This window comes from Dama dama, chromosome 18 (genome assembly GCF_033118175.1).
Source record: "Dama dama isolate Ldn47 chromosome 18, ASM3311817v1, whole genome shotgun sequence".
NCBI lineage: Eukaryota > Metazoa > Chordata > Mammalia > Artiodactyla > Cervidae > Dama > Dama dama.
The window spans coordinates 100,490,153-100,551,100 of NC_083698.1; the positions used below are offsets into that span (position 1 = coordinate 100,490,153).

Here is a 60,948-nt window from a genome sequence, read left to right on the forward strand (position 1 = left end):
TCCTGGGCTCCACCGTCCAGCCCACAGGCGGTGGGTGGTAGACTCAGTCCTCAAGTGCATGTGGGCCTCATTCCTTCCAGCAGCAGCAGCAGCTTCTCGCCTGCCTATTTGGACCTAGAAGTGTCTGTAAATGTGATTTTAAGGTCTATTCCATTAATCTGCTCTATTTATTAAAACACAATGTGGAGGTTAAGAAAAAAAAAGAAGATCACATGGCTTATATTCTTCAATTTGTTAATGTGGTGTATCACATTAATTGATTTGATTTGAGGATACTGAAAATCCTAAGTCCCTGGGATAAGTGCCACTTGATCATGTTGTATTATCTTTTTAATGTATTGTTGGATTGTTAGTTGGCATGTTGTTGCATCTATGTTCATAAGTGATATTTTACCTGTAATTTTCTTCTTTGTGATAGATTTCTCTGGTTTTGGTATCAGGCCTGTAATTTTCTTTTTTTGTGATAACTTTGTCTAGTTTGAGCCTCACAGAATATGTTCAGAAGTGTTCCTTCCGCTGCAATATTTGGGAATAGTTTGAGAAGGAAAGGTGTTAACTCTTCTCTAAACATTTGGCAGAATTCACCTGTGAAGCCATCTGGTCCTGGCCTTTTCTTCTTGGGAGTATTATAATTACTGATCCATTTTTTTTTTTTTTTACTGGTAATAGTCTGTTCTTATTTTCTATTTCTTCCTGGTTCAATCTTGGGAGATTGTCTCTTTCTAAGAATTTGTTCATTTCTGCTAGGTTGCCCATAGTTGTTCATAGTAATCTCTTAAGGTCCTTTGTATTTCTGTGATGCTGCTGTAACTTCTTTTTTGTTTCTGATTTTATTGATTTGGGCTCTCTCCCTTCTTTTCTGGGTAAACATTTATCTATTTTTTTTTTTACCTTTCAAAGAACAGCTTTTACTTTCATTGATCTGATCTCTTCTGCTGTTTCCTTTTTAGTCTGTATTTCATTTATTTCTGCTCTAATCTTTATGATTTCTTTCCTTCTACTAACTTTGGGTTTTGTTCTTTCCCTCATTCTTCTGGGTGTAAAGTTAGGTTGTTTGAGGTTTTTCTTGTTCCTGAGGTAAGTTTTTTTTTTTCCCCATTTATTTTTATTAGTTGGAGGCTAATTACTTCACAACATTTCAGTGGGTTTTGTCATACATTGACATGAATCAGCCATGGAGTTACATGTGTTCCCCATCCCGATCCCCCCTCCCCCCTCCCTCTCCACCCGCTCCCTCTGGGTCTTCCCAGTGGACCAGCCCCGAGCACTTGTCTCATGCATCCAGCCTGGGCTGGTGATCTGTTTCACCCTAGATAATATACGTGTTTCGATGCTGTTCTCTCGAAACATCCCACCCTCGCCTTCTCCCACAGAGTCCAAAATTCTATTCTGTATCTCTGAGGTAAGTTTTTATAGCTATAAACATCCCCTTTAGAGCTGTTTTTGCTACACACCATAGGTTTTGGGTCATTGTATTTTTGTTAAGAGTAACAGAACTTCCAATTGCAGCCGCATCTACCCTCCACCCTACAAGATTAGCTGGTAAAGCAGACCTAATAAAAGGACAATTCAATTTTATCATAGAAATGTTCAGGTATGTAACCTGAGACCCACAGCATCAGTACAGCATGTGCAAATGCCACTATAAAATAATTTGCAGACTTACCACTTGTGAGAATTATGATCTGGGGAGGCATTTATGGAGAGAGAACATCCTATTGGATTAGAAGGAAAGGAGATTAGGAAGAGAAACAGAGATGGATAGAGGTAAAAGTGAAGCTGAAGGTCAAAATAAAGCAACAAAAATAGGAAATAATCAGAAACAAGGAAAACATAGTATCCAACCCAAGTCAATTTTTTGATTAAGGCAGTTTTCTGTCAAATATGTTCATATCTCAAGAATGCTGAGCCCATAGGTAGGAAGTCAGGAAAACTTGTTTTTTGGTGATTTGTCTTAAGCTCCATCATCCCAAATCCCTTTAATATACATACCTTGCTTTATGGGATACAGTTCCTATCAAAGTAAATTGATACCCAACGAGATCCACTACTTAATTCAGAAATATTTTTTGATTCTGGTTTTAGAAACTACACTTTGGGGGATTAGGAAAAGGAAAGTCGTAGGCACCTTGAAGTCCACTCTAGGAGGAAGACATAGGTCCTTGGACATTGGAGTGAACAATCATTCACAAGTGTTGTAACTTTCAGGACTCTCGGTCAGCTGTCACTTTCCTACTTCATCCTTGGGGAGTGACAGTCATCAGGCAAGCCATTTAGCAATCTTAGAAGAGAAGACAGGCTCACACAGGACAAGTCATCTCAAGCTAACCCCATTTTCTTTGGGTGAGCTCATTAGGTTGAGGACTTTAGAGGAAATTTGGAACCTTGCATGTCTTGTTTTCACCAAAGTACTTGACAGTATTTCTATGGTGTTTTTGCACTTTCCATGGTATTTTTTTTACAAGTTGATACACGCTCTTGCTGCTATACTCCAAGGTATATTTCCAGCTGATTAAACACTTTTCTCCAAAGAGTTGTCTCAGCGCCCACACAAAATGTTCAAAAAGTTGCTGAGCCCTGATTTGACATCCTGAAAGCTAAGTAGCTGATTTGCTAATGAACCAGAGCTGAGAAGAATCAACACCACAGATGACCAAGTCAAGGTACCAAAGATGTAACATCCAATGTAAAAATCTCCCTAGTTTATCCAAGTAGTTCTCCAATCATTTTACTGTCTTAAGTGCCACTACCAGACTTGACTTTGACCCACAGTTTGATATAATACTATTATTCCTAGACAAACAGAATTCAAGCAGATCAAAGCTAATGACAGAGTATCAAGTAACATTGGCCAATTACCCCCTTAGGCTCTTATTTCCTCTCTGCTTAAGGATCTTGGCTGTTGCCATTTCCTTGTGACCAAGTCCTCATTTGATACATCATCTCCAATAACTGGGTTTCTCTTGTTTTTGTGTCATTACCCACTTAGCATCCTAACTCCTTAGGAAAGTGTTCAGTTTTAGTCTGAAGCCAGATTTTCACCCCCGAGCCCAACTTACTGCCTTCTTCCCATCCCTCTGAGCTGGCACTCATCTTCTTGGGGGTTTGGGTGATGAATCTATTCCTCTGACCTTGCCTGTGTATACTCAGTCCCACCAAAGCTGTCCCGATTCACCTCTTGAGGCGCAAAGCCTGAGAGGGAAAGAGGAAACGGGAGCTGTAGAAACTAAGGTCAGTGTCTCCCCAAGCAAATCCTCTCAGCACCAGGGAACCACGCTCAGAGGACAGGAACCCTGGCAGGGAGACGCCGGGTCCCATCCTGTCTGAGCTGACGAGGGCTCTGGGCTCCTCTGCTGTGTGGTCCTTTGTCTCCTGGAGCAGGTGGGGCCTGGCAACAGGCGGGACATTTCTCTCTTTGGACTTCTAGCTTTGCTCATTGAGTTGCCTTAGGAGACTCTCTGAATGTGGTTTATCACTCTCACCGGCCCTTTGGACAATGGAATTCCCCAAATCCCTAAACACCTGGAGACAGTGATGGGGAGTAAAGGAATCCTAAAGTTTGAACAACATCTGAGACATAACTCTATATACTGGTACATACAAAATGCTGCAAAATCACCAGAGCTCCTGTTTTTCTAATCAAAAGCCTCATCTATATTGAGAAATCAGTCTGAGATGGAAGGGCCTGGGGTTAATCCGAACCTTCTGATTGCAGGCACCTAGGACCTCTTACTGCCTTCCGGGTTTGGTCCAGGAAAGAAGAACTGAGTTTTCCTTTGGTCACAAGGGAGACCATCCTGAAATTCAGAGAGAAGAGAGAGGGTTGAGAGAAAGCCCTGGATGGGAGAGGGTTAAGAGAGAGTCCAGGTTTGTTCACAACACAGGAGAACGTGGTTTGCAGAGGCTGTGAGTCAGTGCTGAAAGGTGAGTGGTTAAACACACACTATTGACTTTGGGTTGATCTGCAGGTGTTTTTGCCCCAGTAAAGAGCCTGGACTGCCAGATTTGGTGCCTGTGAGCCTGCCCAGCAGGAGCAGAAAGGAGAGGGGTGTGAGGTGGGGTGGGGGGAGCCCTCAGGCAGGTGCGGGTGCAGGCCCAGAGAGGAACAGGAGAGTGGTGTTCTGTGAGCCTCGGGAGCTCAAGTGGTGAGCCTGGCAGCCAGAGTTTTCCTGGGGATCTTGAAGAGATAGTCATCACCTAGGAATACCTACTTATGAGGCAGAAGGCGACCTGGAGCCTCGTCTGACACTCCAGAGTGTCAGGGAGTTACAGTTAAAAGGGCTTTATTTGTATCCCTCTGCTGGGTGTTCCCCCTCTTTCCTGGAACAACAGAGCTGGGAGCAATGACAGGAAATCACACTTCAGGGTCTGATAAAACGGTTTCATTAAAATATCAGCAACAACCTTTCTTCTGGACTCTTGCCTCTGACTTCCATCTCTGTCAACAGTGATGCCTGGAACCTAGAACTGTCAACACATGAAAACAGGTTGATACCAAAAACCTAGAGATAGAAGAGACAGCCATCCAAGAGATGGACCTAAATATAACTTTTCACTTTGTTTTGACTAAAGGGTCCTGTTTCATAATAAGTTAAGAAATTTAGACTTGCGCTGACTCATTTGTCCATGCGCAGATCTAAATTTCTTAACTTATTATGAGCTACTTTTAGAATCTGTTGAAAGTTATAAACACCAGAAAATACAAGAACACACACCTGTAAGCTCAATATTGAGTATTCAGAGTGACTACCTTTGACTTAGGGGTTGAGAATTCAGGGTCCTCTGGACCTTCCTCACTTCCACCCCAGCAAAACATCTACACCATCTTCCTTTAAAGCAACTATAAGGTGACATCTAATCATTTTTGAAATTTAATAAGTAATACCTTCACATCATGGTATTGTGTTTGACGTTTGTCAATTGTTGCCTGTATTACTTTCAAAGACCCTAATGCTTAAACGTTTGTGATCCATATAATAATAGAAATAGTAAATGTAAATATTTTAAGTTAGATGAGACTTCAAAGGATAAATAGGTAAGTAGCATTAGCTTATTAGGTGAAAGGTGCAGACTGTCCCATCTGGTTGTAATCTGGATTTTCATTTAGAAAACCAGTGGCCTTTGGTCCACCTGCAGGAGTTAACGTGTACATTGACTTTTGTATTTTTGTCAATAAGAAAGGAGATTTCTTTTCAAAGTCAGAGCCACCAACAGCTAGCGGCCAGGTGAGTAGAATGGAAGGTAAACCATGGTCTTTGTCAACCTCACAAACCTAAGGAGCTAGTTTTGAGCACCAGTAAAGAGAGAGATGAAATTTGATGACACTGAAATCTTCATGGGACTCTGTGCTCAGGTAACTAAATTCGACAGGATAGGGATCACGAGATTTTTCCTTCCATTCCACTCTGCCAAAGCACATAGCTCAGTCCCACCTACCCTGTCACCTTTTTCGAGAAGTGGTGAAAAGAGACAGCTCTGTCAGGAGAAATCCTGCTATTGTGAAAGTCATAGAAAGCAGAGGCCAGGGTGGAAGTTTTGTTTCTAGAATGGGAGGAGGGTTTAACTTTTAAAACATGCTAATACATGTCTCTTCCCACTAATATACAAACTCTAGGAAACTGTCCAAACATGAGAAGCAGTTTAAATATCAGACAACCAAAAATATGGCCAATGTCCAAACACACATCCTGATATTGTTTCAGCCTGTTTCTTATTTGCTCTAAATTTTCTCCAGTCTTCTGCCTCATCACCAGAGTCCTATGACTCTTCACCTTTTTGTGGATAAAATGGGCTAAAATTACTGTATTTTCTTCCCTTGTTTACTTTCTCACTGTAATTAAACCCTGGCACTGTCCAGACATCCCAGCATCAGCCCCCCATTCTCTCTGCAGAGGCTTCTCCTTCCCTGATTTAACTGGACCTATCAGAAAAGAAGCACAAAGAAGCTATTTCTTTGACCCCCTCATTCCTTTGGGCAATTCTTGATAGACAACGGAAAAAAGAGTGCTTTCAAACTCTCCTGTGAAAAACAGAAAACAATAAACAGAACCGACACACCTCATGCGAGGCATGTTTCTTTCCATCACTCTTCTTCTGGTATCTCTTTGGATGATTTGCACCTGATTTTTCAAGAGTATGTGCATGAAATGCTAATGTAAGTAATTCATTTGAAATCTACTTTTTAAGAAGGGGACTTCCTTTGTGGCTCAGCTGGTAAAGAATCCGCCTGCAATGCAGGACACCTGGGTTCGATCCCTGGGTTGGGAAGATCCCCTGGGGAAGGGAAAGGGGAAAGGCCCCCCCACCCCACTCCAGTATTCCAACCTGGAGAATTCCATGGACTGTATAGTCCATGGGGTTGCAAAGAGTCAGACATGACTGAGCGAACTTCATTCATCATTTTTTAAGAATGGTTACTTCTTTGTATGGTCAGAATCACTAACATACGTAGCCTCCTGTCAGTTTCATTTTTGACTCTTCTTTCCATCTATCCTTTCTTCTCCCTTCCTTCTTCCCTTCCCTCTTTTCTTTGAAAAGCTTCACATGCTTGTCATGTGATAAAATCAGGTAGGTACACGGGATGTCGGATGCATGAGAGCCACCAGCCAATGAGCATCTAGCACTGCCCCTGGTTCTTAGTGTGTTAGTCACTCAGTCCTGGCCAACTCTCCGTGACCCCGTGGACCGTGGCCCACCAGGCTCCTCTGTCCATGGAATTCTCAAGCCAAGAATATGGGAGTGGGCAGCTGTTCCTTTCTCCAGGGGATTTTCCCAACCCAGGGACTGAACCTAGGTCTCCCGCATTGCAGGCAGATTCTTTACCATCTGAACCACCCCAGAGAAGTGGATGTATAAGAGCCATCTGCAATAAACATCTAGGGCTGCCCCTGGTTAGGATCATACAATTTTAAAACTGGACAGAGACTTGCCATGTTGCTTCGGTGGTGTTCGACTCTGTGCGACCCCATAGACAGCAGCCCACCAGACTCCCCCGTCCCTGGGATTCTCCAGGCAAGAACACTGGAGTGGGTTGCCATTTCCTTCTCCAACGCATTAAAGTGAAAAGGGAAAGTGAAGTCACTCAGTCGTGTCTGACTCCTAGCGACCCCATGAACTGCAGCCTACCAGGCTCCTCCGTCCGTGGGATTTTCCAGGCAAGAGTACTGGAGTGGGTTGCCATAGACATTATTTATTACAGCCCATTGTTTTGTAGATGAAAAAATGGGAAGCCATGTTCAGGATGGTATTTAACTGTATTAATGCTGATTACATTTCTAACACCTGTATAATATATATTTTATGTTTCTGGTCTAGGGTAATCTGTAAATTTCTTTTTGCCATCAGAAGATAAACATCATGAGAGGAGAATATTGTCTTACTCTGGCTTTGCACTAAGCAACGATTCAACGAGTGCCAACAAAGAAAGCTTGCATGAGTTTCCAGGACAGAGGTCATTTCTGTTTTGTTCACTATTATGTTTCTAGTGCTTGTTCTGTGCTCAGTGAAAATCAAATGAACCACTGGGTCTGTCTCTGAAGGCCTTTCACTAGTAGCTGACAGTTGCTATAAGTTGTGCCCTTGTGCGTCTGTGTGTGGGAAACCTCCATGGCGCGTGGTGCCCTGGTCTTCCTCAGGGTCCTTGCTGACAGATATTACCCCGGGCTGCGGGGAGGGAGTCCCAGGAGCGCTGAGATCTGAGAACTGCACCTTTATGACCACTAGGAGGCGCTGCAGCCCCCCATGGAAACCCAGAGGCTGTTGGAGGAGGGCAAGGACCCTGAGAAAGAAAAAAGGAGGGAGGTTCTTAAAGGAGCAGGAAATGGCAACCTGCTCCTGCATTCCTGCCTGGAAAATTCCATGAACAGAAGAGCCTGGGGGGCTACAGTCCTGGGAGTGGCAAAGAGTCGGACACGGCTGAACACACACAGTACAGGTTCTCAACGCGGATGATTCCACGGCCTGGGAACAGTTTTCGCTCTCACAACAGGGGTGGGGAGTGCTACAGGCAGGCAAGGCATAGAGAGCCGGGATGCTGCTAAACTCCCTACAGCTCCACAACCAAAAATTATCCTTGCAGTATGTCAACAGCACGGAGGCTGAGAAACACCAGGCTGGGTACTGAGCTTTAATGCATGCTTTGGGTGCTCCAGTCGTGTTGCAACCCCAGGGACTCTACCCCACCAGGCTCCTCCATCCATGGGATTTTCCAGGCAAGAACATCCGAGTGGGTTGCTATTTCCCATTCTGGGGGTTAGGGGGCCGGTGGCGGTGGATCTTCCTGACCCAGGGATTGAACCTGTGTTTCCGTCAACTCCTGCGCTGGCAGACAGATTCTTTACTGCTGAGCCACCTGGGAATCCCTATTGAGCTGTAAACTTTGTACCAAAAGGGAACGTGACCTATGGACAAAGCAAGGGCAGTAATATCATCCTGTTTAGATTTTCCCACCTTCGTGTTATTATTCTCCTCTCTAATCTCAAGCTCTGGTCTGACTTCTTATTTCCCTCCTGTTCCGCTCATGGCTCCACCTCTCGAACAGAGAACATCACCCGGGAATAGGGCTTCCATTTATTCCTCTCAAAGACTCATTAGCAGAGTGTGCTCCTAACTAAGAGCAATGCATGATTGTTTGTGGTCTGCAGCCGGTTCCTGGGGAGACCTCAGAGTTAATTTCTTGATGGAAACTGAAATAATTAGCATAACCACACATTCAGGGGAGCCAAGATGGGAGTGGGGTTGTCCTGCATTATTGTGATGGAGAAGCAGAAGATCCAGAGAAGGGAAACCAGCCTGACTCTGAGAGAGAGACACAGCGTGGGGTACCAATAAGGAGGTGGCCAGGACCTGGGGCAGGGAGAGAGGAGGGAGGCAGTTGCTGGCACAGAATGACCATCAGAGAAGCATCCTTGAGGCCACCTGCTCATCATACTCATAGTATCCCTAGGAATCACAAACTCCTTTGAAAGGAATAGAAACATCACTTTGCACAGAGCAAGTGCAACTGTGGAGAAAGAGGGTAGCAGGTTAGAGGAGGCCTGAGGATGAGGAAGTCATTCTGGGCTGTGACATCACAGGCCCAGCCCCTGGGAGGGCAGTGAGCATGGCAGCCTGGTCTTCTTACCACTGAGGACCAGCGTCCTGGGCCAGGGGTCCCCCATGGACTCCAGGCTCCTCTGCTGTGTGGCCCTCGGGCTCCTAGGAGTAGGTGAGTCCCGGGTCCAGGCGGCTGGATCCCTCTTGGAGTCTCTAAGTCCCTCCATCAAGCCTCCAAAGCCTGGCTATTTCCTGGGGCTTATCTGAGTTCTGTTTCTTTCCTTCTCAGGTACCTCGGGCACAGGGGTTTTCCAGACTCCAAAATATCTCCTCACCCAGATGGGAACTAAGACGTCCCTAGAATGTGAACAAAAGCTGAGCCACAATAGTATGTACTGGTATAAGCAGGACTCCAAGAAATTGCTGAAGGTTATGTTTAGCTACAATAATAAGGTACTCATTGAAAATGAAACGGTGCCAAGTCGTTTCTCACCGGACTCTCCCGACAAAGCTCATTTAAACCTTCACATCGACTCCCTGGAGCCAGGCGACTCTGCCGTGTATTTTTGTGCCAGCAGCTATGACACAGCCCTGCAGCGTCACTGCCTGCTCGTGCACAAAGCCCCTGGCCTAGGCAGGAAACTGTGGGACTATGCGTTCACCCAACCCAAGGCTCCCCGAGAGTTTCAATCTGCAGGGCAGCCTGGAGCACACACACAGAAGCCGTACAGAATTCTACTTCTCAGCTGGAGCAGAGAAGCAGAATTAAATTCTCTAGAATACTCAGGACTCCACAAACAAGAAAGGACCCTGTCCCATGCCCTGAAGTTCTTAACTGAAGAGAGAAGGCATTCCTTGCCTTCCTCTGCTGTACATATTGTAGATCACATTGTTTCGGACTGAAAACACACTATTTGCAAAGAATGCTTGATGAGCAAAAGTCAAAGGAAGATGAGGTGAAGGTAAAAGTTTCTAAGACCAAAAGGAAATTCAGATTATCAGTGAGTTCACTGTTTAATGGAAAAAATATTTGGAGAAGCAGGAAAGTCCACGGTGACAGGTGTATGGTCAGGCCACTTAAGATGGCTGTTCTCTTGTTCTCTGCACAACCTCTGTTTGGCCAGGCCATGCCTCATTCACATGACTCTCCAATCCTCCTAATTATAGCGCTTGGTTCTTGTAACTGACATGCCCACCTGACATCAATTCCCCTATAAATGGTAGCCTCCTCCCCGAGTGGATAAGACTGCTGCCGTTTCCTGCCTGTGAACAATGGGGTGTTGTTCCAGCACCCTTTGTGTATGATCTCCTGTCCAGTAAACCACTGATGTCTCTGTCACTGTCTCTGGACTCATTCTTTGCTGTCCTGGACGACCACAGGGCTTGCAGGCCTGCAGGGTGCAGCCCAACAACAGGTAAACTAGAAAGGGTGAGGCAGAAGCACCGGCCGAGGTAGACTTTTTGTTGTCCACTGCAGACTTCCTTCCTCCAAGAAGGAGCACAGTGCCATTCATTCCATTTCTGATTGTCACATTTGAAGCTTCCTGGAGATCAGGCAGTAGCCAGATGATGCAGGATATTAGGGACGTGGAAAGGACTTTCACCACTAAACTCTCTTGGCAGGAGCTAGACAGTGGTCCTGCCTTAAGCGAGATAACACGATCAACATATTTTGGTATGGGAACGCTGTTAGCAGTATGCATCAGAAGGGAGATAGAGTCCGGGTGGGATGTGCCATTAGAAGACTACTAAAATATTCTGCTTTAAAGATTATGAAGGGGATGCTGAGGGGTCTCGTGGATGATATAGAGGAGAGGCTCTGGTTTTATCCTGGCAGGTCTGATTGTGGCATTTGCTAGGAGCAAATACTCTTAGGGGTTTCCCAGGTAGTGTTAGTGGTAAAGAATCCACCTGCCAATGCAGGAGACCTCAGAGTCATGGGTTAGATCGCTGGGTTGGGAAGATCCCCTGGAGGAGGGCATGGCAACCCATTTCAGTATTCTTGCCTGGAGAATCCCATGGACAGAGGAGCCTGGCGGGCTACAGTCCATGGGGTGGCAAAGAGTCAGACACGACTGAAGTGACTTAGCACACACACACACAATCCTCTTAGGGAGCCCTAGCATGTGGGCTCGTTATTACTAGTGCTTGGCCTTCCTGGGGTCTCTGTGGGACTCACAGCTTGTTCAGCAATGTTTCTCTCTCTCTAACTGGGACGGGCCACTGTCTTCCAGCTGAGTGTTTTCAGACAACAACAACATAGAGTGACTCACCTTGGGTCATCTAAGCTAGTCCCAGGTTGGAAAGCTGGCTGGACAACGAATGGGCCTGGTTTGGCGTCTAACATGTCAGCCATGCACAGGGTTTTGGAGATCATTTCGGCTCAGTTCTTGTAACAGCTGAGGAAATATGCTACCATATTCATGAAGTGATTTAAATACTGAAATACTGGACACATTTCTCAAACTTCATGTAAGATATATTTGAGTCCCTAGTGGTTGTCTGTGACTAAGCGGAAGTGTGTGTGTGTGTTAGTTGTTCAATCATGTGCAACTCTTTGTGACCCCACAGATTGAGGCCCACCAGGCTCCCCTGTCCATGAATTCTCCAGGCCCAGAATACTGGAGTGGCTTATCATGCCCTTCTCCAGGGGATCTTTCCCATGCAGGGATCGAACCTGGGTCTCCTGCATTGAAGGCAGATTCTTTACCATCTGAGCCACCGGCATAATTACCCCGTCACAATAAAATTCCAGGGGTGAACCTGTTGATGTTTTGTGCTTGCTCCTAGCTGTTGCTCAGTGAGTATTCATTGAACAAATCAAGATGGTCTATAAGCTCTGAAAGTGAAAAGTGAAAGTGAAGTAGCTCAGTCGTGTCCGACTCTTTGCGACCCCATGGACTGTAGCCTACCATGCTCCTCCATCCATGGGATTCTCCAGGCTAGAATACTGGAGTGGGTTGCCATTTCCTTCTCCAGGAGATCTTCCTGCCCCAGGGATTGAACCCCGATCTCCCGCATTGTAGGCAACCGCTTTGCCGTCTGAGCCATCAGGGAAGATTATAAGCTCTACAGGGACCTGGGTAGTAGCTGCAGGTCTGCGTTTTGTTCACACCTAGGAATCCAAACACAACCGGTCTCTGTTGGGTAAAAATTGGAATGCCCTAGTTACGTGGATGGATGGTACTGTTGCCAACTGTTTTGGTTGTTTCAGGTGCTTCTTTCTTCTTCGTGATTCCCTGGAGCCTTGTATCTATCACGGAATCTCCTGGTCTGTGGAACCGATGATAGATTTGGGCTGCTGACGCTATGGGGCGAGAGGCCTACGATCTGGAGAATGTGCTGCTTTGGCCACAGGGAGGCGCTCTGGCACCGCAGAAACGCCGAGGCTGGCGGGGGAGGGGCCGAGAGGGGCTGGTGCGGAAGGGAGCAGGGCGTTGGCCTTCCATACTTGTATAAGTTGGGTGATTTGTAGACTTCTCAAAGACATCGAAGTCATTTTCAAACTGAGATCCATTTGCCTTGTGTTGTTTTCTTGCGGCAACCTGTTTGCTTTAAGCCTAGTCAAGCCCTGTACCCTCAATACCGGCACAAGTGAAAGTGAAAGTTGCTCAGTCTTGTTGGACTCCTTGCAACCCTAAAGACTATACAGTCCATGGAATTCGCCAGGCCAGAATACTGGCGTGGGTAGCCTTTCCCTTCTCTAGGGGATCTTCCCAACCCAGGGATCCAACCCAGGTGTCCCACATTGCAGGCGGATTCTTTATCAGCTGAGCCACAGGGGAAGCCCCTTAACAGGCACAAAGAATGGCTTATCTCTTGTATGGTCCTCTCAGCACTATTCCCAGGGTCTGGCTCCTGGCTGGCATCACAGCCGTGCCTTTTAATGATGGGCACTTGTCCAGAACAGGACTATGACCTTCCAGGTTTCCACCCTCCACACATTTGGGCAAAGGAGCTCCAGGGAGCTTGTTCACTCAGTCGCCTCCGACTCTTTGCGACCCCATGGACTGCAGCATGCCAGACTTCCCTGTCCTTCACGATCTTCCGGAGTCTGTTTGAATTCATGTTCCGAGTCGGTGATGCCATCCAACCACCTCATCCTCTGTCATCCCCTTCTCCTCCCGCCTTCAGTCTCTCCCAGCATCAGGGTGTTTTCCAATGAGTTAGATCTTCACATCAGGTGGCCAAAGTATTGGAGCTTAGACACGGAGAGAAATGGTGTTTTGAGTGTTGTCCTGCCTGACTGAACAGGGAAGAAGGAGATGTCTTGAAGGGGGTATAGTCTGTCTGAGAGGGGCTCTTGGAAGGGAGCGGGACAGGGGGAGAATCTATATAATGAGGAGAGCAGCTAACAGCAAAAGAGCTCACTGTCAAAGGACTACCCCAGCCCAGCGGATTCAAATCTGTCTGCTATCAGAATCTATATAAGGCATGAAAGGGGAAGAGGAAACATCCTTGGGGCTGGGAAACTGACAGGGACAGTGACGTCAGAGACAAAACCGCCAACCAAGGCCGAGGAGGCCAGAGCCCACCCACCCCGGCCCTAACACACCCAGAGCATCCACCTTGACCCTGACCCCACCATGGGCTTCGGGCAGCTCTGCGGTGTGGTCCTCTGTCTCCTGGGCATAGGTGAGTCTTGAGTTCACACAGGCTGCCCCCGGACCCCGAACCATTTCCCTGTGGCTGCAGCAACACCTTCCCCTCTGGCCTTTGTCTGAATTATGTCCTTTTCTCCCAGCCATCTCTGCAGACCCTGGGATCACTCAGATACCAAAATACCTAGTCATGGGAATGATGGACAAGAAATCTTTGAAATGTGAACAACATCTAGGACATAATGCTATGTACTGGTATAAACAGAGTACCCAGAAGCCGCCAGAGCTCATGTTCATCTACAACTACAAGGAACTCGCTGAAAATGCGAGTGTTCCAAGTCGCTTCCAGCCTAGATGCCCAGAGAGCTCCCAGTGCCTCCTGGACCTGAACGTCCTGAAACCACAGGACTCTGCCGTGTATCTCTGCGCCAGCAGTAGAGACACAGCCCTGCAGAGTCGATTCTTTCCTGTGCACAAACCTCCAGGCTGCAGGCAGGAAGCCGTGGGGCCATCCAAGTCTTGGTTTAGCATTTCCCATCAGACCACAGCCCTGCCTGTGGGGTCAAGTGGCATGGCAGTGGAGAGTTTCTTCACAGACATCAACAGTGTGTGCCGGGCTCGTCCTGGGAAAGACTGTGCCAAGCCAATCAAGTTTAAGCAGGTTCTTAATCTGCTTTTCCCAGTTGCTTTGATCCTCTGGGAACACTTTCATGAGACCCTTGACCCTCTGACCACAGCAGTCCTACTCATCTTCCTTTTAAAAGGTGACTTTTTCTCTGACTTCCCCTTCCATCCAAGCTAGACCCTGGATCTCAGCCCAGATCCCAGCTCTAAATGTGCTCAGACCTTCTTCAAAGCACCTCATTCTCTCTCCAGGGTCTCTGTCTGTTCCTGCCCTTGAGGGCCACGGATCCCTGGTCCTGCTGGGATCGCTGTTCTCCAGTTCACCCTCCTGGCTGCTCATTCAAGGGCTCAGCCGTTCACTGGCTTCTCTTCCACTCCAGCCTTAACCCTTCAGGCTTGATTCCTTTTTTCTTCCGTCTCTTCAGGTCTTCACACCCTGCCATACCAGCCATAGAGTCTGATGTCCTAGGATCATTGCTCACAACAGCCAGTGAGAAGTGGCGGCCTCCTGCGTTTCAGAGCAGGACTTTGAGTTCGGGGTTGTCTTTACTGAACCTCGTATCTTCCAGCCCCGGGGTTGCACACACCCGCCGCTCAGGGCTGGCAGAGAGCCCTGAGTCCTGGAGGGTGAGCTGTCTGCCATCTACACAAAGGCTCCCTTCTCTCTCCTGCAGAGGGTCCTCCAGGGATGGGGACCCCTGACAGAGCCCCGAACCATAACACCTCTGGCCAAGTCGATCCACACAGTGATTCTATTCTGTGTCTTTAGGGTGTGCGGATATTTTTTTTTTTTTTTTAAAGCTGAGTGTGACAATGCCCTGGCAAATGGTTAAAAGTTAAACACATCCCCATCTAGTATTTTAATGCCTTGCTTATTGTGAAATAAACAAGCCTGCTGTAAAGTGGATGGTTGGGCTTAAGGTTTCACAGATATCCTCTAAACAAACACCAGCACCCCTGGGATCCTCTAAACAAATGCCAGCATCCCAGGACTCAGGCCCTGCATGGGCCCAGAGGATAAGAAGGATGCTGCTGCCCAGTGTGGGGTGCATGGCTGGGAGCTCAGCAGGCGCCTGGCTTCTGTGCCTCTCCTTTTCAGGAACCCCTGCAGCCAAGGCTGTGGTCACTCAAGGCTAAGCAGCACGGAGCTTTGGGAATCAGAGAAGGACTCCCAAGCAAAGGTCCCAGGGCTTGAGTCCCCACAAAGGACAACGAGAGACCCAGGCTTTGAGAAGCAGGTGTGAGAAATGTGTCCTCTGTCTTCACCAGTTCTCTTATCCTATAATCCAGCTCATCTGTTCTCTGATTTGTCCTGTTCCCACTCAAGGCTAGACCCTGAGCCCCACCATGATCAAAGTCCCACATCTGCACAGGCCCTTGCTCTCAACCCCTCAGGAAGCCAACAGGCCCCTGCCTCTCTCAGCTGAGGGTCAGTGTGCTGGGCTGAGTGCTTACTTTCTCACCCACTCTCCCTCCCTTGCACTGAAATGTCCTTCTAGGTTTCCGGTCTCAACTTCTCACTGCATTTCCTCTCCACAGTGACACTTGTAGGGTTATTCTTTTTGTTTTGTTTCCGTTGGTCTCTTGATTCCCCATGTTTTCATCATCAGGCTCAGAACCATGACACACAGACTCCATGCCCCCAGACTGTGGCTCTGAATTGGCCGTTGGAGGGGAGTGGGTCCCACCCGTTTGTTGGGACCTTCACACCTGGCCTAGGTGTCCTGAAGCCTGTATTCTCCCAGGTCCCTCTGCAGCTCAGGGGCTGGGAGTCTGCACCCCTTAGGACACACAAGGGCCAGTCCTAAGAGCATCACATGTCCACGGGCACCAAGGCTCCCTCATGTGGGGGCACTCCTGAATCTGTGGGTGCTGCCCAGGACTGTGATATCATCACAGGATCTCCTCCCTGGGGCTGCTAAGGACAAGATGCCCAACTGGAAGAGGCTTCAGCTCTGCCAGACCCCGCCATGGACAGCAGGCTCTTGTGCTGGGCGATCCTTGGTCTCCTGGGAGTAAGTGCGTTCTGGGGGGGTGTGGGAAACTCCCATCCTGTTCCCTTGACCCAAAGCCAGTTACACACCTTTGCCTCATTCTCTTTCTGGCCCTGTGCCCTCCCACAGGACACTTGGTACCTGGTGTCAGCCAGAACCCTCGCTACCACATCACAGAGATGGGATGGGATGTGACCGTGTGGTGTGACCCCATGCCTGGTCATTTGTACCACAGTGGTACCGACAGACCCCGGGAAAGGGCATGGAGTTTCTGATGTCCATCTACAACAAAGAACTTTCAGAAAAGGCACACTTTTTGGAGGATCGTTTCTCAGCTGAGATGCCCAACGGTGCGTAGCTCACTCTGAAGATGCAGCCCGCACAGCTGGTGACTCGGCCATGTTCCTCTGTGCCAACAGCTCACCCTCAGCCTCGCAGAGATGCTTCCTGCCCTTTCACAAACTCCACAGCGTCTCCATGCCCTGCTCAAGGCTGGGGTGGGTGGGGGTGGGGGTTTGGGAGGCTGAAGCTGCTTTCCATTTGCACAGGTCAAAATCAGCTTTAATTTGCAGAAGAAATGTTGCACAGGACATCTGGGACTGTGGTATTCAGGAAAGACTCCCAGGCACCACAGAATGTGGCCGTGGCCCCCAGCAATGGGACTGACCTGGCCAGTGAGTGACCTGGGGAGCCTACAGAGCAACCTCTGTGTTCTCCTAAGCTCTCTGTTTGTGTTATTTCCTGTTTTGCAAAACATGCCTTCCTTTGGTCTTTGAGTGGAGACTGGCTTACTGGAGAGGAGAGGGGAGACTTGCAAGGGAATACCCAGGAACCTCCAACTGGGAACTTTCCAGAAGACAAAGGATCTCAACAGCAGAGCTGAGAGGTGGGAGAAGGATGTTTTGGGACAGAAGGCAGACAAGGCCGAAGCACCTCGGGACCTGCCGGCCGGCATAGGGAGTTTCTTTGGCCCTGTGTATGTGACCTCGTGGGCTTGCAGGGATCCAGGCCAACAAATGTCACCACAGAGGACAGGCTAGGCAAGAACAGACATGCACAGAGCATCCCATGCCCAGAGCTGCTTGCTCTGAGCCTGATGGGTGAAGACAGGACTGACTTCTCAGAGGCCAAGATCTGAGGGTTCCTGAACAATGGCCTGGAGAGATTGAAAGTTTGTGGCTGTGCACCATGAGCTATGCTGGGATTCATGACCTCCGGAGGAGAGGATTTTGATCCAGGGCCAGAGATGATGCTTGATCACTTGAAGCTTTTGTGTAATAAAGTTTTATTAAAATATAAAAGGGATAGAGGAAGTTTCTGACATAGATATTAGAAACGGGCAGAAAAAGTGCCCCCCTTGCTAGTTTTTAGAAAGGATTTATATATCTGCTGGGGCTTCCCTTGTGGCTTAGCTGGTAAAGAATCTGTCTGCAATGCAGGAGACCTGGGTTCGATCCGTAGATTGTGAAGATCCCCTATAGAAGGGAAAGGCTACCCACTCCAATATTCTGGCCTGGAGAATTCCATGGACTGTATAGTCCATGGGGTCACAAAGAGTCCGACATGACTGAGTGACTTTCACTTTCCACTTTCCTTTTCTATATATCTGCTAGCAAGTTGCTAATCCAATAAAGAATCACCTCAAAACTATAAGAGTTGCATCAGGCCCCTCTCCCACAACATGCATTTTGAGATAGCATTGGCACAAGGTGAGTCATCCCAGGCCATAAAACAATTGACATAAATCTTAAAGAAAGGCAGATTTCCAAGCAAATATATATTTTCATTGACAGAGCTTAAGAGAATATTTCCATGAGTAAGAGGTACTGGTTTGTTGAGCCATTATGCGTTCAAGGTTTGAGTGTTAGGGGGAACCAGTTTGAAGAAAGGCAGATTCTAAGGCAAATGCAGAGTTCATTAACATAGCTTAAGAAAAACAAAAAGAATAAAATACTTAGGAGTATATCTACCTAAAGAAACAAAAGACCTATACATAGAAAACTATAAAACACTGATGAAAGAAATCAAAGAGGACACAAACAGATGGAGAAACATACTGTGTTCATGGATTGGAAGAATCAATATTGTCAAAATGGCTGTTCTACCCAAAGCAATCTATAGATTCAATGCAATCCCTATCAAGCTACCAACGGTATTCTTCACAGAACTAGAACAAATAATTTCACAATTTGTGTGGAAATACAAAAAACCTCAACTAGCCAAAGTAATCTTGAGAAAGAAGAATGGAACTGGAGGAATCAACCTGCCTGACTTCAGGCTCCACTACAAAGCCACAGTCATCAAGACAGTATGGTACTGGCACAAAGACAGAAATATAGATCAATGGAACAGAATAAAAAGCCCTGAGATAAATCCACGAACCTATGGACACCTTATCTTCGACAAAGGAGGCAAAGATATACAATGGAAAAAAGACAACCTCTTTAACAAGTGGTGCTGGGAAAACTGGTCAACCACTTGTAAAAGAATGAAATTAGAACACTTTCTAACACCATACACAAAAATAAACTCAAAAATGGATTAAAGGTCTAAATGTAAGACCAGAAACTATAAAACTCCTAGAGGAGAACATAGGCAAAACACTCTCCAACATGAATCACAGCAGGATCCTCTGTGACCCACCTCCCAGAATATTGGAAATAAAAGCAAAAATAAACAAATGGGACCTGATGAAACTTAAAAGCTTTTGCACTACAAAGGAAACTATAAGTAAGGTGAAAAGACAGCCCTCAGATTGGGAGAAAATAATAGCAAATGAAGAAACAGACAAAGGATTAATCTCAAAAATATACAAGCAACTCCTGCAGCTCAATTCCAGAAAAATAAATGACCCAATCAAAAAACGGGCCAAAGAACTAAACAGACATTTCTCCAAAGAAGACATACAGATGGCTAACAAACACATGAAAAGATGCTCAACATCACTCATTATCAGAGAAATGCAAATCAAAACCACAATGAGGTACCATTACATGCCAGTCAGGGTGGCTGCTATCCAAAAGTCTACAAGCAATAAATGCTGGAGAGGGTGTGGAGAAAAGGGAACCCTCTTACACTGTTGGTGGTAATGCAAACTAGTACAACCACTATGGAGAACAGTGTGGAGATTTCTTAAAAAACTGGAAATAGAACTGCCATATGACCCAGCAATCCCACTCCTGGGCATACACACCAAGGAAACCAGATCTGAAAGAGACACGTGCACCCCAATGTTCATTGCAGCACTGTTTATAATAGCCAGGACATGGAAGCAACCTAGATGCCCATCAGCAGATGAATGGATAAGGAAGCTGTGGAACATATACACCATGGAATATTACTCAGCCATTAAAAAGAATTCATTTGAATCAGTTCTAATGAGATGGATGAAACTGGAGCCCATTATACAGAGTGAAGTAAGCCAGAAAGATAAAGAACATTACAGCATTCTAACACATATATATGAAATTTAGAAAGATGGTAATGATAACCCTATATGCAAAACAGAAAAAGAGACACAGAAGTACAGAACAGACTTTTGGACTCTGTGGGAGAAGGCGAGGGTGGGATGTTTGGAGAGAACAGCATGTATATTATCTATAGTGAAACAGATCACCAGCCCAGGTGGGATGCATGAGACAAGTGCTCGGGCCTGGTGCACTGGGAAGACCCAGAGGAATCGGGTGGAGAGGGAGGTGGGAGGGGGGATCAGAATCGGAAATACATGTAACTCCATGGCTGATTCATGTCAATGTATGACAAAACCCACTGCAATGTTGTGAAGTAATTAGCCTCCAACTAATAAAAATAAATGAAAAAAAAATCAAAAAAATAAAAAAATAAATAAAAGAAAAGAAAAGAAAAAAAAAAAAAAAGAAAAACATTTCCATAAGAAAAATGCACTGGTTAGCTCAAGGTTTGAGAAAAGTTAAGTTCAGGCAGAACCAGGTGTTGTCATGACACACAGAATTTAAAAGAAACCTTTTAATTTTGTATAGAGAAGGGGGAAAAAAAGTCTGCCACTTGCAGTTCATTTCCTCCACTTGGGGACCCCTGGCCTTCTACCTGTTATCCTCTCAAGATGATGCAGAGAATGCTTCAGAAGGGAGAGACAGGATGTCCCACTAATCAGGCAGGTAGACCCCAAGTATTCAGTTGTGAAATAAATTGGTGTTGGTATGCTAGTGAATTGAGTATTTTGTATTGGTGGTGGTGGTTTAGTCACTAAGTCATATCCAACTCCTGCAATCCATGAACTGTAGCTCACAAGGCCCCTCTGTCCATGGGATTCCCCAGGCAAGAATACTGGAGCCGGTTGCCATTTCCTTCTCCAGGGGATCTTACTGATCCAGGGATCACACCTGCATCTCCTACATTGTGGGTGAATTCTTTACCACTGCACCACCAGGAAAGCCCTGTATTTTGTATTGGTTTCACACTTTTCTTTCTTTCTTTCTCCCTCCTCCCCTCCCTTCCTTCCTTCCTTCAAAAGATTCCTCACCCTAAGATATGAAAAGTATGCCTAGTGCATCACAGGGTCACATGTGATGAGGGGTCAACCAACCCTAAAGACCTCTCCTTCATGTTATAAATTATCAGTTGTTGTAGAAAAGTTATGCTGGGGCTACTAAGACAGAAACACCATAGAGAGAACATGTGAAACGAGGAGATGCATAGTCTCATATGTCTAGGGGAATGAAAGTGGTGCTGTTAATAATTACCTTTGAACATCAAAGTGAGACATACATTTATTCCACCTGTGTTCCACACCTGGGCTTCATCTCAGAGTCCTGAGCAGGAAGCGGCTTCAGGCTTGTGAAGAAAGCTGTGAGGAATAAGAGAAATGTCAGCTAAGAGTGGTGGTCATGGCAGCTGCTGGGGCTTTGCTGGGGGATTTTCCTGACAGGATGACCCCAAATAAAGGAGCACTGACCTCGCTTCCCTGAGGGGCCACTAAGGGCTGAGCCCACCACAGAGCCCTACACTTGTAGTTACAAAAGTAAAGAATAGGATAGTGGTAAATTGTGGCAAGCGGCCCCAGTAGCAACCTAGAGTGGTGGGATGGGGAGGGAGGTGGGAGGGATGTTCAAGTAGGAGGGGACATGAGTGAACCTATGTTTGATTCATGTTGATGTTTAGTAGAAACCAACACAATTCTGTAAAGCAGTTATGCTTCAATTAAAAATAAGAAAAATTTTAAAAATTCACAACCTAGAAGTTGAGAGTTATGTTTTATTCGGGGGCGGGGGGGAATTTTTAGGACTTCAAGCCAGGGAGGCAGCATCTCAAGTAACTCTGAGAGAACTGCACCAAGGAGTATGGGGAGGGGCCAGGTTATATAGAAGTTATGCAACAAAGTTTTGCAACAAGGGAAGGTGGTCTGAACATCAAAAGCTTATTGTCAATTGAAAAGAAAACCAACCATCCCAAGTGAAGGAATTTACTGCTTTTCTAACTGTGGAGAGACTAGAGAGACTAGTCTAAGAGACTAGAGATCTCTTCAAAAAAATTAGAGATACCAAGGGAACAGTTCATGCAAAGATGGCCTCCACAAAGGACAGAAATGGTATAGACCTAACAGAAGCAGAAGATATTAAGAAGAGGTGGCAAGAATACACAGAATAACTGAACAAAGAAGATTTTCATGACCCAAATAATCACGACGGTGTGATCACTCACCTAGAGCCAGAAATCCTGGAATGTGAAGTCAAGTGGGCCTTTGGAAGCATCACTACAAACAGAGCTAGTGCAGGTGATGGAATTCCAGTTGAGTTATTTCAAATCCTAAAAGATGACGCTATGAAAGTGCTGCACTCAATATGCCAGCAAATTTGGAAAACTCAGCAGTGGCCACAGGACTGGAAAAGGTCAGTTTCCATTCCAATCCCTAAGAAAGGCAATGCCAAAGAATACTCAGACTACCACACAATTATACTCATCTCACATGCTAGTAAGGTAATGCTCAAAATTCTCCAAGCCAGGCGTCAATAATACATGACCCATGAACTTCCAGATGTTCAAGTTAGTTTTAGAAAAGGCAGAGGAACCAGAGATCAAATTGCCAACATCTGTTGGATCATCAAAAAAGCAAGAGAGTTCCAGAAAAACATGTATTTCTGCTTTATTGACTATGCCAAAGCCTTTGACTGTGGGGATCACAAGAAACTGTGGAAAATTCTTAAACAGATGGGAATACCAGACCACCTGACCTGCCTCTTGAAAAACCTGTATGCAGGTCAGGAAGCAACAGTTAGAACTGTACATGGAAGAACAGACTGGTTCCAAATAGGAAAAGGAGTACGTCAAGGCTGTATATTGTCACCCTGCTTATTTAACTTATATGCAGAGTGCATCATGAGAAATGCTGGGCTGGAAGAAGCATAAGCTGGAATCAAGATTGCCGGGAGAAGCATCAATAACCTCAGATATGCAGATGACACCACCCTTATGGCAGAAAGTGAATAACAACTAAAGAGCCTCTTAATGGAAAGAGGAGAGTGAAAAAGTTGGCTTAAGGCTCAACATTCAGAAAACTAAGACCATGGCGTCTGGTCCCATCACTTCATGGCAAATAGATGGGGAAATAGTGGCAGACTTTATTTTTTTGGGCTCCAAAATCACTTCAGATGGTGACTTCAGCAATGAAATGAAAAGACACTTACTCCTTGGAAGGAAAGTTGTGACCAATCTAGACAGCATATTAAAAGGCAGGGACATTACTTTGCCAACAAAGGTCCATCTAGTCAAGGCTATGGTTTTTCCAGTAGTCATGTATGGATGTGAGAGTTGGACTATAAAGAAAGCTGAGCACTGAAGAATTGATGCTTCTGAACTGTGGTGTTGGAGAAGACTCTTGAGAGTCCCTTGGACTGCAAGGAGATCCAAGCAGTCCATCCTAAAGGAAATCAGTCCTGAATATCCATTGGAAGAACTGATGCTGAAGCTGAAACTCCAATACTTTTGCCACCTGATGCAAAGAGCTGACTCACTGGAGAAGACCCTGATGCCCTGATGCTGAGAAAGATTGAAGGTGGGAGGAGAAGGGAATGACAGAAGATGAGATGGTTGGATGGCATCACCAACTCAATGGATATGAGTTTGGGTAAACTCTGTGAGTTGGTGATGGACAGGGAGGCCTGGCGTGCTGCAGTCCATGGGGTCACAAAGAGTCAGACACAACTGAGCAACTGAACTGAACTCAACTGTGGGGAGAAGCGTCTGGACTCACTGAAGTCATTCCTTTGATATGCACCTCAGCCATCAGAGAATCCCCATGGACAGAGGAGACTGGCAGACTACATACAGTCCATGGGGTCACAAAGAGTCGGACATGACCGAGTGACTAAGCACACATGCTTGTTCAGCTGTCTGAGGCTGGTATCCCGTGTTCTCACACCCTGAGTTTCCTCAGGGCTCACCATAGGGAGTGGCTGCAGCCTGATGGTTTCTGAGACGGCAGCAATTCTTTCTTCTGAGTTTCCTGGGGCTCACCAGCTCACCATTAAGTGATTGCTGCAGTCTCTGATGGCTGTGGCATCCTTCGTTTACAGATACGGCAGGAAATACTCCATTTCTTACCTCCTTCTCCTCTGATCCCTCAATCCTGATCCCTGGAAGCAATGGACATGGCCAGGTTTCCAGGCATCTGGGAAGAAGCTCCAGTCCCTGAGGCAACCTGAAAAATGGTGAATTGAAAAGTCAACCCCTGATGGGTTCAGTATAAGGCTCAAGGTGATTCATAAACAATAAACAACCCTGGGGCTCCATAGGAATTTATAGGGAACCAAGCTTGGTGGCTCGGTGGTAAGGAATCTGCCAGCAATGCAGGAGCCAGAGGAGACTTGGGTTCAATCCCTGAATCAGGAAGATCTCCTGGAGAAGGGAATGGCCACCCACTCAAGAATTCTTGCCTGTAGAATTCCATGCACAGAGGAGCCTGGTAAACAACAGTCTGTGGGGTTGCAAAGAGCCAGATATGACTGAGCAATGAACTCTTTCACTTTTCACTCAATTGAATAGATCTGGGAGACCAGAAGGGGGAGCTCTTGTCCCCTGTGATGGTAGCAGATCCCAACAGAAGGAAGAAAGATTCCTTTTCTTTCCTGTCAAGGACTCAGTCACTGAAAACCCAGACCCTCCTTTACTATAGCTCTCCCACCTTCCTTTTCCTCTCTATAAAAGTATGGTGCAGGAATTTGTATGTGACTTACCGTAGCGACAGAAAAGCTGTGAGTCAAATTTACTCACTGTCTTACTGAGGGCTATAGCCAGGGAGACAGCTTCTGAGAGAGCTCTGAGAAACTGCTCTGAAAGGTATGGGGGTGGTGGGGGCTGGGGGGAGGTAACCATACCTGTGATTTGGGCAAAGGGATTATGTGCAACCAGGCTCACATCTCTGTAGAAGGTTGCTGCCAGTCAGAGTGCTTTTCAAAGTATGGGAATTCACAAGGATCCATGTTCTGAAAAAGTTCTTCTGAATATATCTACCTGAAGCCTGTCTGCCAGCTTTCCCAGAGCACAGAAGAGTGCCTCACTTCTGATCTCTCCCTTGAACTCCTTTCAGGGTGTATTGAAGGTCAATAGCTGCGGTGGCTAAAAACTTAATCCTTATAGAGGCAGATGGCCAGTGATATTCTTTAGCCAGCCATGCCCATCTTTGCTGGAGAAATACCTAGCAGTCTATTTATTTCAAGTCAGCAGTAGCTATAGTGTAGAGAACTCTGAATATCTGATAAAGTATCTATAAGTACTTTAGAAAGAACACTGTTCGAAAGGATAATACAAAAATATTAATGGTTGTTGACTCTGGGTAGTGGACACACTTTTATTACAGGCAGTGAAGTGAGTAATATTAAATGCTAATTTTATGCATTTTGTCAAATAGATATACTCGAGCAACATCCCTTCAATCAAGATACAGATGTGTTATCACCTCTTGTGTGTTTTGTCTCCTTCCAGTTAATACCCCCTTCTCCATTGGTAACTAGTATTCTGATATCCATCACATTTTTTTGCAACTAGCATCGTTCATGTAACATAGTTCTTGTGTTATTCATCCTTATTGTTCTGTTATTGGTAGTTTATTCTTTTATATTGTGTATATTTTTTATTGCATGCCCCTACCACAATTTCTATATTCATTTACATGCTGATGAACACTTGTATTGTTCTAGATTTTGGCTGATGTGTATAAAGCTGCAATAAGCAGTGTTCTGATTATAAGACTTTTGTGTGGACATACACTTTCATTTTTCTTGGGTAAATACCTAGGAGTGGGCTTGCTGGGTTGTATAAGTACTTATTTCACTTTATAAAAGTGGGTATACTATTTTCCCAAGTGGTGATACCATTTAGCTTCTCACCAGAAAGGTGAGTTCTAGTTGCTTCAGTTTGTGCTGGAAAAGAAGTAGAATGGGGTGGGGGGGGTGGCGGGTGGAGTGAAGTAAACATGGTGATTTAAAGGAGTTGTGACCAGCACTACAACCGGCTGGGAAATACCACACAGGAAACCTGGAAGGCTCCAGAGAAGATGGAGGTAAAATAAAAAATCCAGAAATTACTGGAAAGCTTCCTGCCCCAGATGACAATGTAAACACTTCCAGCTTATTAGCAGGAGGCACTGTGGAGGCTCTCCTTGGTTGTTTGACATTGTAGTTGTGCTAAATCCATGGCTTAAGCCCAGCTGTTTTCACCGATGACCATGTGCTTAGCAAGACCTCGTGTGGCCCTGTCCCGTCCACTTCACAGCCAACCGATAGTTAGGTCCTTGCTCTTTCCAGGTTTTGAGGAGGATGAGGTCTTCGAGTGTAAGGGCACTTCAGGTGAATAGACAGACCTATTGGAAGCAAACTTAAAAGCAAAGTTGATATAGTGGCGCTGCTGCTGCTGCCAACTCTGTGAGACCCCATAGACGGCAACCCACCAGGCTCCGCCGTCCCTGGGATTCTCCAGGCAAGAACACTGGAGTGGGTTGCCATTTCCTTCTCCAATGCATGAAAGTGAAAAGTGAAAGTGAAGTCGCTCAGTCGTGTCTGACTCTTTGTGACGCCATGCACTGCAGCCTACCAGGCTCCTCCGTCCATGGGATTTTCCAGGCAAGAGTACTGGAGTGGGTTGCCATTGTCTTCTCTGATAGTGACTATAATTTTGACATAATTAACAGTGTGGTGGTGGTTTAGTCGCTAAGTCATGTCCGACTCTTCTGACCCTATGGACTGTAGCCCGCCAGGCTCCTCTGCCCATGGGATTTCTCAGGCAAGAATACTGGAGTGGGTTGCCCTTTCCTTCTCCAGGGGATCTTCCCAACCCAGGGATCAAATCCACGTCTCCTACATTTCAGGCAGATTCTTTGCTTCTGAGCCACCGGTTGTTCCTTTAAAGCAGCTGTCCCCAACGTTCTTGGCACCAAGGATCAGTTTCATGGAAGACAGTTTTTCCACAGATGGAGGGTGGGGAGATGGTTTCAGGATGATTCAAGTGCACTTCATTTATTGTGCACTTTATCCCTATTGTTATTACATCAGCTCCAATCAGATCATCAGGCACTAGATAGCAGAGGTGGGGGATCCCCACCTTATAGCACCACCCAAATCTCCATTAGAATCTACTGAACTCACTGGATTTCGATAATTTTCTTGAGGAAATCAAAGAAGTCTTAGCTTTTTGGCCAGGTAACGTGACAGAGTTAGAGAAGGCCAGGGGGATGCAGATTCCATGGGCATGGTCAGAATCCCCTGAAAAGGATTTGATTTTTCATAGTTCTTGGAATTTATAAGCTCTGGGAAATTTCACTTAATTTTCAAAGGAGAGCTTCACAGATCTTATCTGGATTATTAGCTGAAATTTTGTTTTGGGGGAAAATAGGGGGAAAAGTCCCTTGATGATAGGAGTCATTATTTTAGAAAAAGATGGATATATACTAGTTTCTACTGGAACAAAAAACTTAGTGTTTACATGAAATATTGGCTTCTCTTAGAGAGTTTGATAACTTGAACATCCTTCTCCATAATACAACATTTTGAAATGCTGATGTAAAATATGCTAGGTGGGCTGCAGGTTAAGAATTCCTATTAATTAGCCTTACATTTTCTTATGTGTTAACATCTTCTATATTCTTGTTTATATTGCAGATCTTTATGTAGTATATTTGTTATGCTTGTTTTAAATTGTTAGGTCATTGCATTCAATAACTCATTTTCTGGGGCTACATATTGTACAGTTAGTTTTGTTTTTTCTGGTCCTTTAGTGGTATCTCATACCCAGCTATTGATTTCTGTGATAAAAATGCAGGTAAGATTGTCTCAAAGTAAAGAAGGGGTCAGGCAAGAGCAGAATGGAAATTATTTTCACCAATTGTTTTCTCACTGTTGACCTGGACTCATGCCTCGTCTTACTCATATTCCAGCCCCAAAGAGCTTCAGTCTTTCCAGAATATTCTCTTGAATTTTGATGAATCTCTAGAGCTCACATTTACTTCTTGCCTCATCAGGTTCCCCTAATGAAGCAGCCAGGTGGTGAAACCTAGGTGATGCTAGGTTGCAATTTTAGAAGGATCCAGAAGCCAGTGGCTCCACATTTTGCCCATTGTTACAATAGCAGTCAGGCTTTTCTTGTCTGAAACATAATGACTGTTTATTATGGGGCCTCAGGCATCTCTTAAACAATCTTCTGAGTTTTTTTTTTTTCTTCGAATACTTAAGTTTTGACTGGCAATCTTGCAATTTTGTCTAATTGATGCCAAAAGATGCCAAGTGTTCCATAAAGCAGAGAAATACACCTTCCTTAGTGTGATTTATAGTGATTGCTCATATTTCTATGATTTTGTGTAGAATATTCTCCTTATCTATTATCAGAAATGCCATAAGACACATATGATGCTATTGTGAAAGGTTTTAATGAGTTATGTGTGCACAAAATTCGTAAAAAGTATTCAGTTACAAGACATTGCCATCTGGGCTTGAGTTAATTTGATCTGATTTAAATCCATGAAGATTCACTCAGGGTGGAATTTCCCTCCACTGGGTGGATCTTGTAAAAGGTCTGGTCACTCTTAGCTTGCTGGCACATCAGCTAGTCATCGATAACATTGATCCACTGCCCAACATGTCACATGCAGCTGAACAAGGGATCTCTTCTCAGTGGTTCTTGAAGGGCTTGTTGCCTTCAGATTTGGAAAGTCAAGAAATAGATTCCATTAGAACATTTATATCCACTCTATATAATGCACTATGTAAGACCAAGTGACAGGTAATTCAATGTATACATATAAAGAAACATGGATTGGAAGTAAATTATCTCCAATGGGAGATACTGGCTCTGGAAATGAGTCCTTCTTAGATTCTCTTTTCCCAAATCCCTCTATTAATTTTGTTATTCTGCCTTAATCTAGTAGTATCCTTTCTGGCGTAATAGTTACAGAAGGTTAGGATATTTTATTTCCTACTTGAGCATCAAAGAAAAGTCTAGAGAAATGTGATCATTTATCTATACACATTTACTCATATATGGGCAAATGGGCATTATATAAATATTATTATCAATGAACAGAGGCAAAAAGAGGATTTCTAAAAGAGACAGGATAAAAGAGATTTTCCAGAAACGAGGGGCATTATTTTCTTACTCTGTGGTAAGCTGATTAGTGGGAATGTTGCAAAAAGGCCTATGTGGTCTGCTTTGAGTAAGTTGTCTGCAGTCATGAAAAGAAAACCAAGTTTAGCATCTCACCTAACCTAAGCCAGGTTTGTACCATTTGCCTCATCAAAAACTGCTCAAAGTCAAAACAGTTCTTTCATGGCCACATTTCTTTTTTGCTTAAAATACAAAATCACAAATCATCTAGGGCTGGCTTGTATATGATGTGTGTGTGTGTATGACTTCAGGAGAAACAAAGCAAAAGGCCCCCAAAACAAAGAACAGACTGCAACAGGCAAACGGTGAAATGGTTTCTAACTTAAATACATCCCATGGTCGTTATCTCAGGGCAAAGTCAATGTCTCGGTTATCACCCCTATGTCTCATGGGGGCACTGTGGAACTGCCAAACTCCAGAAGTTTCTGGGGCAGAGAAAGCAGACAGAGCTAGTGCCTGGGACCAGGAGGGTTAAGAAATAGCATTATGTGGTGCTGTTTTCCTCCAGAAGCCTTAATAGCACAGACACTAATTTGCAGGCTTGCTGTCCCATCTGGGAGCCATGAACTTCAACTACGCTGTGTTGCGTGCTGCGGGAGCCTCTGAGGTTGCAGGAGAAGTGAGGGTATGCAGCTGGGAGGGGGCAGGGACAGGTAGAGAAACGCCTGCCTTAAAGGAAAAGCGAAGGAGCCATGGGGATGGGTGTGTGGCCTAAACCCAGCCTTGCTTTAACCAGCACATTCAGCCCACATGTCATCTAAGAGAATTTGCAGGACAGAGCAGCGTTCCTGGATCAGCTGACCTGGAATGAGAGGTCAGATTCCTGGGGACCTGCAGAGGCAATGACATCAGAGCAGTGATGTCGCTGCCTCACCTCCAATCAGAGGAAGGAGGCCCAGAACTCCAGCTCTCAGAGACGCAGAGCTCTGAGCAAGGAGATGCCTGCCCAGCTCTGCCCCTCCTGCCATGGGCTACAGCCCCGTCTGCTGTGTGGCTCTTTGTCTTCTGGCAGCAAATGGTCCTTGGCACAGGAGAGGCTTCTTTAAGCCTGACTTTGCCTGAATCCAAGACAGCATCGGGCTCTCTTCGACGTTCTTTCTCAGCCCCAATCTTCTACCCCACAGGCCCTGTGCATTCTGGAGTCACCCAAACCCCAAGATACCTGATTAAAGCAAGAGGACAGCAAGAGTGACACTGAGATGCTCCCCTGTCTCTGGCCAAACCCACCACCACCCAGGGTATCTTGGTACCAACAGGCCCTAAGTCAGGGCCCTCAGTTCTTCTTTGAGTTTTATGAAACTCTGCAAAGAACTAAAGGCAACTTCCCAGATCAATTCTCAGCAGAACAGTTTAGTGACTCCCGCTCTGAGCCAAACATGAGCTCCTTGGAGCTGACTGACTTGGCCTTGTACCTCTGTGCCAGCAGCTTGGCACAACCCTGCCGAGTCGCCTGTGTTGTAAGCACAAAACTTTCTGCCCCAGTGCAGAGCAACCTCAGAGCTGTCAGATCCATGGGAGCCTGGGGACTGTAGTGGGAAATAAAAATGACTGGGGGCCCTGGGAAACAGCCTTGGGCTGTCATGCCATGCAGGGAGGGACAAGAGAGGTCAAGAAGATGTGTTCAGAGAATGGGCTTACATCACCAGATTTGCTCCAAAATGACCTTCCTTGTCTGACACTGGATACTACCAGCGGAGAGGAAGAGCTTGTCATTTACTAACTAGAGGCTTCTTTTTTGAGGAAGAGAGAGTTCACCTGGGGAACAAAATGACATGATAAGTGTGTGATTCTAATAACATCACAAGCGTTTGATTTCTATAGCTTAGGGAGAAGAAATTGACACACGGGGAAGGTCTAGGGCAGAAACTACACATGACGTGGTTGAGTATAGATCTAGAGCTACAAAATGAGTGAAAAAAGAAAAAAAAAAAAACTGTGTTATTCAAAACAATCTCTTTCCTCCTCCCTCCCACAGTCTTGAATCACCAGTATTTATAACAACCGGCATCACCTGGGGCTAGTCAAGGTGAGGTCCTCACCACGTAGATGACGTGATAATGGCGTATGAAACCCGGAGTTTGACCTGACTTGTTCCTTCTAGACCTCTCACCCTTGCCTGCGTCCTCTGGGCATGGTTCAGTGCCTCCCCCACACAGAAGAGGGCCTGTCTCCCCTGGTTATAAACAGGCAGAGGCTCTCCAGGTTAATTCTGCTTCCCTGGAATCATTTCAACACCCAGATTCTGTTTGCTTCCCATCACTGCTTTGGGGCCATCTCAGGATGCGATGCACTCTGTGACCACACTTTGCTAAATTCCCTGAAACACAGATGCATCTTAAATCCTCTGCATCTTCTCTTTCTTCCCACAGCCCCACGGGCCCTCTCTCCTCCCCACACACGACCAGGTACTACTCATTTTTCAGGGACCGGCTCAGACCTGCCTTCCTCTTTGCTTCTTATCCTCACGTTCCACGGCGCTACTCTATGGACTAGTTTGCTTCTGGTGTGCTGTGCTGGGTCGCTCAGTCGTGTCTGACTCTTTGCAACTCCGCGGACTGTAGCCTGACAAGCTCCTCTGTCCATGGGATTCTCCAGGCAAGATTACTGGAGTGGGTGGCCATGCCCTCCTCCCAGGGATCTTCTCAGGCTGCCATAATAAACAGCAGGCTGTGTGGCTTAGACAACACATGCTAATTTTCTCACAGTTCTGGGGCCTGAAACCCAAGATCCAGGTGCTAGGGTTGGTTTCTGGTGAGAACTCTGCTCCTGGCTGGAAGCCAGCTGCCTTCTCCCTGTGTCCTCACATGGCCTCTCCTCTGGGTTTTCACAGAGAAAGGGCTCTCTTGTATCTCTTCCTCTTCTCACGAGGACGCTAGTTACGCTAAGTCTCACCCGCATAATGTTATTCATCTTTAACCACCTCCCTTAAGGTCCTAAGTTCAGATACAGTCTCACAGGGGTTTAGAACTTCAACATTTGAATTTGGGGGAGACATAAGTCCTTCTATAAAAACTGTCTTACAACCTTTACTTTCATAGAAAAAGCCAAGGATGTAAATATATAATTGATACTCTGACACTTGTGAAAGGGGTTAATTAATGCCCATTTACATAGAGTGGCTCAGTGGTAAAAGATCTGCTTTCAATGCAGGAGATGCAGGAGATGTGTGGGAGACGTGGGTTCCATCCCTGGGTGGGGAAGATCCCCAAGAGTAGGAAATGGCAATCCACTCCAGTATTCTTGCCTGGAAAATTCCATGGATAGAGGGGCCTGGTGGGCTACAGTCCATGGGGTCGCAAAGAGTTGGACATGACTGAGCACGCACGGATATATTGTATACAGAGCTGCATGGAATTTTTTTTCCCCCAGGACAATGTAGACATTTATCCTAGTGTATGAACAACTGGATTCAAGCCCAGGCTTCCAATTTGTGTGAACATTTCAACATTTTCTTTTCTGGCTATGTCTATGTCAGTGTTAAGTCTATCAGAATATTCCACACTGAGCACTCTTCTAATCAAAGTACACTTGTTAATACAGCTCCTGGTGAGTATACTTTAAAGTGATTATAGTAACATAGTATGGTTTCTTTAAAAAACTATGGCTTATAATTAAATGTGGGTGTGAATCCAAGTTGCCACTCTCTTGCAGTTTCTCTAAATCTCCTAAATCTGACAATCTCAGAAGCTGGAGTCGGGATTGTTTCAATTTCTTCTTTGTATCATCTGTATAGTTGCTTTATACTGTTGTCTTTGTTTCAGCTGTACAGCCCAGTGATTTGGTGATACATATACACACATACACATATAGAAGCAGAAAGCGTGGAAGCAGTAACAGATTTCATTTTCCTGGGCTCCAAAATCACTGCAGATGGTGACTGCAGTCACAAAATTAAAGGACACTTGCTCCTTGGAAGAAAAGCAATGACAAACCTAGACAGCATATTAAAAAGCAGAGGCATCACTTTGCCAATAAGGGTCTGTCTAGTCAAAGCTATGGTTTTCCCAGTGGTCATGCATGGATGTGAGAGTTGGACCGTAAAGAAGACTGAGCACTGAAGAACTGATGCTTTCAAACTGTGGTGTTGGAGAAAGTTCTTGAGAGTCCCTTGGACAGCAAGGAGATCAAACCAGTCAATCCTAAAGGAAATCACCCTGAACATTCATTGGAAGGACTGATGCTGCTGCTAAAGCTCCAATACTTTGGGTACCTGATGCGAAAAGCTGACTCATTGGAAAAATTCCTGATGCTGGGAAAGATTGAAGGCAGGAGGAGAAGGGGATGGCGGAAGATGAAATGGTTGGATGGCTTCACTGATTAAATGGACATGAGTTTGAGCAAACTCTGGGAGACAGCGGAAGACAGAGGAACCTGGGATGCTACAGTCCATGGGGTTGCAAAGAGTAAGACACAATTTAGTGACTGAAAAGCAACAATAAAAATACATATGTGTGTATGTATATGTTTTCAGAATCATTTTCCTTATAAGCTGTTAGAAAATACTGAGTATAATTCCCTGTGCTATGTAGTAGGTCCTTGCTGATTATCTATTATCTATTTTATATATTATAATGTATATATGCTAATCCCATGCTCCTAATTGATCCCTCCCCACCTTTCTCCTGGTAGCTCAGGCAGTAAAGAATCCGCTGCAATGCAGGAAACCCAGGTTCCATCCCTGGGTCAGAAGGATCCCCTGGAGAAGGAAATGGTAACCCACTCCAGTATTCTGGCCTGGGAAATCACATGGACAGGGAAGCCCGGTGAGCTACAGTCCATGAGGCCACAGAGTAAGACATGACTGACTGATTAGCAATTTCACTTTCACCTTTCCCTATTGGTAACCATAACTTTGTTTTCTATGTCTGTGGGTCTGTTTCTGTTTTGTAAATGAGTTCGTTTTTACCTACTTTTTTTTTAGATTCCACTTGTAAGCGGTATCATACAATATTTGTTTTTCTCTGCCTTACTCCATAAGTATGTTAATCTCTAGGTCCAAACATTTTATTGAAAGTAACATTATTTCATTCTCTCTGTGGCTGAGAAATACTCCATTGTGTATATATATAATGTATGTATGTGTATATATAGTATGTATGTATCTCTATCTATTCATCTGTTGATGAATATTTAGGATGTTTCCATATCTTGAGTATTATAAATAGAAGAAGAACATGAAGAACATTGAGGTCCATGTATCTTTTGGAATTATAGTTTTGTCTAATTTAATGCCTACAAGTGGGATTGCAAGATCATACAGTAACTCTATTTTCAGTTTCTTTAAAGGCCTCCATACTCTTCTAATAGCTGTGCCAGTTTTCATTCCCACCAAGTGTAGGAGGGTTCCTTTTTCTCCACACTATCTCCAGCATTTATTACTTGTAGACTTTTTGGTGATGCTTGTTCTGATCAGTGTGATGTGATTCCTCATTGTAGTTTTGACTTGTGTTCCTGTGATAATCAGTGTTGTTGCCAAACTTTTCTTGTGCCTGTTGGCCATCTGCATGTCTTCTTTGGAGAGAAGTCCTCCTAGATCTTCTACTCACTGAATAGTTATTTCAAGATTTTATAAGTATAGAAATAAATAGGCTCATATATATAAAATCTCTTTATAAAGTACACTACCTAGAATTTGGCAATACTTAATTTAAGCATAAAATCTGGAAATATATGATTCTGATTAATCAGAAGGAGCTATGGAATACATGTTTCCAGGATGGTTTCACTTGAGACCATCAGAGTGTTTATTTTATGGCCTGTACTATTTCATCTTAGCAAACTACCAAGATAGCAATGGTGGAGCAAATTTTTTTTTCTTAGTCAAAGTGTCTCTTCATACAAGCTTTTACCTCCAGAGGCTGAGTGGATTTCAAGACTAACCCTAATTCAGCCAGACTGGGGAGGCATAAGAACAGGAGTGTGAGAGTGTGTGTGTGTGTGTGTGTGTGTGTGTGGAAGGGTTGTCCTGAGGGTTGTTGGGAATTTCTATTCTTTTTTTTTTCCTAGAAATAACTTTATTTTTAAAAAGTAATATGGAATTATATGAAAGGCAGCAAGCATGTAATACTTGAATAAGACAATTTTCTTAAAAAACTTACACATAAGAAATGTGTATGTTAGAAATTTTAACATTAACAGAATGCATTTAGAAACATTACCAAGAATACAATTTGTAGCCACACCTTTTTTGGTTTCTACTAGTAACGCTTTTTTACCACTTAAGTATGCTGCTGCTGCTGCTGCGTCGCTTCAGTCGTGTCCGACTCTGCGACCCCATAGACGGCAGCCCACCAGGCTCCCCCGTTCCTAGGATTCTCCAGGCAAGAACACTGGAGTGGGTTGCCATTTCCTTCTCCGAATTTCTATTCTTGCTTTAGACCTAAAGTACAAATCCATGAGACTGTGGACCGTTGGCCACTAGGAGGCACTGTGGGCCCATGGAAAAAGGCTGCCTGGGAGGGGTTGAAGAGGCACCCAGGAGAGGAGAGCTTAAGGGAACCTTGACTACATGCCTGCATCAGAGAGCAGGTTTGAGTTCCCCTAGAGTGGCTCAGACGGTAAGGCGTCTGCCTACAATGTGGGAGACCCAGGTTCTATCCCTGGGTCAGGAAGATCCTCTGGAGAAGGAAATGGCAACCCAATCCAGTACTCTTGCCTGGAAAATCCCATGGACAGAGGAGCGTGGTAGGCTACAGTCCAAGGGGTCGCAAAGAGTCGGACACGACTGAGCGACTTCACACTTTACAGTGCTTCCAGGACACAAAGAACCAGAGCAGACTCCTCACTGCCCAGGGGAGTGGGGACGTCCCTGGAGCTTCGGGATGTACTCAGGGGGGCCCTGCAAAGGAAGTGGAGGGTGAGGGGTTCGGGTGGCCGGTGAGGGCTCCGTGATGAGTGTCAGGAAGGAGCAGAGAGAGGAGAACAAGTCATATTGTGGACATATGGAGACATGGGACGAGTGCACGGTTCACACCCACCCTTTGCTGAGGCCTTTGCTGAGGGGCTGTGCAGGACGGGGAAGGGCATAGAGGAGCCAGCCCTGGGTCCTGCCAAGGGGTCCAGGGGACAAGGGCAGCCTGCAGAGACACAGAGCAGTGACGTCATAGGCAATGCTCCAATCAGGGAAGCGGGAGGGTCAGACTTACACCACTCACCCCAGGAGCCCCGCCCCCAGCCAGCAGCAGCCTTGGGTTCCTGATGCTGCCATGGGCGCCAGGCTCCTCTGCTGGGTGACTCTCTGCCTCCTGGGAGCAGGTGAGCCCTGGACACAGCGCGGGAGCGTCTGAGATGCCTTTGCCTCCCTGAGATAGAAGCCCGGCGATGACGGCTTCAGCAGGAGGCTTCCCTGTGCCCTGCCCTCAGCTTCCTTCTGTCTCCTCCCCAACAGGCCTGGTGGATTCTGGAGTCACCCAGACCCCCAAGTACCTGATCAAATCAAGAAAGCAGCAAGCGACTCTGATGTGTTCCCCTGACTCTGGACACCGCTCCGTGAACTGGTACCAACAGGCCCGGGGCCAGGGCCCCCGGTTCCTTGTTCAGTATTACCGTGGACAAACTAATAGAGAAGAAAACCTGCCAGATCGATTCTCAGGAGAACAGTTCAGTGATTTTCGCTCGGAGCTGAACCTGAGCTCCTTGGAGCTGACGGACTCCGCCCTGTATCTCTGTGCCAGCAGCCAAGACACAGCCCTGCGTGATCAGGTGCCTCTGGTACAAAAACACCCCCGCCCCAGCTCAGGAAGTCTGGTGAGGGTGTTGGCTGCCAGCCAGCCAGCCAGTCCTAGGCTTTGGTAGAGTGGACAGATTTTCCCAGACATTCTTTCTTTGCTGTGTTTTAATGCTCACAAAGATCATGCAAGATAAGTATTATTTTAATTGTTTATACACCTGGCGGGAACTGACTTGCCCGGGTCTCATACTTCATTACTGTCAGACCAGAAATCAGACTCAAGTCTGTCCTCAACACCTATGGTCCTTGCCCCCCTTAGAACTGTTCCCCCATAGAACAAACATACATATACATGTTTTAAAGGAGTAGGTTCACATAGTTGTTAAGGCTGGTAAGTCCCAAAACTGGATACTGGACTGGTGGTACTAGAGACCCAGGGAGAGCTGAGTTTTAGTTCAAAACCTGAAGAACTAATGATCCAGTTTGAATGCCATCACCTGGACAATTATCTCTGACTTGGGGAGGATCAGTCTCTCTGTTCTATTCACGTCTTCACTGGTTGGATGATGCCCACCATGAAACACTGTGAAAGGTCATCTGTTTACAATGTTACAATGTTAATCTAATCTCATATTAAAGTCTACCTGTTTACATGTTAATCTTTTCCAACAACACCCTCATATAACACCTGGAATAATGTTTAATTAAATACCTGTGGCATAGTCAAGGTGACACATTATAATAGCATTACACCATGTTCCACTGTTGTATAAGTACTTAATAAGCATGAAGTCCCTGGCACATACCAGCACTTTGGACTTCTTGATTCGCGTTGCTAAACTCTGACAGCCTCTTCTACCATTTCCTAGGTGCAAAGGTAGAAATGGACATAGGTTACCTTGAAATCCTGTAGTTGAGGATATCAGAAGTCACAGGAAAAATTTATTTATGCCTGATGATTCATCACATGAAATTAACAAGTGTGTGATATATATGCCTTCTCAGATATTTTAAAATGTGAATTGTATGTGTGTGCTCAGTTGTATCTGACTCTTTGCAAATCTAGGCACTGTAGCCTGCCAGGCTCCTCGTCAATGGGATTCCCCAGACAAAATACTGCAGTGGGTTTCCATTTCCCTCTCCAGGAGATCTTCCTGACCCAGGGATCAAATCCACATCTTCTGCAATGGCAGGTTGATTCTTTACCACTGTGCCACATGGGAAGCCCTATAGTTAACCTCTAACCCACGTAGGCTTTAGGGTCTCTGAGACATCCACAATGCCATAATCAAAACTTTGTGTATAACTTCACATTCAACCATCTGTATGTGGAATTCCAGGTCTACAGATTCAGCCAGTCAAATTGGGCAGTACCTTCAGTTCAGTATAGTCACTCAGTTGTGTCCGACTTCTGAGACCCCTTGGACTTCAGCATGCCAGGCTTCCCTGTCCATCACCAATCCCCAGAGCTTGCTCAAACTCAGTTTCCTTTTGCCCTGAGTCTGCCACCTCCTCCCAGTCCCGCATCTGTATTCCTTCGCGCTCCCAGGTCATCCACGGTGCAGAGCACCCATCTACTCTCCTCAAAGAAAGGTGGGTTACAGGTGCACTGCTGCCCCCATTCAGACACGGCAGCCTGTGCTCTGGTGAACATGAAGGATCTGTAGCCACATTCAGCAGGTGCCCAGTCTATCAGCAAATGGTAAGAAATAGACTCAAAGGATTCCTCAAATGTTGGTGAGCCTGCCCCAGGGTTGGGGAACCAGATGCCAGAAGAAGCAGGTGGAAGAAAAAATATATATACAATTGCGGTCCACTAAGCAAAGGAAAATGGACAGTTGAAGGCCTAGGTGGGATGCAAGAGTCATAAAGGGCAGCAGAAGGCTATAACGATTTTTCCCCAAGAATCAACACTGAGAAATCACATTATATGTGTAAAGTAGAGAGCTAGTGGGAAGCTGCTGTCCTGCACAGGGAGCTCATCTCTTTGCTCTCCGAGGACCTAGAGGGGTCAAGTGCAGGGATGGAGGGAGGGGAATTCAAGAGAGAGGGGATATACGCATACTAATGGCTGATTCACCTGGCGTACAGCAGAAACCAACACACTTCATAAAGCAATCATACTCCAATGAAAAATAACTTTAAAATGGCTACATGAATATGTGGATAAATAAGACGAATATAAGTTTAATGAAGAATTATCTCTGGAAAAAGTATACATAAAGTTGCAAACAGTTTACAGGTTACAACAACTTGTGAGGCTTATGCCTATTGAGCTAGATGGATCTCCTTGTAGTGAACTCTTCACATAGGTTCATTTCTGATTTGAGCCTCTGGGGGAAGGGGCGTGGTCCCTTGAGTGACAGGTCTGCTGTGGGGCCTGGCAGGGACAGTGACATCTCAGGACTCCCTGGAGAGCCCCTCTCCCCTCTCATCCACACACAGACCAGAGGGCCCTCCGCCTGCCCTGCCCCCCACCATGAGCCCCTGCCTCCTGGGCTGTGTGGTCTTCTGTCTCCTGCAGGCAGGTGAGTCCTGGGGGCAGGGTCCCCTGGGGGTGCCAGCACTGAGCATGTCCGCTGTGACTGCAGCATCGGTCCTCCTTCTCCACAGGGGCGGTCCACGCTGGTCACTCAGGACCCCAGATTCCAGGTCGTGAGGACAGGACAGAGCGCGACACTTAATTGTACTCAGGATCTGGGTCATGACTATACGTACTGGTACCTACAAGACCCGGGACTCGGGCTCAGGCGGATCCATTACTCAACTGGCCCTTTCACCAAGGAGCAAGGAGATGTGCCCGACGGGTACAGCGTCTCCAGACCAAACACAGAGAACTTCCCTCTCACGCTGGAGTCCGCCAAACACTCCCAGACATCTGTGTACTTCTGTGCCAGCAGTTACTCCACGGCGCTGCATGGCCAGCTGCTCTCTGTGCAAAAAGGCAAGGCAGCCCCTTGCTTGTAGGATCCCAGCAACGGGAGCCTCAGGGCTTTCCTGCCACGTGCCTGCAGTGTGACCCTGGGTGTGCGGTCTGTGCTGGCCCAGACCTCACTCCAGGCCTTGTGGTCATGTGTCCACCATCCATTGCTGTCTTTTCTCTGTATCCTCCCTGTGAACCAGGAGTTTCCACCGCTCTGACTTCTAGTCATCACCTTAGCCTGAGACCTCCAGGAGGGAAGGTTGTTGGTAAGTTAGATGAAAATAGGCCCTCCTGTCTCACCTCAGGCAGCACATCGCTGTCTCTCTGGAAGGTTCTCCCCCAACCTGGTTCTCACGAGCTCTCTTCTCTTACCCACCTTTCCTGGGTGGGTAAGTCATTCCTCTCCCCACCTCCCTGGCATCAGATTCCTGGCCCTAGCTACTCTGTCCACAATGTTCCTCCCTCATCTAGGTCATGAAAGTGAAAGTGAAAGTGAAAGTCGCTCAGTGGTGTCCAGCTCTTTGCGACCCCATGGACTGTATAGTCCCTGGAATTCTTCAGGCCAGAATATGGCACTGGGCACCCTTTCCCTTCTCTAGGGGATCTTCCCAACCCAGGATTGAACCCAGATCTCCCACATTGCAGGTGGATTCTTTACCAGCTGAGCCACAAGGGAAGCCCAACAATACTGGAGAGGGTAGACTATGCCTTGTCCAGCAGATCTTCATGACCCAGGAATCAAACCACGGTCTCCTGCATTGCAGGTGGATTCTTTACCAACTGAGCTATGGTCACATCCCTTCCCAAATCACCAGGTAGTTTTTAAAGTGGCCTGCCCACGTGGTCTGCTTTGAGCAAGCTGTCTGGAGTCATCAAAGAGAAACCAACTTCAGTTATTTATCAATCATCCAAAACTTCATGTGAGTCCATTGAAGGAGGACAGACTGTCTTTGTGTGTTCTCCCCCCGGTCCCCCGATTTCCTCAGCATCTCACCTAACCTAGGCCAGGTTGACCCACCTTCCTCATCAAAATCTTCTCAAAGTCAAAATATATCCTCCATTACCTCATTATATCAAGATTTTATAAGTGCAGAAATGAATGAGTCCATATATACAAAACCTCTTTATAAAATGCATTCCCTAGAATTTGGTAATGCTTAATTTCAATAGGAAATATGGAAATATATGCATCTGATTAATCAGAAGTAGTTATGGAATACATGCTTCCAGGTGGATTCACTTGAGATCTTCAGAGTACTGATTTTATGGTCATGTATTTTCATCTTCGCTAACTACTGTCATTGCAGTGGTACAATAATTACTTCCTTCTTAGTAAAAGTGTCAGATCATACAGTCTTTTACCTCCAGAGGATAAGAGTGGATTTGAGGATCAACCCTAATTTTGTCAGGCTGGGAAGGCAGTAGATGAAGGGTGTGTATTTGTGTGTCTGTGTGTGGAGGGGTTGCAGATGGGGTTGTGGGGAATATCTTCCTTATTTTTAATTCTGTCTTTTAATGAAAGCTTCAACTCATATGTGAACATAGCTAGTTAAAGCACAGCGCAGCCGGCTTGTAAGTTTAAATTCCTGTCTACTTTACTAGAATCACAAGGAGGGCCGCTGCTCAAAGGCTCTTTCCCTTTAAGACCACCTTTGATCTTTAGAGTATGCTTTGGCCAAGGCAGGGGAGGGGAAATGTCTAGAGCCCAACAAATTTCTCATTAGCCCAACTTTCTCACCAGCTTATTTCCGTTTTACAGCCTTAGAAAGCTGAAAGGAGTTCCAGGACACATTCATCATCTCTTGAGGCCCAAGGCCCAGAACACTCTATAGCTGTTATCACAAAAGGAGGGCTTAAGGAATACACTTATCAGATTAGGAGTAAGAGTCCAGTAGTTTCTCTGCCATGCCTCTCTCAACATGCACTTCTGAGTAGTATTCTTCCACACACAACAGGAGCAGGATGGGCAAGAATGCAACGCAAGAGTGCTGAATAGGCTAGTCTGTTATATCCCTCAGAAACTTCAAGGAATCACCCCCAACAGCCTACCCAAGATCAACTAAAGAGGCCATCTTCAACTCTAGATTATTTGAACAAATGATAATTAATGAACGCTTCTCCAACGGACTTCTCTCTTTAAAGGAATGGATTTTGAAGAGAAAAAAAAAAAAAAAACATGCAGCAGAGAGGTATGGAATAGAAAATAAATACAAATGTAAGCCGTTTTGCTACTTGCTTTATAACCACAACAAACCAGTACAGAGAATGCCCTGTACAACACCCAATAAAGTTTCAAAGATGGAGGTGTTCCCTTAGGCAGGGCTGAAGACTTCAGTCTCTGGTTTTGGAGTTTCGGCTGCAGTCCTGGTTTTTGGGTGGATCATTGGGTGTGTGGCACAGTGCATGCTTTTACCCGGATTTGAACAGGAGACTGGCCACTTGGCCCAGGTAGAAGCAGATGGTCTTTGGTTTCATGTGTCATGCAATGACTGAAGTTCCTCACCACAATGCAGTGCCCGGGGGGTTGTACTTCTTGTCAAACTCCTTGATGTGGGCCTCGATGTCCTTCTCCCTATTATACTTCTCCAATGCCTGAGTAGCACACCCCACCGACTCCTGTTGCATCTCCTCCGACATATCGGCATTCTTGATCACGGCCTTTCAGTCACACATGGTCACCAAGGAGCAGAGGCTGACTCTGGTCTCCTGGGGAAGGCGCGGGCAAGGCTCACACCTGCATAGAGAGGCAGTCACTACCAAAGCCATGAAGAATCTGAATTTCCATTCTTGGATTTAGACAGAAGACACAGATCTGTGAGACTGTGGACCATTGGCCACTAGGAGGCACTGTGGGTCCATGGTAAGCAGGATGTGCTGGGAGGGGTTGAGAGTCACCCTGGGGAGGGCAGCTTAGGGGAACCTTGGCTACATGCCTGAATCAGAAAACAGGTTTGAGTTCCCTGAGTGTTTCCAGGACACATGGACCCAGCCCAGACACCTCACTGCCCAGGGCAGTAGGGATGTGCCTGGAGCCTTAGGATGTGCCCAGTGGATTGCCTCCTGGAGAAGCATGGAGAGCGGTGGGTGATGGATTAGTGTGGCTGGTGAGGGCTGGGTGAGGAGTGTCAGGCAGGGACAGGAAGAGAAGAGAAAGCCATGTTATGGGCATATGGGGACAGTGCTTACCTCACACCCACCCTTATCTGAGGGGCAGTGCAGGACGGGGAAGGGCATAGAGGAGCCCACCATGGGACCTGGCCAGGGGTCCAGTGGATCAGGAAACAGCCTGCAGAGACAGAGCAGTGACGTCATAGAAAATGCTCCAATCAGGGAAGCAGGAGGGTCAGCAGTTATACCACTCAGCCCAGGAGCCCCGCCCCCAGCCAGCAGCAGTCTTGGGTTCCTGATGCTGCCATGGACTCCAGGCTCCTCTGCTGTGTGACTCTCTGCCTCCTGGGAGCATGTGAGTCCTGGACACAGCGCGGGAGCTTCTGAGATGTCTTTGCCTCCCTGAGATAGAAGCCTGGAGATGAGGGCTGTAGCGGGAGGCTTCCCTGTGCTCTGCCCTCAGCTTCCTTGTCTCCTCTCCAACAGGCCTGGTGAATTCTGGAGTCACCCAGACCCCCAAGTACCTGATCAAATCAAGAAAGCAGAACGCGACTCTGATATGTTTCCCTGAATCTGGACACCGCTCTGTGTACTGGTACCAACAGGCCCTGGACCAGGGCCCCCAGTTCATCGTTCAGTATTTTGATGGGAAACTGTATCAAAAAGGGGACATATCAGATCAATTCTCAGGAAAGCAGTTCAGTGACTTTCACTCTGAGCTGAACTTGAGCTCCTTGGAGCCGACGGTCTCTGCCCTGTATCTCTGTGCCAGCAGCCAAGACACAGCCCTGCGTGATCAGATGCCTCTGGTACAAAAACACTCCTGCCCCAGCTCAGGAAGTGGTTGCCAGGGTGTCAGCTGCCAGCCAGCGAGAGCCAGACCCAGGTAGAGCTGATAGCCTTTCCCAGACATTCTTTCCTTTGTACATTTTAATGCTCACATAGATCATGCAAGATAAAGATTATTTTAACTGTTTATACATCTGATGGGAAGTGACTTGCCCAGATCTCATATTTCCTAACTGTCAGACAAGGAATCAGACTCAAAGCTGTCCTCAACACCTGTGTTCTCTGCTCCCCATCTTTTAAAGGAGTTCGCTCCACGTAGCTGTTATAGCTGACAAGTCCAAATCTGCAGGTTGGACTGGTGATACTAGAGTTTCAGGGAGAGCTGATGTTTAAATTCAAAGGCCCAAGAACTGATGGTCCAGTTTGAAGGCCATCAGCTGAACAGTTCTCTCTTACCTGGGGGAGGATCAGTCTTTTCCTTCTATTCATATCTTCACTGGTTGGATTAGGCCCACTAAGACTGTGGAATGGAAGGTCATCTGTTTAAAATGTTAATCTAATCTAAAGTTAAAATCTACCTATTTATATGTTAACCTCTTCCAAAACCACTCTCACTTAATACCCAGAATAAAGTTTAATTAAATGTTTCTGACACAGTCAAGGTGACACGTTCAATTAGTCATCACACCATCTTCCTGGGGTGCACAAGGATTTAATAAGCGTGAAGTCCCTGGCACGTAACAGGACTCTGGATTTCTTGATTCCCTTTGCTATCCTCTGACAGCCTCTTCTGCCATTTCCTAGGTGCAAAGGTAGAAATGGACATGTTTTGCCTTGAAACCCATTAGTTGAGGATATCAGAAATCACAGGGAAAGGAAGATTATGCCTAATGATTCATTTCATGAAATTAAAAAGAGCATGTAACATATAGCCCACCTCAGATATTTTAAAATCAATTTTATTGATATTTGAACTGCAGCTTACCTATAAACAGTGTAGGTTTTAGGGTCCCTAGCCTCCTACAACCTTATAGTCTGAGCGCTTCCCTGACAGCACAGTGGGTAAAGAATCTGCCTGCAATGCAGGAGACCCTGGTTTGATTCCTGGGTCAAGAAGATCCACTGGAGAAGGGATAGGCTACCCACTCCAGTGTTCTTGGGCTTCCCTTGTGGCTCAGCTGGTGAAGAATCCACCTGCAATGTGGGAGACCTGGGTTGGGAAGATCCCCTGGAGAAGGGAAAGGCTACCCACTCCAGTATTCTGGCCTGGAGAATTCCATGGACTGTATACTCCATGGGATTTCAAAGAGTCGGACACGACTGAGCGACTTTCATTTGCACATTCAATGGTGTATCTGGGATTCCACATCCATGGATTCAACCAATCACAGCTGTTCAGTATCTTGGTATGTATTTACTAAAATAACCACCCACAAGTGGACCCACTCGGTTAGAACTTGTGTTGTTCAAGGGTCAGGTATATATTCACACTGTATAATGATGAGAGCTACGGTTTGATGAATATATATGTATATGCTGATGAAACATCTGTCCCATTAAGACAGAGAACATTTCTCACCAGAAATTCCCTCAGGCTCCTTCCCAGGACTCTCTCCTTCCCTGACAACCAAGAGTATGATTTCTGTTGCTGTAGATTTGTTTTGCTCATGCATCTTTTCAGTGAAAATTTAATGTCTGTACCCATCAAAACAATTCCTTTTTAGCCTGGAGCTAAATATGGAAGACAAGTAAGTGCTCCTGGAAAGTGTTATAATTAACAAAGTGCTTGAAACCATGTGAGACACCATTTCCGTGTGAGGGACAATCCTAACCGGGGATTGATGGTTTGATAAAATGACCATCTAAGTTCTTACCAGCTGGTACAGGCTGTTTTTGTAAAATTTATTTACTCAATTTCATAGATTTTTTTTTCTCATGAACCCTTTTTCTGAAATCATTTTATAATAAATTTTTTGTTAATATTCTATGAGAAACAACATAGCAAGGCTTCAGATTCACACACTGGGTCCTGGGCTGGCCAGACCACCAGCAGTAGTTGTTTCAGAATGGAATGATAATTCCATGCCAGGAGAAGGGTTCCTATGACTTGATCCCAAGGATTCAGGCCACAGGCCTTGAGCTGGAAAGACCACTTTCTTCTGGCCTGGCCTGGGTATGACCCCCCTTTACTGTGTCCTTCTGTGTCCTGGACCAGCGAAGTTCTGAGCACATGTATGGAACCACTCGAGGGCTTGCCAGGCCCAGATTCAAGGCTGGTCATTGTGGTTATGACATGAGATTCCTCCTTTGTTTCTCACTTCAGCGTCAGTGTCTTTCTGTCCCAGGACCCAGGAGTGGTGAGTCACCTAGACACTAGACATGTGGTCATGCTAAAGGGAAACCGACCATCAGGAGCTCACGGAACATGTAAAATCATGTAACCAGGATCTAGTACATAATTTTCAGGGTCCATATTTCAAAGACTATTGAGAATTTGAAGATCCCAACAGCAGAACATAACTCTAGGTACAGAGTCCTTTTGAGAGTGGGGTTTGTGCAACAAGATATAGTTTAGGGCTCTAGGATATAAATTTATTAACGGCAGCCATGCTTCACAAGGAAGTATTCCCATGGAGTGGATGTCCCACATAAAGTCAGAGCACTTTTGATGTATCCTGGAGTCCGGCACCTCGCCCCAAATCCCTCTCGTATGTATGTTCCTTTGTGCGAACGTAAAATCCACGCTGAGCAACCAGCTTCTGGCCACAAAGAAAGTTCTGTCTTAGGGCTGCGCTGGTTTCACTTGCTGCTTCCCCTCCCTGTGCCCTCAGACTCAGGAAGCACATGCTCTGGCGACCATGAAGGAGCTGTACCTGCATTTGGCAGGTGTCCCGTCTGTTAATGAACTGAGAAGAAATAGAGTCAAATGATTCCTCAAATAGTGATGAGTCTGAGCTGCAGTTAAGGAACCAGACAGCAAAGAATCATTGTAGGTGAGAGGACAGGAGCAGGACTGTGGTCATTTGAGCAAAGTAGAAACAATACTTCAGGGAGTATTTGGGATGCAAAGGACAGCAGGAAGCCCTAAGGATTTCCTCTGAGATTCAAAACTACAGAAATATGCATGTAAATAAGCTAATATGCAAATTAAGGAATTATCTCTGGAGTAAAATATACATAAAGGTGCAAACTACTCTAAGGAAAGGTTGCAATGACTTTGTAAGACTTACATCTGTCCAGATGATGTCCAAGCAATCTGTCCAAGGCATCTCCCTGTTCTAAGCTACTGATTTAGAATCAACTTTGATTTGAGCTTCTGGGGGAAGGGGCGTGGCCCCTGAGTGACAGGTTGGCTCTGGGGCCTGGCAGGGACAGTGACATCTCAGAAGGACTCCCTGGAGAGCCCCTCTCCCCTCTCATCCACACTCAGACCAGAGGGTCCTCTGCCTGCCCCGCCCCCGCCATGAGCCCCTGCCTCCTGGGCTGTGTGGTCTTCTGTCTCCTGCAGGCAGGTGAGTCCTGGGGGCAGGGTCCCCTTGGGGGTGCCAGCACTGAGCATGTTCACTGTGACTGCAGCATCGGTCCTCCTTCTCCACAGGGGCGGTCCACGCTGGTGTCACTCAGGACCCCAGATTCCAGGTCGTGAGGACAGGACAGAGCGCGACACTTAATTGTACTCAGGATCTGGGTCATGACTATATGTACTGGTATCGACAAGACCCGGGACTCGGGCTCAGGCTGATCCATTACTCAACTGGACCTTTCACCAAGGAGCAAGGAGACGTGCCTGACGGGTACAGCGTCTCCAGACCAAACTCAGAGAACTTCCCTCTCACGCTGGAGTCCGCCAAACGCTCCCAGCCATCTGTGTACTTCTGCGCCAGCAGTTACTCCACGGCGCTGCACGGCCAGCTGCTCTCTGTGCAAAAAGGCAAGGCAGCCCCTTGCTTGTAGGATCCCAGCAACGGGAGCCTCAGGGCTTTCCTGCCACGTGCCTGCAGTGTGACCTTGGGTGTGCGGTCTGTGCTGGCCCAGACCTCACTCCAGGCCTTGTGGTCATGTGTCCACCATCCATTGCTGTCTTTTCTCTGTATCCTCCCTGTGAACCAGGAGTTTCCGCCGCTCTAACTTCTAGTCATCACCTTAGTCTGAGACCTCCAGGAGGGAAGGTTGTTGGTAAGTTAGATGAAAATAGGCCCTCCTGTCTCACCTCAGGCAGCTCATCGCTGTCTCTCTGGAAGGTTCTCCCTCAACCTGGCTCTCACAAGCTCTCTTCTCTTACCCACCTTTCCTGGGTGGGTAAGTCATTCCTCTCCCCACCTCCCTGGCATCAGATTCATGGCCCTAGCTACTCTGTCCACAATGTTCCTCCCTCATCTGGGTCATGAAAGTGAAAGTGAAAGTCGCTCAGTTGTGTCCAGCTCTTTGCGACCCCATGGACTATATAGTCCCTGGAATTCTTCAGGCCAGAATACTGCAGTGGGCAGCCTTTCCCTTCTCTAGGGGATCTTCCCAACCCAGGATCGAACCCAGATCTCCCACATGCAGGCGGATTCTTTACCAGCTGAGCCACAAGGGAAGCCCAAGAATACTGGAGTGGGTAGCCTATGCCTTCTCCAGCAGATCTTCCTGACCCAGGAATCAAACCCCGGTCTCCCGCATTGCAGGTGGATTCTTTACCAACTGAGCTATGGTCATATCCCTTCCCAAATCACCAGGTAGTTTTTAAAGTGGCCTGCCCACGTGGTCTGCTTTGAGCAAGCTGTCTGGAGTCATCAAAGAGAAACCAACTTCAGTTAATTATCAATCATCCAAAACTTCATGTGAGTCCATTGAAGGAGGACAGACTGTGTTTGTGTGTTCTCCCCACGGGCCCCTAATTTCCTCAGCATTTCACCTATCCTAGGCCAGGTTGGCCCACCTCCCTCATCAAAATCTTCTCAAAGTCAAAATATATCCTCCATTACCTCATTATATCAAGATTTTATAAGTGCAGAAATGAATGAGTCCATATATACAAAACCTCTTTATAAAATGCATTCCCTAGAATTTGGTAATGCTTAATTTCAATAGGAAATCTGGAAATATATGCATCTGATTAATCAGAAGTAGTTATGGAATACATGCTTCCAGGTGGATTCACTTGAGATCTTCAGAGTATTCATTTCATGGTCATGTATTTTCATCTTCGCTAACAACTGTCATTGCAGCGGTACAATAATTACTTCCTTCTTAGTAAAAATGTCAGATCCTACAGTCCTTTACCTCCAGAGGATAAGAGTGGATCTGAGGATCAACCCTAATTTTGTCAGGCTGGGAAGGCAGTAGATGAAGGGTGTGTATTTGTGTGTCTGTGTGCGTGTCTGTGTGTAGAGGGGTTGCAGGTGGGGTTGTGGGGAATATCTTCCTTATTTTTAATTCTGTCTTTTAATGAAAGCTTCAACTCATATGTGAACACAGCTAGTTAAAGCACAGCGCAGCCGGCTTGTAAGTTTAAATTCCTGTCTACTTTACTAGAATCACAAGGAGGGCCGCTGCTCAAAGGCTCTTTCCCTTTAAGACCACCTTTGATCTTTAGAGTATGCTTTGGCCAAGGCAGGGGAGGGGAAATGTCTAGAGCCCAACAAATTTCTCATTACCCCAACTTTCTCACCAGCTTATTTCCGTTTTATAGCGATAGAAAACTGAAAGGAGTTCCAGGACACATTCATCATCTCTTGAGGCCCAAGGCCCAGAACACTCTATAGATGTTATCACAAAAAGAGAGCTTAAGGAATACACTTATCAGATTAGGAGTAAGAGTCCAGTAGTTTCTCTGCCATGCCTCTCTCAACATGCACTTCCCAGTAGTATTCTTCCACACACAACAGGAGCAGGATGGGCAAGAATGCAACGCAAGAGTGCTGAATAGGCTAGTCTGTTACATCCCTCAGAAACTTCAAGGAATCACCCCCAACAGCCTACCCAAGATCAACTAAAGAGGCCATCTTCAACTCTAGATTATTTGAACAAATGATAATTAATGCACCCTTCTCCAACAGACTTCTGTCTTTAAAGGAATGGATATTGAAGAGAAAAAAAAAAAATGCAGCAGAGAGGTATGGAATAGAAAATAAATATAAATGTAAGCCGTTTTGCTTACATTTATTTGCTTGCTTCATAACCACAACAAACCAGTACAGAGAATGCCCTGTATAAAACCCAATAAAGGTTCAAAGATGGAGGTGTTCCCTTAGGCAGGGCTGAAGACTTCAGTCTCTGGTTTTGGAGTTTCGGCTGCAGTCCTGGTTTTTGGGTGGATCATTGGGTGTGTGGCACAGTGCATGCTTTTACCTGGATTTGAACAGGAGACTGGCCACTTGGCCCAGGTAGAAGCAGATGGTCTTTGGTTTCATGTGTCATGCAATGACTGAAGTTCCTCACCACGATGCAGTGCTGGGTCGGGTTGTACTTCTTGTCAAACTCCTTGATGTGGGCCTCGATGTCCTTCTCCCTATTATACTTCTCCAATGCCTGAGTAGCACACCCCACCGACTCCTGTTGCATCTCCTCCGACATATCGGCATTCTTGATCACGGCCTTTCAGTCACACATGGTCACCAAGGAGCAGAGGCTGACTCTGGTCTCCTGGGGAAGGCGCGGGCAAGGCTCACACCTGCATAGAGAGGCAGTCACTACCAAAGCCATGAAGAATCTGAATTTCCATTCTTGATTTAGACAGAAGGCACAGATCTGTGAGACTGTGGACCATTGGCCACTAGGAGGCACTGTGGGTCCATGGTAAGCAGGATGTGCTGGGAGGGGTTGAGAGTCACCCTGGGGAGGGCAGCTTAGGGGAACCTTGGCTACATGCCTGAATCAGAAAACAAGTTTGAGATCCCTGAGTGGTCCAGACACATGGACCTAGCCCGGACTCCTCACTGCCCAGGGCAGTGGGGACGTGCCTGGATCCTCAGGATGTGCCCAGGGGGTCGTCTCCTGGAGCAGCGTGGGGAGCGGTGGGTGATGGATTAGTGTGGCTGGTGAGGGCTGGGTGAGGAGTGTCAGGCAGGGACAGGAAGAGAAGAAGAAGCCATGTTACGGGCATATGGGGACAGTGCTCACCTCATACCCACCCTTTGCCGAGGGGCTGTGCAGGACGGGGAAGGGCATAGAGGAGCCCACCATGGGACCTGGCCAGGGGTCCAGTGGATGAGGAAACAGCCTGCAGGGACACAGAGCAGTGACGTCATAGGCAATGGTGCAATCAGGGAAGCAGGAGGGTCAGCACTTACACCACTCACCCCAGGAGCCCCGCCCCCGGCCAGCAGCAGCCTTGGGTTCCTGATGCTGCCATGGGCTCCAGGCTCCTCTGCTGTGTGACTCTCTGCCTCCTCGGATCAGGTGAGTCTGGACACAGTGTGGGAGCTTCTGAGATGCCTTTGCCTCCCTGAGATAGAAGCCCGGCGATGACGGGTTCAGCAGGAGGCCTCCCTGTGCTCTGCCCTCAGCTTCCTTGTCTGCTCCCCAGCAGGCCTGGTGGAATCTGGAGTCACCCAGACCCCCAAGTACCTGATCAAATCAAGAAAGCAGAACGCGACTCTGAGATGTTCCCCTGAATCTGGACACCTCTCTGTGTACTGGTACCAACAGGCCCTGGGCCAGGGCCCCCTGTTCCTCGTTCAGTATTACAACCAGAAAGTGTGGGGAGAAGCACAGCTCCCGGATCGATTCTCAGGAATACAGTTCAGTGACTCTCGCTCTGAGCTGAGCTTGACCCCCTTGGAGCTGACGGACTCTGCCCTGTATCTCTGTGCCAGCAGCCAAGACACAGCCCTGCGTGATCAGATGCCTCTGGTACAAAAACACTCCTACCCCAGCTCAGGATGTGGTTGCCAGGGTGTCAGCTGCCAGCCAGCGAGAGCCAGACCCAGGTAGAGCTGATAGCCTTTCCCAGACATTCTTTCCTTTATACATTTTAATGCTCACAAAGATCATGCAAGATAAAGATTATTTTAACTGTTTATACATCTGATGGGAAGTGACTTGCCCAGATCTCATATTTCCTAACTGTCAGACAAGGAGTCAGACTCAAAGCTGTCCTCAACACCTGTGTTCTCTGCTCCCCATCTTTTAAAGGAGTTCGCTCCACGTAGCTGTTACAGCTGACAAGTCCAAATCTGGTGATGCTACAGGTTCAGGGAGAGCTGATGTTTAAATTCAAAGGCCCAAGAACTGACGGTCCAGTTTGAAGGCCATCAGCTGAACAGTTCTCTCTTACCTGCGGGAGGATCAGTCTTTTCCTTCTATTCATATCTTCACTGGTTGGATTAGGCCCACTAAGACTGTGGAATGGAAGGTCATCTATTTAAAATGTTAATCTAATCTAAAGTTAAAATCTACCTATTTATATGTTAACCTCTTCCAAAACCACTCTCACTTAATACCCAGAATAAAGTTTAATTAAATGTCTCTGATACAGTCAAGGTGACACGTTCAATCAACAGTATGATTTCTGTTGCTGTAGATTTGTTTTGCTCATGCATCTTTTCAGTGAAAATTTAATGTCTGTACCCATCAAAACAATTCCTTTTTAGCCTGGAGCTAAATATAGAAGACAAGTAAGTGCTCCTGGAAAGTGTTATAATTAACAAAGTGCTTGAAACCATGTGAGACACCATTTCCGTGTGAGGGACAATCCTAACCGGGGATTGATGGTTTGATAAAATGACCATCTAAGTTCTTACCAGCTGGTACAGGCTGTTTTTGTAAAATTTATTTACTCAATTTCATAGATTTTTTTTTCTCATGAACCCTTTTTCTGAAATCATTTTATAATAAATTTTTTGTTAATATTCTATGAGAAACAACATAGCAAGGCTTCAGATTCACACACTGGGTCCTGGGCTGGCCAGACCACCAGCAGTAGTTGTTTCAGAATGGAATGATAATTCCATGCCAGGAGAAGGGTTCCTATGACTTGATCCCAAGGATTCAGGCCACAGGCCTTGAGCTGGAAAGACCACTTTCTTCTGGCCTGGCCTGGGTATGACCCCCCTTTACTGTGTCCTTCTGTGTCCTGGACCAGCGAAGTTCTGAGCACATGTATGGAACCACTCGAGGGCTTGCCAGGCCCAGATTCAAGGCTGGTCATTGTGGTTATGACATGAGATTCCTCCTTTGTTTCTCACTTCAGTGTCAGTGTCTTTCTGTCCCAGGACCCAGGAGTGGTGAGTCACCCAGACACTAGACGTGTGGTCATGCTAAAGGGAAACCGACCATCAGGAGCTCACGGAACATGTAAAATCATGTAACCAGGATCTAGTACATAATTTTCAGGGTCCATATTTCAAAGACTATTGAGAATTTGAAGATCCCAACAGCAGAACATAACTCTAGGTACAGAGTCCTTTTGAGAGTGGGGTTTGTGCAACAAGATATAGTTTAGGGCTCTAGGATATAAATTTATTAACGGCAGCCATGCTTCACAAGGAAGTATTCCCATGGAGTGGATGTCCCACATAAAGTCAGAGCACTTTTGATGTATCCTGGAGTCCGGCACCTCGCCCCAAATCCCTCTCGTATGTATGTTCCTTTGTGCAAACGTAAAATCCACGTTGAGCAACCAGCTTCTGGCCACAAAGAAAGTTCTGTCTTAGGGCTGCGCTGGTTTCACTTGCTGCTTCCCCTCCCTGTGCCCTCAGACTCAGGAAGCACATGCTCTGGCGACCATGAAGGAGCTGTACCTGCATTTGGCAGGTGTCCCGTCTGTTAATGAACTGAGAAGAAATAGAGTCAAATGATTCCTCAAATAGTGATGAGTCTGAGCTGTAGTTAAGGAACCAGACACCAAAGAATCATTGTAGGTGAGAGGACAGGAGCAGGACTGTGGTCAATTGAGCAAAGTAGAAACAACACTTCAGGGAGTATTTGGGATGCACGGGTCATAAAGGACAGCAGGAAGCCCTAAGGATTTCCTCTGAGATTCAAAACTACAGAAATATGCATGTAAATAAGCTAATATGCAAATTAAGGAATTATCTCTGGAGTAAAATATACATAAAGGTGCAAACTACTCTAAGGAAAGGTTGCAATGACTTTGTAAGACTTACATCTGTCCAGATGATGTCCAAGCAATCTGTCCAAGGCATCTCCTTGTTCTAAGCTGCTGATTTAGAATCAACTTTGATTTGCGATTCTGGGGGAAGGGGCATGGCCCCTGAGTGACAGCTTGGCTCTGGGGCCTGGCATGGACAGGGACATCTCAGAAGGACTCCCTGGAGAGCCCCTCTCCCCTCTCATCCACACTCAGACCAGAGGGCCTTCCGCCTGCCCCGCCCCCACCATGAGCCCCTGCCTCCTGGGCTGTGTGGTCTTCTGTCTCCTGCAGGCAGGTGAGTCCTGGGGGCAGGGTCCCCTTGGGGGTGCCAGCACTGAGCATGTCCGCTGTAACTGCAGCATCGGTCCTCCTTCTCCACAGGGGCGGTCCACGCTGGTGTCACCCAGGACCCCAGATTCCAGGTCGTGTTGACAGGACAGAGCGCGACACTTAATTGTACTCAGGATCTGGGTCATAACTATATGTACTGGTACCGACAAGACCCAGGACTCGGGCTGAGGCTGATCCATTACTCAACTGGCCCTTTCACCAAGGAGCAAGGAGACGTGCCCGATGGGTACAGCGTCTCCAGACCAAACACAGAGAACTTCCCTCTCAATTTGGAGTCCGCCAAATGCTCCCAGACATCTGTATACTTCTGTGCCAGTAGTTACTCCACGGCGCTGCACGGCCACCTCCTCTCTGTGCAAAAAGACAGGGGGCACCTTGCAGGCTCCCAGCACCAGGAGCCTCAGGGTTTTGCAGACCACATGCCTGCAGCGTGACCCTGGGTGTGTGCACTAGGTTGGCCTGTGCCTCACTCCCGGGCCTCGGGGCCATGTGTCCTCCATTGGTCTCAGTCTTTCCTCTGCAACCTCCCTCTGAACCAGGAGACACCTCCCCAGCTCTGACTCCTAGTCATCACCTGAGCCTGAGACGTAGGAGGGAAGGGTGTTGGTAAATTAGATACAGTAGGCACTCTTGTCTCACTCAGGCAGCTGTTTCTGTCTTTCTGGAGGTTCTCCCCCAGCCTGGCTCTCACCTGGTCTCTGCTCTGGTCCATTTTTCCCAGGCGGGCAGGACTTCCTCTCCCCACCTCCCTGCATCAGCTCCCTGGCCCTCTGTACCACAGCCACACTGCTCCTCCCTCATCTGGGTCAGGTCCCTTCCCATGTCACAGGGAGGCTTTTAAAGTGGCCTCTCTATGTGGTCTGTTTTGAGCAAGATGTATGGAGTCATGAAAAAGAAACAAACTTTAGTTAATCACCTATCATCCCAAAACTCATGTGAGTCCATCTGAAGGAGGACAGATTGCCTGTGTGTTCTCGACACACACCCCCCGCCCTCTAACATCCTTAGCATCTCACCTAACCTAGGCCAGGTTGGGACCCCCTGGCACGCTCATCAAAATCTTCTCAAAGTCAAAATATATCCTGCATCGCCCCCATTATATCATGATTTTATATGTGCAGAAATAAATGAGTTCATATTTCTAAAACTTCTTTATGAAAAGTATTATCTAGAATTTGATCATGCTTAATTTAAATACAAAATCTGGAAATATATGCATCTGATTAATCAGAAGTAGTTATAGAATACATGTTTGTAGGCAGATTCACTTGAGACCCTCAGAGTATTTATTTTATGATCCTATATTTCCATGTTTAGCTAACTACTGTCACTATAGTGGTGCCACAATTATTTCCTTCTTAGTAAAAAGGTGGGATCATACATTCTTCTGCCTCCAGAGGCTGAGTGGATTCAAAGATCAACCCATCAACCCGGCTAGGAAGGCAGAAGAACAGGTATGTGTGTGTGTGAGTGTGTGTGTGTGTGTGTGTGTGTGTGTGTGTGTGTGTTTTTGTGTGTGTGTGTTCAGGGTGCCAGAATTTTTGTACCCTTGCTTTAACAGATAGGACTTCCCTTGTGGCTCAGATGGTGAAGCATCTGCCTACAATGTGGGAGACCTGGGTTTGATCCCTGGGTCGGGAAGATCCTCTGGTGAAGGAAATGGCAACCCACTCCAGTACTCTTGCCTGGATAATCCCATGGACAGTGGAGCCTGGTAGGCTAGAGTCCATGCCGTTGCAAAGAGTAGGACAAGACTGAGCAACTAAACTTTCTTTTAAACAAATGCTGCAAATCCATGAGACCCTTGACCTTTGGCCACTTGGAGGCACTGTTCCATGATAAGCAGGGTGTGCTGGGAGGGTATGAGAGTCACCCTGGGGAGGGCAGCTTAAGAGAACCTTGTCTATATCATGCCTGCATCTGGGAGCAGGTCTGAGTTCCCTGCGTGGTCCTGGGACACATGGAGCCAGCACAGACTCCACACTGCGCAGGGAACTGGGGACGTGGCTGGAACCACGGGATGAACATAGACGGTCAAAACCTAACTCAGCATGGGAAGTGGAACGGTGAAGGGGTTGGAGTGGCTAGTGAGGGCCTGGTGGCTGGTGATGAGTGTCAGGCAGGGTCAGGCAGACAAGAACAAGGCATGTTGTGTGCATATGGGACCAGGGGATGAAACTCACCTCACACCCAGTCTTGCTGAGGAGCTGTCAGGACAGGGAAGGGTATAGAGGAGCCAGCCCTGGGTATTGGTAAGGGGTCCAGTGGACAAGGACAGCCTGATAGACACAGCAGTGATGTCATAAGCAAATGCTCCAATCAGGGAAGCAGGACCTTCAGCACTTTACTCCACTACCCCAGGAGACCCACCCCCAGCCAGCAGCTGTCTTGGGTTCCTGATGCTGCCTTGGGTGCCAGGCTCCTCTGCTGTGTGATTCTCTGCCTCCTGGGAGCAGGTGAGTCCTGGACACAGTGTGGGAGTTTCTGAGATGTCTTTGCCTCCCTGAGATAGAAGGCTGGTGATGAGGGCTTCAGCAGGAGGCTTTCACTGTCCTCTGCCCTCAGCTTCCTTCTGTCTTCTCCCCAACCGGCCTGGTGGATTCTGAAGTCACCCGGACCCCCAAATACCTGATCAAATCAAGAAAACAGCAAGTGATGCTGAGATGTTCCCCTGACTCTGGACATCACTCTGTGTACTGGTACCAACAGGCGCTGGTCCAGGGCCCCCAGTCCTCATTCAGCCTTTCAACAGGGAAGTGAATGAGAAAGGAAACATATCGGATCGATTCTCAGGAATACAGTTCAGTGACTCTCACTCTGAGCTGAACTTGACTTCCTTGGACCTGATGGACTCAGCCGTGTATCTCTGTGCCAGCAGTCAAGACACAGCCCTGCATGATCAGGTGCCTCTGGGACAAAAACACTCTTGCCCCAGCTCAGGAAGTGGTGGTGAGGGTGTCGGCTGCCAGCCTGCCAAGCCCAGTCTCTGGTAGAGCAATAGCCTTTCCTAGACATTCATTTCTTGATATGTTTTAATGCTCACTAAAATCATGCAAGATAAGTGTTATTTTAACTGTTCATACATCTGATGGGATGAGAATTGCCCTGATCTCATACTTCATAACTGTTACAGCTAGGATTGCAGCTCCGGTTTGTTCTCAACACTTGTGGGTCCTTTCCTCATGGAAAGGTCTCCATACAGAACAAATTACATATACGTGTTGGGTTATGTGTAACAAGATACAGATTGGGGCTCTATGATATGAATTGTTACTCAGTGAATGGCAGCCACGCATCACAAGGAGGTAATCCCGTGAAAAGAATGTCTCAAATAAAAAAGAGATTTTTCCCTTATGCTGGTGTGTGCCCCGTCTCGCCATGTCGCTCCTAAGTCTGCATTCCTTTGGGCCAATAAGTCATCCTGTGCTGGGCAACCAGCTTCTGTCCACCCAGAAAGGTGGGTCACAGGCCTGAGGGCGCTCTGCTTACTCACTCTCCCGAAATGGGAAGCAGGGCTCTGTGAACATGAAGGAGCTACCTTTGGCTGGTGTCCTGTCTGTCAGTGAATGGATAAGAACAGATCCAAACAATTCCCCGAGTGCTGATGAGCCTGCGATGAGGTTGAGAGCAGAAACCAGAGAAACATGGTCAGTGGAGGGCCATTCTTAGGGCTGCAATCAATTAAAGCAGAAATGGGCCTTGAAGTCCTATCGGGACACATATCACAAAGGAGAGAAGGAAGCTAGAGGGAATTTCCCAAGATGCTGAGCTATAGAAATATGTAGATAAATTAAAGTAATATACACATTTATGAAGAATTATCTCTGGAATAAAGTATAGATAAAATCACAAACTGTTTACAGAAAGGTTACAACGTGTGAGGCTCATGTACGTTGAGCTGGATGGGTCACCCTGTAGTGAACTCTTCACAGAGGTTCTTTTCTGATTTGAGCCTCTGGGGGAAGAGGCGTGGCCCCCTGAGTGACAGGTTGGCTCTGGGGCCTGGCAGGGACAGTGACATCTCAGAAGGACTCCCTGGAGAGCCCCTCTCCCCTCTCATCCACACTCAGACCAGAGGGCCCTCTGCCTGCCCCGCCCCTGCCATGGGCCCCTGCCTCCTGGGCTGTGTGGTCTTCTGTCTCCTGCAGGCAGGTGAGTCCTGGGGGCAGGGTCCCCTTGGGGGTGCCAGCACTGAGCATGTCCGCTGTGACTGCAGCATCGGTCCTCCTTCTCCACAGGGGCGGTCCACGCGGGTGTCACTCAGGACCCCAGATTCCAGGTCGTGAGGACAGGACAGAGGGCGACACTGAAATGTACTCAGGATCTGGGTCATGACCACATGTGCTGGTACCAACAAAACCCGGGACACGGGCTGCTGCTGAACCATTACTCAGTTAGCTCCCCCACCACGGAGAAAGGAGACGTGCCTGACGGGTACAGCGTCTCCAGACCAAGGACAGAGAACTTCCCTCTCATGCTGGATTTTGCCAACCACTCCCAGACATCTGTGTACTTCTGCTCCAGCAGTTACTCCACGGTGCTGCAAGGCCACCTCCTCTCTGTGCAAAAAGACAGGTGAGGCCCTGCAGCCTGGAAGTCAGAGATCCTAATCAGGGATCCTAGCACTGGGGGTCTTAGTGTTTTGTAGGTCATGTGCCTGCAGTGCAACCCTGGGTGTGTGGACTAGGTTGACCCAACCTCACTCAGGGACTCCGAGACATGTGTCCACCATCCATCTCTGTCTTTTTCTCTATATCCTCCCTGTGAACCAAGAAGATGCTTCTCCAGCTCTGACTCCTAGTCATCACCTGAGCCTGAGACCTCTAGGTGGGAAGCTTGCTGGTAAATTAGATAAAAATAGATCCCCTTGTCTCACTTCAATGTTGTCTCTCTGGAAGGCTCTCCCCAGCTGTCTCTCACGTGGTCTCCGCTCTTGCCCACCTTTCTTGGGTGGGCAGAACATTCCTCTCCTCACCTCCCTGGCCCTCAGTATCACACCCATGCTGCTCCTCAGTCATCTGGGTCATGTCCCTTCCCAAGTCACAGGGAAGCTTTTAAAGTGGCCTCTCCATGTAGTCTTCATTAAGCAAGTTGTCTGGAGTCATCAAAGAGAAATCAGCTTCCGTTAATTATCAATTATCCAAATTTCATGTGAGTCCATCTGATGGAGAGACTGGTTTTCTGGGTTCATTCTCATGACCCGAACTTCCTCAGCGTCTCACCTAACCTAAGCCAGGTTGGCACCACCTCCCTCATCAAAATCTTCTCAAAGTCAAAATATATCTTCCATCACCCCATTATATCAAGATTTTATAAGTGTAGAAATATATGAGTTCGTATATGTAAAACCTCTTTATGAAATGTATTAACTGGGACTTGGTAATGCTAAATTTATATAGGAAATGTGGAAATAGATGCATCTTATAATCAGAGGTAGGTATGGAATAAAGGTTTCCAGGCAGATTCACGTGAGATCCTCAGAGTGTTTATTTTATGGTCATTTATTACCATCTAGCTAACTACCATCATTGCAGTGGTGCAGCAATTCTTTCCTTCTTAGTAAAATTGTCAGATCATTGAGTCTTCAACTTCCAGATGCTAAGAGTAGATTTGATAATCAACCCTAATTCAGCCAGAATGGGAAAGCAGTATAATAGTAGAATGTGTGTGTGTGTGTGTGTGTGTGTGTATTCAGGTTGTGGGGGTTTTGTACCCTTGCTCTAGACAGAGGCTACAATTCCATGAGACTGTGAACCACTGGCAACTAGGAGGCAGTGTCGGCCCATATAAGCAGGGTGTGCTGAGAGGGGTTGAGAGTCCCCCAGTAGAGGGTAGCTTTAGGGAACCTTAACTACAAGCCTGTGTCAGGGAACAGGTTTGAGTTCCCTGAGTGATCCTGGGGCACATGGAGCTAGCACAGACTCCTCAGGGTCAGGGAAGTGGGGATGCGCCTGGAGCTGCAGGATGTACTCAGCGGTGCCCTGCATGGGAAGTGAGGGTGAGGGGTTTGGGTGGCTGCTGAGTGCTTGGTGATGACTGTCAGGAAGGGGTAGAGAGAGGAGAAAAAGTCATATTGTGGACATATGGAAACATGGGGAGAGTGCACACTTCATACACACCCTTTGCTGAGGGGCTGTGCAAGACTGGGAATGGCATAGAGGAGCCAGCCCTGGGTCCAACCAAGCGGTCCAGCGGTTCAGGAAACAGCCTGCAGAGACACAGAGCAGTGACCTCATAGGCAAATACTCCAATCAGGGAAGCAGGAGGATCAGTACTCTACATCAGTCACCCCAGGAGCCCCGCCCCCAGCCAGCAGCAGTCTTGGGTTCCTGATGCTGCCGTGCGTTCCAGGCTCCTCTACTGTGGTTCTCTGCTTCCTGGGAGCAGGTGAGTCCTGGACACAGTGTGGGAGCTTCTGAGATGACTTTGCCTCCCTGAGATAGAAGCCTGGTGATGAGGGCAGCAGCAGGAGGCTTCCCTGTGCTCTGCCCTCAGCTTCTGTCTGTCTCCTCCCCAACAGGCCTGGTCGATTCTGGAGTCACCCAGACCCCCACATACCTGATCAAATCAAGAAAGCAGCAAGTGACGCTGAGATGTTCCCCTGATTCTGGACACCGCTCTGTGTACTGGTACCAACAGGCCCTAGGCCAGGACCCCCAATTCCTCATTCAGTATTACAACAGGGAAGTGATACAAAAAGGGGACATATCAGATCAATTCTCAGGAAAGCAGTTCAATGACTTTCCCTCTGAGCTGAACTTGGGCTCCTTGGAGCTGATGGACTCAGCCGTGTATCTCTGTGCCAGCAGCCAAGACACAGCCCTGCGTGATCAGGTGCCTCTGGGACAAAAACGCTCCTGCCCCAGCTCTGGAAGTGTGGTGAGCATGTCGACTGCCTGCCTGCCAGGCCCAGGCCCGGCAGAGTGGACACTCTTCCCCAGACATTCATTTCTTGACATGTTTTAATGCTCACAAAGATCATCAAGATAAACATTATTTTAACTGTTTATACATCCGAGAGTACATGAATTGCCCAGATCTCATACTTCATAATTGCTATAGCAAGGATTCTGAGTCAAGTCTCTTCTCAACACCTGTGGTGACTTGCCACCAATGGAACTGTCTCCCTACAGAACAAATTAGATACGCAT

General features: G+C 46.8%; 3 pseudogenes and 5 gene segments (V, D, J or C); 6 read left to right on the top strand and 2 right to left on the bottom strand.

Moving 5' to 3' along the window:
* Positions 1-13,575: 13,575 nt before the first annotated feature.
* On the top strand, positions 13,576-15,395 carry LOC133073058 (T cell receptor beta variable 4-2-like). The segment is given in 3 exon segments: positions 13,576-13,668; positions 13,778-14,239; positions 15,358-15,395. Coding segments are annotated over 3 exon segments (549 nt in total).
* Positions 15,396-36,060: 20,665 nt separating this feature from the next.
* LOC133073059 (T cell receptor beta variable 5-1-like) lies at positions 36,061-38,215 on the top strand. The segment is given in 4 exon segments: positions 36,061-36,133; positions 36,267-36,580; positions 37,418-37,425; positions 38,098-38,215. Coding segments are annotated over 4 exon segments (489 nt in total).
* An 812-nt stretch (positions 38,216-39,027) lies between these two features.
* Positions 39,028-39,515, top strand: LOC133073060 (T cell receptor beta variable 6-9-like; annotated as a pseudogene).
* A 2,365-nt stretch (positions 39,516-41,880) lies between these two features.
* LOC133072921 (dynein light chain 1, cytoplasmic-like) lies at positions 41,881-42,144 on the bottom strand (annotated as a pseudogene).
* Positions 42,145-46,739: 4,595 nt separating this feature from the next.
* LOC133073061 (T cell receptor beta variable 6-2-like) lies at positions 46,740-47,322 on the top strand. The segment is given in 2 exon segments: positions 46,740-46,880; positions 46,967-47,322. Coding segments are annotated over 2 exon segments (405 nt in total).
* A 2,230-nt stretch (positions 47,323-49,552) lies between these two features.
* Positions 49,553-49,962, bottom strand: LOC133072922 (dynein light chain 1, cytoplasmic-like; annotated as a pseudogene).
* Positions 49,963-50,678: 716 nt separating this feature from the next.
* Positions 50,679-53,900, top strand: LOC133073062 (T cell receptor beta variable 5-1-like). The segment is given in 3 exon segments: positions 50,679-50,751; positions 50,882-51,281; positions 53,828-53,900. Coding segments are annotated over 3 exon segments (522 nt in total).
* A 3,938-nt stretch (positions 53,901-57,838) lies between these two features.
* LOC133073063 (T cell receptor beta variable 6-9-like) lies at positions 57,839-60,402 on the top strand. The segment is given in 3 exon segments: positions 57,839-57,949; positions 58,036-58,372; positions 60,318-60,402. Coding segments are annotated over 3 exon segments (471 nt in total).
* Positions 60,403-60,948: the final 546 nt, after the last annotated feature.